Raw genomic sequence first — 72,089 nt, forward strand, 5'->3', positions numbered from 1 at the left:
GAACGAGAATATAATGGGAGCATACAATCATAAAAGATCCACTAAAAATATTATTTTTAAACTTGATTTTATGTTATTTTACACTTAGGTATATTAGGTATAACAATAAAAAAGTCTTTAATGTTCAGCAAAATCTTCCTAATTCTAATTTTTAATAAAATTACAAAGAATATATATAATCAGTAATTTTTTTTGATAATTCGAAAAATTGCTCTAACCTCCACAAAATCAAACTTTGATCTGAAAAAAATCTTTATTTGTAATGTAGAAGAAACCAAAATTTCAAAACTTGTGAAAGCCGATCCCAAAACTCGTGATAACCGGTCTTTATTCACATATATTTAATCTTCGAACAGATTTTAGTGCAAAATTTAGCTAATAGATGGCGTTGTTGAAATTTAGACTGCGATTAAAAAGTTTTTACGGAGAGTATTAATCTCCTAGCACTGTAATTTTGCTTTAGGATGAAAACCACTACCCCAGGTATTTTTGTATATATTGCCACTACTTAATAGTTTTGGCAATTAAAAACTTTTAAAACCTTCACGTTCTTCATGTAGTATTAGTTTTTAATATTCATGAAAATTATTCTATGGAATGTCGTGCCGTGAATCACTAAAAGAGCATTTTAAAGAAGCACATATTCTCACCATAGCTTCACAATACATATATGCAAACATTTTGTATATATACAAGAATCTTCAACAATTTCTTTAAAACAGCGATCGTAATAATTTTAACACTAGATCAAATTTAAACATGCAGTTCCAAAAAATCGTTTAGAAAAAGTCAATAGGTATTTTAAAATGCCCACTGCATTAAATGGATGTTATAATAAGATACCGAAGAATATTTTGGATCTACCTTCCAATAAGTTTAAAACTGTTATTAAAAAACACTTATTGGACAAATCCTATTTATACACTAAACGATTACAAGTACTTACATGACAAAGATGCACGGTACTAGTCGATCATGCACGGGCTTTTTAACGACCAAATAATTTTAGACATAGTACATTTAAATAAATGCATATTATTATAATGTTTACAGGGATCTAAAAGAACGGCTGTTGAATTTCTTGCAGGCTTATCTCAATAGAACAACTTTCCGAAAATCATTATAAAATGACGTTAGAACAGTGTCATCTTCAATTCATATCAATTCATCTTTATTGTAATAGACTTGTAAACAATTAAAATTTTATTATTACCCCATTCGTATTTCAACCGTAAAGCAGTTGTGTTTGCATGGCTGTGTTTCGGTTTGAAGGGTGGGATATGGCGTGAATTTACTGAGTACAGAGGAATAACATCTGAGTCCTCAGGAATGGCAACGCATGGGGGATATCATGGGCGAAACAATATACTCTGTTATGTCCATGGTACTGCTCATGTCTATAGGCGACGGTTACCACTTTCCATCAGGTGGGCCGTCAGCTTGTTTGCCATTCTAAGTTGTATAAAAAAAAATTATCATCATCATCTCATCCATTTTCTGTCCACTGCTGAACATAGGCCTCCTTCATAGACTTCCATAAGAAACGGTCCTGAGCCGCCTGCATCTACTGACTCCCTGCAATGCATTTGAGGTCGTCATTCTATCTAGTGGGGCGTCGTCCTACACTGCGTTTGCCCGTAGGGGTCGCCACTCAAGTACCTTCCTTTCCCAACGGTTGTCGGTTCTTCCACCTATATAAGCTTCATTTTTAGCTTACTTATCCTTCGTGGTTCCTTCCTTCACTCATTTTGGTTCATTTGAGGATATCTTTATTTCGAATTCTGTCACGCAAAGAAACTCTAAGGCATAGCCCTTACCATAGCTCGCTGAGTAATTTGAACCTTTTGCACACATGAAATCGTGCAGCCCTGTGTTTCGGTTCCATAAGTCATCACTGGCAACACGCACTGTTTAAAGACCTACGTATTTAAACTTTAAGGTATAAATTTGAGAAAATTTGGCATAGTTTCCCGAACGCTATCCAGCCGAGTTGGATTCGTCGGTTGACCTCTCGGTCGAAGAGGGACTTAGTCGGAAAAGTTGTCCCAGGTATACATACTCGTCGACAAATTCAAGCGTAGTGTTCTCAATCATAAACTATATAGGTATGACATGGACGTTAGACATGATTTTAGTCTTGTCCATGTTCATCTTAAAACCTTTTTTTTGATGGATGATAATGGAATGGCAACTCCACCCGCGCTATCGGTATACACCGACGGGGCACCAGTGAAAGATGATAGGTGAGGATGAAGGAGGTCAGTTAATCCATCGTGACGAATTCAACAATAATTGTTCACGATGGTTTCCAGGGAGAACCACGTGGAGGTCGACCTAATAGAGCTTATTGCTAGCAATAAGGCTGTCAAACTCCATTGCTAATCCTTTTCCCCCCTACCTTAAAACCTACCTGTTGAAAAGTACTGTTGAGGTCATTGAGCATAGTATTTACATCCTCCAGGGATTCCGCCATAATTATTATATGATCGGCAAATCGATGGTGATGTATTCGCCAAATTTCATATGTCAAATCATACGTCACCCCAACTACGTCGCTTATAATCACTGTCAAATATTTACAAAAAATGGCGTTAGAATTTATTTACTTTCATAGATAGAGGACATAAATTTTTTCAACCAAAATGTAACAATAATCTCGCTGGCGCCCATTTATAGTAACAGGGTACTAATCAAGTATAATAAATTGGTGGGCACGAAGTCAGGTATGTTGTCTCATCATATTGAATTGCTGTGTGGTTCCGGCTTGAAATAGGCCACCCCTTCTTTTCTCGTGGATATAGTAAGAAGCTGTCAGTCCAGCAGAATTCAGTCTCTCGGTCGAAGTCATACTTACTGATTCTAATACCTTATACCATATATTTTTCAGTTCAGGAGTTTGAAAACATCTTCCAATGGAGAAAAGAGTTTCTGGGAAATATCGTCACCTTGTCTTATACTTTTCTACACTGGTATGAGTTTTGTTCTTTAATTCTATACTCACTCACAATTCCACAGTAATAGACACATTATTTCAAAAAAATATTTATTTGTCAACAATTTAAATTACATAATTATATTATTAATATTATTCTTACAAATTTTTACATTATATTCTTACTACAAAAAAAGTACCGTTAGCATGATTTCGTAACTAATTTTAACACATAATCTGTATCTTACGTATGTCTTTTTTGATTACAAATTGGTCTTTTAGCACTTATAAAACAAAAAAAATGTACTAACTATATAGAAAATTAATCACAAAAATTATCCTTCTGTTAGCCTAAGACACTGTCGGTGAATTATGAAAGTTTATAACTTTGTAATAAAACTTAGTTTTAAATGAAAGATGAACGAAAATACAAGAAATAACACTAGGATTATCTGTTTTCAGCCGCAACCTAGGGTTGCCAGGAGAAAATAGATAATAATGTCGGTAAATTTGATATACTCATCAGTATGATTCTTCGCATTCATTTTTTATTGAAAACCAGTTTCAATAAAAACATTTTTTACATGCATAATTCGGCGGCAGGATCTTAGGCTATATCGCAAGGGTGGTCATAGATTGAAAACCCGTATTACGGGTACTGCATTCTCCATCATTCATATCCTATAATGAAATTTAGGCTGACAAATATGTGTAATATAGATAATATAAATCTAGAATTAAAAAAGAAAAAAAAATTATTTATGTCAGAGCAGCTGATATTTACTGATACTACACATCACATTAAATCGTTTTTGCTCCTCAATAATAATTATTGATTTTAAACTGACACCTTTTTAATTAATAATTATGAACAAAAGTGAACACTTTTCCTAAGTAGTTGTAATGTGTTGTATCAAAAAGTTTGTACTGATATAAAATTACATAAAATAAAAAGGATTGTATTAGTACTGTTACATCATAAACATTGTTTTATAATGCAGCTATGTTAAAATAAAGTTTTACCTTTAGCTTTGTCTAGATGAGACGAGTCGATTGGTAAATGTAATGCAATTTCGATAAAAATATGCAATTAGTTTATTTTAATATATAAAAAAAATAATAGCATGTTCAGAAACATAATTGTGTGAATTATTGAATACATAACCGAATCGACAATGCATTAGGCAGTCGATAACCTGTTCAACATAAATAAAAAAAAAAAAACTGCACTACAAACATAAAATCTCATTATAGTTATTTATATACGTATAAGATAACCTAATTATTTAAGTCTACATACTAAAACATTATTTGTCAATAATTATCATAATTATTAATGATGTTGCAAATGGAACATTAAATTATTACCGAGTTTATTTTGAAAATTTTGTCATAATATAAATATAACTTATACAAATGGACAGCACATACATGACATTAATTATATATTAAAGGCCGTTTATATTAAAGGGGTTATTAATAAAGTTTCATTTCATAAAAATAATAATATTAATAAATAATAATAATATTTGACTAATAATCAGTTTAAAATTTAAATCGTATGAACTAAATTTCAGAGCGTCATTATATAATGTTTAGGATATCAATTAGAATTCAATAGTTTAAATAAAGTGTTATTATATAGACTATTATAAATCTTAATCTAAAATAGTTAAGACACAAATGTATTTATAAATTTAGTTCATACTCGTCCTTAGGATTTTGTTGGCATATCAAATTGAAATTTACTTGACATTGACATTGATAATAAAATTGACACTACTTAATGATCAGTGTTGTCAGTTATTACAACGAATTCCCGTGATAAATGTTGCAACATTTGTTTTATTGAATTTAATATATTATTGTTAGTATTAATTAAAAATTCTATTTATGAAATATTTTTATATTAAATAATTACACTGACAAATATTAAAATTAAATTCTGACCTATAATTCACTTATTAATTACCTTACAGGAAATATATGTATGATGTAAGATTTTTTCACTCAAAAACAGAGTCCATTACGTTCGTTTCTAATATTTCTCACATATTAATAATATATTTTCTCTATATACAATAAAAAGATGCCAATATTATATACATACCTACTTAATTTTTAATAGTCAAAAATAAAAATAAATATAGTTTAAAACACATTTTGTGATTAGGCCCTACAGCCTTGTTTTTTGTCTTGTCAATTAAGTCAGAAATTACAATAAATAAAAACAATAATAATATAATATTTTTTCAAAAAGTACGGCTAGGACAACATTTTAAACATGACAACCATATAATAATGATACGACACGACTTATTTATCAGTTCATTAAATCGATTCAGACTCGAGAATAAATTTATTACATTATTTATAATAAATTTACTTACTTTTAGCAAATTCCAAATATCATCCTATCCCTGGTTCAAATTTTTTTATTGCAGATAATTAATATTGTATCTGCTATCATACCACACAATATCTAATTATGAAAATTGTAAAATCATATAAATAAAAAGTACTCAATACGAGAAAGTACCTGCAGTACTGTGACAAATATAACAATAAATTATCTAGTTACTATCTCGTAAAAAGTATAAACGGGTCGTTTCTAATAAGAATTTGAAGCCTCTTTTTTATTTATACGTTAAAGCTAAATCGCTTTAGGTATTATTAATTGCAACATTGTGACAGGCGGGATTATCGTTATCTGTATTTATTATAATTTGGCTTCTTTTTTTTTTATTTATACTTGTAAAGCATACAAGCAATCAAGACATAATATCTAAAATTCTCCAAATTCAACATATATTTTTCTTTATATTGTATTATTATTTATATTGTTATGAAAACATGTTCGATAATATTTACTATGTTAAACATTTTTTCGCTGCTTCATTACATTTATATTAGTTAAAAAAAAAAAAAAAAAACTATTCGAAATCTATTTTTCGTACCAAATTCCAATTCAATAAAGACAATAGTCCAGAAGTGTATAAATAAAATTTAAAAACAATTATATCAAATAACAAACCTAATAATAATAAATATCGGAATTGGAACATTAAATTTATTACTTCATTGTAATTATAACAATACTCTCTATGACAATAATTTAAGAGTATTTCCATTAAGTATTTAATTTATAACCTTTTTCTAATAATTCCTATATTAAGTAATGGTAAGTTATATTACTAACTATAAATGAATGTGATGTTATATAAATGTATTTCTTTTTATAAAATTAAATGGAAATATAGAAAACTTTCACATTGTTGCTTTACAATCCAATTAACATGTTTTCAGATGGGCAAAAAATAATCGCTTAATTCTGATCCCATCCTAAAGACCTGTCGACTGCCATTTTCCATTGTTTGTATCTCATGTCCCGTTCATCGTCACTGATTTGAGGATAGTATGTTGTCCCATTCATCATCGGTATAGGTGCAACTTGGGTAGTGCTGTCCACACCCCAATAAGCAACCAAAGCAGCTCCAAGTGCAGTGCTCTCAGTGAATCCGGCCTTTATAACGTTTATACCAACTAAATCGGCTTGCATTTGCATTACCATGTTATTGGATGTCATACCACCATCGACCTGAAATATATGTTAAAACAGAGTTAATGCAGTTTTGGAAAATAATACAAGAAATATAAAACTGTTTAGACGCGAGCTGAACTTGCACGCCAAGGACTCTGTACGTAATTTTTATTATGCAACTTAGAATGACAAACAACCTGACAGTCCTTCTGATGGAAAGTGGTAACCGTCGCCTATAGACATGAGCAGTACCATTAACATAACAGAGTATACTGTCCCCCTCATATTATATAAATATATGATATAAAATGTCATTAATTGCATTCCTTATAAAAAATACACACCTTATTATTATTATAAAAGTTATTATAATTTATATTTAAATTCATAATTTCTTATTTTGGGCCTTAATTGTGGTTAAAAATGGGCCACATAACTTTGTTTTTGTATTTTTTTTGTATAATTTCTCAAATACAATGCCAATTAGAAACATCGTTTTATTTTTTCTGTAATATTCACATATGTCATTATAAAATGAAATTATTTCAGATGTTTCACTTCAGAAACTTCGGAAATAGATAGAATGGTCTTTTTTTTTTCGCAAATTTAATCATATATAAAAAACTATGCATCATAAAAAAAACAGTTTTACAATATACAAATGAAGCCCTTTCATATAATATTCCACTTAGACTTACTAGTAGTTACTGAAATATAGCGCTGTGATAGACGGATGGACGAATGAACAGATTAAGTCGCACCATAAGGATTCCTTTGTACTTTTTTAGTACGGAACCATAAAAATATAAGTATTATTTTTCATTTAAATAAAATTTAATGTATAAAATTACACATTTTTACTAGTTTTAATGCTGTATTTTATAATATAATAATATAAGATAATAGGTCCCAAAAAAGTGCTGAAAGAAATCAATAGATGCCAGCCAGTGTAGAATCGTATTTCGTGGCATAATATGACAAAGTCCTATGTTCAACAGTGATGAGTGGTTGTGATGATGATTATCTCTAAAATTAGTACTATTTTTATCTAAAAATTAATTCTAATTTTATACGTTTCGAGAAGTTGAACTTAATAGCCGGTGCAGCCAGGGCTGCAGTCGAGTATAAACGGAACCCTGTGCGATCCCAGTACTAGGGCGAGTAAAAGATATCGGAGGGGTTTTAGCTAGTAAGAGTCTGGTAGTATTCACCCCCAAAATATGAGGGTCTGCATGATGCATTTCTTCTCGACAAAAAAGTTATTTTTATACGCAAACAGCATAATATTTGGAAAAGCGCCATCTAGTATATTTATATAGAACTGTCGAGAGCAGCGTTCATGCACTGCTATGAGACTTTTCTCTAGAAGTCGGCTTCTACAGAGTAAAGTTAGCACTGTATTATCAATGCTAACTTTTAAAATGTTTTTGAATGCTCTTATATATGCGCTCGAGTCTCGACTACTTGAATTTTATCATCAAAACTAGAGGGCACTGACAATTATAAATATTTATTAACAAACTTTTTGCTTGCTGCTTTGTAAGCATGGATTTAAAAAGTAAGAAAACTAAAGAAACTAACCCACTTTTAGATGGCGTATCAAAAAACCATACACTAGTTTTTAAGTGGGTTGGTCACTATTCACTAAGAAAAATTTTAAACGAAATACTAGACGGCACTGGTATCGAAACTTGTGGGTTTAGTTGATTAATTTGTAATTAAAGATAATTTGAGTCAAAATTTCTAAATTGTACGAAATTCTAATTAGACTTTCAAAAACGTAACTGTAAAAATAGCATTAACCGATTTAGTGCAATAGTTTTATATGTTGTCGGAATAAACATATATACAGAGATAATATTTTTAAAAATTACTGTTTTAGTTTCTATTGCTTTTATTAAAATTCCTCATTTCATTTTTTATTAAATGTATTCCATGTATAGATCTTCTAGTTATAATTTTATTGTAGTAATATAATAAGTATTAATAATATTGATATAAATTATAAATATTTATATAAGAATTGGGGGACTTTTATACTATGACTTTTTACTCTCTAACAGAATTTATTTTTATTTTGCATTTTTTTTAGTAATTATATAAATATCCTAACTGTGCCTAGTAAATACAAACTGCACTTAATTTGGGACTAAATATAGCATTATATAATTTTTATAATAGTATTTTATTTTTTTATTTCTGTGTGTATGTATGGTTATAAAAAAAAAATATCTTTACATTATGACTCACGAATAAAATTATAAATAAAAACTCATAAACCAACCTTCAATAATTGTAATGGAATCCCACAGTCTTCGTTCATTGCGTCCAATATATCTCGGACTTGATAGCAAACTGCTTCTAGGGCGGCCTTTATTATGTGATTTGAATTTGTATCTTCTGTAATACCACAGATTACTCTGGAAAAATAAAATTATACATACATATATTAATCTATAATAAGTTTTGAGGAAAAAGGAATGTTGGTACCAGGGAATAGCATCCCCAATACTAGCAATATACATGACAGGTTCATGTATATTGCTCATAGGTTCCTCTTCGCGATTTTTCTAAAAAGTATCATGTTTCTTTTTTTTTACTATTGAAGAATCCCTCGATTGACCACGATCTCACTTGAGGGCAAGTGATAATGCGGTCTAAGCTAGAGCTCGCAGGCCCTATTAGTAGTAGCCTATTCATATTTGTTTTAAATTGGTGCAGATTACATTTAAATGGAAAATCATAAGCGGGGAGAGAGTTTCAGTTCTTAATCGTACGCATGATGAAGAAAGACGCAAAGCGCTTTGTGTTTATATATGGTATATCTAAGACATAAAGGGTGGAAGCTCTTGCTTCGTCTGGTCGTCTGATGCCGAAAGGGTGAAAGAAGAATCAGGTCATGCACTTCTTAAGCACTCTTCAAAATATAAGGGCAAAATTTTTTTCTGTAAATATTAAATATATGTAAAAACTAACAAATCCGACCCGTCTCCGAACAAGTAGACAGAATTTTCGAAAATCCAATTCAACTGATCAATTATTTTATAGTATTTTATATGTGATTCTTTAGATTGATATAACTTTTTGATTTATGAACTGATTGAAATAAAACATTAAGCGGTGCAAACTGCAACACATTAGTGAAAACTATATTAAACGAGTTCAACAGTGTTAAAGGCTGATGATGATGAATGATATTCTGATTGCATGCATGTAAGGGACACTAACTGTTTTAACAAAAAACCTGCAATATATTCAGCCGTTTAAATGATATAAGAAAATAATGAATTCTAAATACACATTGTGTAATGTATCCATATAGGTTAAAATCAATAAACAACATATTATCATGTTTTGAATTGGATTTTGATAGTTAATCGTGTTACTAGAAAAGGGGCTTGCCGCTTAATACTATACGATATCTAAAATAACAGTATGATAATACATATCTTATCTACCATAGACATACTTCACGTATTTGACTTTGTATACTTTATATTATCCAGGATTATGAAATCTAGTACTGTTTACGTAAAAAATAATTACATGTAACAAGTTACAAGTACAAGGCTATTTAAACTTTCTTAAAAAATAGTTTAGAACATCTTCTGTTAACATTATGCAATATTTTGTAACAGAAAAAAAAATATTAAAAAATATAATCAAATCGGACGCCCTTTTTGAAGTCGATTGAAAAGAAACGTCGAATATCGCCGTGTAGTCCTGGCATAGATTAGGCCACCTCTACCTATCCCGTGGGTATTTTGAGAGGTGACTAAGGGAATTTAATGGTCTAGGGGTGGGCAACAGTGTCCTTATTAAAATATTACCAAAAGCCTAAATGCGGTTACCAGCCCAAGCCCTGCCAAGCGTGACTTCTATTGGCAAAACTCCCTTATGCGATAGGCTTATGTTCAGCAGTGGACAGTTAATGGCTACTATCGTATGGTGAAATGCAATAGAGAATTGAAATGTATCATTATTAAAAAAAAAAAATACGATGTAAAATTATAAGTCAGATGTGATATCAAGTTCACTCACCCTCTAGCATCCTGTCTCCAGTAAGGAGCATATAGGCCGCTGAACGCTGGTACGAATACGACGCTACCATTCTCTGTAGCGGTCTCCGCCAGCCCTTGAGAGTCTTTGGCATTCTCTAAAAGACCTAGATTGTCCCTCAACCAGCCAAGAGCTGCTCCTGCTATTGCCACCTGAAAACAGTATTATATAATTATAACATCATAATGACATTTGTTTCTTGATTTTAAAATCTTTAGCTGATCCGCAAATATTTTTGCCTTCCACACCACCGGGAGGAAAGGGATTGTTAGCAATGGGCTCTTAAAACCCCATTGCTAGTAATGTACCCGCGGTTCACCCTGGAAACCATCGTGGTATCGTGGTGGTCTCGTGGAATTTTTCACAATGAGCTAACTAGCCTACTTTTACCCTTACCTCATCTCTCACTAGTGCCCTACTAGTGAGAGATGATAGGTAAGGCCAGCGTATACTAATATAGCGCAGCCGAGGTTACTATTCCATTCTCACCCAATATAAAAGTAATATACAAAAAATAGTAAATATTTTTTCCCTTTATAAGTTCGTTTTTCGAATCCACATGCAAACAATGAGTCACTTGTTTTTGCGGTTTTAGAAGACGAATAGGTAAACATACTCGTAGACGGTGAATGTTAGGATTTCCCCATATTTTAAGTAACCCATAGACATTGATTCTTTTATAAGCTATATATATAGCGTTACTACCTAGACTGAAAAGAATGTGGTCATGGGAGTTTGAATACTGTGCCATTTTCATTATCAACAAATTTTTAAGGGATGGTATACACCTTCAATAAGTTAAAAGTATTTACTATCACAAACTCTACATGCTATATATTATACACATATATTTAAATTATTATAATTTTACATTATTTACACCAGTTTTTCTGAATTTAAATACTTTCAATAGTAATATTAATTTAAAGGGCAATACCACTTGGAGGTACCTCACAGTTGCCACATCAACTTATTATTTCATGATTATAGTCATGGAAGCATTTTTACGACTCTGTATTATTCCAGATATGATAAATGAAAAGGGAAACCCAAGTTCACAGTAATGACAAAGTATAAACACTATTAAGTATGTTATCTCAAAACTAGGTCACTGTTGATAACCGTTAAATTAAATAAATGTTGGATAATCGCTACGCACTCACACCAATATTATTTTAAAACTAGAATATCCTTGTATTATAGGAAATCAAACAATAAAAAAAATTAACGAAGCAAAATTTTTAAGTTTCTTAATATCTCTACTGACAATAGAACGTAGGATCACAAAGCAACGAGTTAACCACTGCGCTACAGAGGTGCTCAAAGTAATACTAAAATGTACATTTTAAAAATCAAATAAATTATATTTTTGTTTATTATTGTGTTTTATGTTATTAATATTTACTATTGATCTGGTAATAGTTGGAACTTTGTGGAGTTCTGAAATCATTTCTTTTACATTAGAACAGAATTGTACTAATTCTGTATGTAGTATAAGCATGTTTCAAGTCATAAAGATTATTATTATCTTAATACACACATTTAAAGTAATCATCTTCATCACGAAGTGTGAATATAACTAACACTACGTATAGATAATAGCCATTCTAAATTGCAGCGATAACAATTTAATAGCATATAGTTACAATTATACAATGTTAATAATAATAGGTAGATATAATATTATATTACAGTAACTTTGAAGACGTTATCTTGTAAATAATTTGTTGAGGAAAAATACGTACAAATCCGTTCGTTTTCATAGATAATACAATACCTAGATATTTCTCTGTAACCCATAGACAGTCACCAGCTACTCTTTACGCATCTATTGACTTTTTGATATTTCACTCCATATAGGAGTATAAATATTGATTGTAATTAAATAATAATTATGTAGAAATGTTATTTTATTCTTATTTAATTATTTTACAAACATACCGATCCTTCTAAGGCGTAGTACGGAGGATTTTTGCTACCCAATTGGTAGGCGACTGTAGTTAGTAATCCTCTGCTGGAGTTCACGCGAATATCGCCCGTATTATAAAGAACGAAGCAACCAGTTCCATATGTTGCTTTAGCCTGGCCTTTTTGAAGACACATTTGTCCAACTAGAGCTGCTTGTTGATCTCCCAGACAACCTGATATTGGTTTCCCTGCTAGAGGACCATCCGATATGTAACCATAAATCTGAAAAATGAAGTTTAATAATATTAATAAAAATCTATAGTTTTTATACATTTTCGCAATCCTTATAAAATAGGCAGAGAGAATTAAGTATACACAGCCATTTTCATCATATACACTGTTCTCTTAGATAGATCGTACTGACCATTATAAGTATTATATACATCATTTACCTATGATTAAGTAAGAACCTATTATATATATTTATAAATAAAAACTTATTATTTTTTATAAAAATTATATTTTTATTTGTCAATTACTAATCGCTTTTTCTACTTGACAAATAAAAAAAAAAATAATACAAATCATCACTATTTATATTTATTGATATAATATTATAATTAATTATTACAACATTTAATCCATCAGATAAAAAAAAATACAAACATCATTCTTACCTCAGAGCTTGATTTTATTGCAGGCAAGACAGATTTTGGCACTTCGAAAAATTTTAACAATAGTGGATCCCATTCTAGGTTTTCTATGTTCATTAACATAGTGCGGGAGGCATTTGTGACGTCGGTTATATGTTTACCACCATTTGCGCCACCTTTAATCACAAAAAAAAAATCTTAAAATGTATATTACACAAATTTGTATTTATGAAGGTTTCACACGTTGATAAACAATAAACGACTAACATATGCTGTTTTCAAGGTAAAATTCCGCTTAGCAGCTATAGAGCAATGCTTGCGTACAATTAACATATTTTAAGTAAACTTAATAATATATCGCAGACTGCATAACATTTATTTTATACATATAAATTTTAAAAAATATATAATATATTTTGTAATGTCCATGGTGCTATGCCCACCTTATAGGAAGTGGTAAACATCACTTCCTATAAGGTGGGCCGTCAGCTTGTTTGCAGGTCTAAGTATCATAAAAAAAATGTAATAAAGATGTAACAGTCAAATCTTCAACTATGACATATACAGTTTTTGCACATGTTCTCATAAAATTTGTTTGATGTATTTATAGTTTTTATATATATAAAACATCAATGGTTCATGAAGCGTTTTTAGCTACTAACACACTAATAACTGATGCTAAATGTTATCTCAAGGGTAAAGACCTGCATTACAAGTTCAAAGTAATAAAATTTTTTACTGGTATAAGATATAACACAGCCATAAACAATTAGTTTGTCCGGACATTTTTTATAGAAGTTGGAATGGTAAATAAGTTGTGGTAAATATGTCGTCTATAGACATGAACAGCATTTTAGCAACGTGATTTTTTCAATAGATAACTATATAGTTATAATCTGACAACTGCACAGCTGTTACAACATACATAACATAAACACATATGCACATATGCAAAGATAAATAAAATAAAGATAAAAATTATCAAGCAATACATTTTGACTTTGAGCCACAATTAAAATAGCTTATTTACAGATTTACAAAAATAATATCACTCATAAATTCAAATGTTTACATCGATACAGAAGTAATTGTTTTAACCTCCTGCCCATATGGCAAATTGAACGATAATTACTTAACTATATTACTTTACTATTTAAAATATACAGCATAAATTATATATATTATTCATATATTTATTATTTATATAAAACTCATCAGAATCATCATCATTTCAGCTGTTAACTGTCTACTGCTGAACATAAGCCTCCCTCATAGACTGCCATAAAGAACGGTCCAAAGCCACCTGCTTCTAATGACTCCCTGCAATGAATTTGATGACTTCGCTTCATCTAGTGAAGAGTTGTTCTACAATGCATTTTCCTATACGGGGTAGTCATCTTCCCCATTGGTTATCAGTTATCCACTCCATTGCCACTTTAACTTGCTTATCCTTTAGGTTATGTCATACTGAGATGTATTGTTAAAATAAATATTCCATCTCACTACATATCAGTATATCTATTTAAGTTCTTTAGCGTAAGATTTGCGTATGCAGCGCTATTTTAGTAAAATAAGATATCTATGCATGTTGTATATTTTATTAAATATAAATATGTACTAAAAGTGTAATCCAATTTAATTACTTATTTATTAAATATCGAGTGTCATACAATTACATCAATTCCCTTGAGCCAATCATCATCATTACAACCCATCCATTGTCCACTATTGAACATATTACGCAAAAAAGCCACAAAGTATGACCCTGCACTATTTGCATCCAGTAACTTCCTGCAACACTCTTAAGATCTTTACTCCGTCTCGCGGGGCTATCGCCCTCCATGCCTATGCTTGCCTGCACAGAATTGCCAATTGAAAACTTTTTCCCCCATCGGTTAACAATTGCTTGAGCTATACGAACAGCCCATTGGTTTGAGCCAATATCATCTTCATACCTTTATCTCAATTATTATTTCAGGTCGGTCATAGAAGCCTACAAATCACTATGATACGTGATTTTCTATGACAAAAACAATCTTTAATAATTATTCAATAACAATGACACACATCAATATTGCTGTACAGCAACAACAATAATATGAAAATTACATATTAATAAATGGAATATATTATAAATATAATATATTGTTTTTAAAAATATGACAATACTATTATATTTGACAAATACATCAATATTTATAAGATAGCTAATAAACGGCAAGAATAAATTTCGCTGTGCAATATTATTATCAATAATTAAAAATGAACAATCAAAACATAGCTCATGTGCAGTGCAGTGGCAAATGGTAATGTTAAATAATTTTTTAATAATAAAATAATATGAATACCTGTTAAATTCCATATAATCCAAGTATCAACAGTACCAAATAAACAAGTGCCATTTTTCATGGCATTTTTAACAGCATTCACATTGTCACTCAGCCATCTCAATTTGACAGCACTGAAGTATGGAGAAAGTGGTAATCCACATAGGGGCTGTAATGAATTTGTTATTTAGTGGTATTTTGTATATAATTATGATCCTGTAGATATAAATATATGACAGTTGACATCAGACAGTTAGTCAGCCATTAAACCAAAACTTCGAGCCGCCATCACATCCGTCCACTGCTGCTGAACATAGACTTGTAAGAAAGACTCTGTTTTCCGCACTTAGCCTCTCATTTGGGCCGTTGTGCGAACATAGACTTTCCGTATAGACTGCCGTAAGGAAGGTTCCTGAGTCACCTACATCTAATGACTCCCTACAATGTATGAGGTGAGGGAGGTCGTTATTCCATATAGTGGAGGATCATCCTAAATTATGTTTGACCTTGCGGGTCGCCATTTAAGAACCTTTCTTCCCCTTTAGTTATTAGTTATTTGAGTTATATGACTAGTCCATTGCCCCTTCACTGGTTTATCCTTCAGGCTATGAAGGTCACTTTGGTTCTTTTGCAGATATTCTCATTTCAAATTCTATCATGGAAAGAACATATCTTCCCGAATACAGATCTCTCCATAGCTCCCGGAGTAATTTTGCATATTTTTGGCAACCATGTAGGACAATATTTTGGTTCCATAGGTATATGAATAATATGAATAAAAACATATTACGCTGACCCCAAATAATTGAGATAGACAGAAAGATGATAACATACAAATGTATGATAATAATTTTTATTAAAATATAAAATTACAATGTAGAGTAGCAAAGTTGCAGAAATTCTGGTAACAATAATTGTAGGGGCGGAGGAATAGTTAGTAATGGAAATGTTAATTCCCATTTCTAGCAATATACCCTGTTAAGTCAACCTCCATACAGTTTTTTCTCGAAATCATCATGATTGCTTCTTGTTGGATCCATCACAACTAACTGACCTAGTTTATCCTAACCTATTACCACTTTGGGAGGGAAAGGGATTGTTAGTAATGGAGACTGAGAATCCCATTGCTAGCAATATACCCAGTCAGGTCGACCTCCTCGCAGTTCTCCCTGGAAACTATCATGGTTAATTACTGATAAATTCATCATGATGGGCAAACTGACCTGTTTTCATTCTCATATACCACCCTTCACTGGTACTCCGCCAGCGTATCCCATTAGCGCAGGCGGAGTTACCATACCATTTTCACCCATCAAAAAACCTATTACCACTCACTGATGCCCCATCAGTGAATAACAATAGTGCAGACAGGGTTACCACTTCATTCTCAACCATTTAAAAAAAAAACAAATAATAATAATAACCATAGTTAGTCCTTAAGTGTTAGCGATCGCACACATACTAATGGTAGCAGAATTAAACAAAATAATTATAATTAATAAACCAGTGATAAATTCATCCAGGGCTTTCCATAAAAAAAACATCTAGTTCAGAAGAATATTTATTTTATATACTAACTAACCAATATAGCAACCACTCATACTAACATTATTAACACATTTAATCTTACTTTGCTAACTTGATAAAAACTATCCTATCTCCTAAATTGGGGCAAATAATACACATTTACAAAATTTCATTAAAATCAGTCATGGTTTTAAACATTAATATGAATGATCATTACAACACATGACTTTTATATATTAAGGTACAATCTTACCTTTAAATAATTCTTATTCCTTGTCTTATTTGGGACAGTATCCAATAACTTTTCAATGGTAGATGAAGTTCTCATGTCCAGCCATACTATAGCATTGTGCAATGGTCTGCCAGTGTCTTTGTCCCATACAATCGTAGTTTCTCTTTGATTTGTTACACCCACAGCAATTATATCCTAAAAACAGTAATTAGCTATAGTAGAAGTAGTTAATACATATGATTACAAAATACATTACTATATATTACCAGCATAGATATACTGATAGAAGAAAAGATATGCTGATAATAAATTGCACTCACAACAGTGTCATTGCAATTTATGCACTTGTTTCTAACCACTTGGCAACATTTGTTGCCAAATTATATTAAATGTTTATATGGATATTATAAAAATACATTTTCTAGAGACGCAGTTTCATATTTACAGTAAATAAATCCACCTATGTCCTGTTCTAAAATAAATAATTATTTCTTTTATGTTTAATTATGGACACTTGGATACCTCTTTTGTATATCTTTTATATACATGATGTTTAAGGATCATTATTAAAAGTATATAAAATAAAAAATAATGTTTGTCACAAACCTCAGGTTTACCACCTAACTCCACCAAATTTTCTACGGCCTTATGGATACAAGTAGTTACGACTTCTAGAATATCGTAAGGATCTTGTTCGACCCAACCCTCTTGAGGAAAATGTTGCGTTAATTCTTTCTGGTGAGAAGTAACTACTTCAGAGGAATTTGCTTTGAATATTATAAATCGTGCACTTGACGTGCCCTCGTCTATAGAGCCAACTAATGGGCCAAATATTCCATATTCAGACATAATTATAAATAAAAATTATATATATCAATTAAACCGACGAACAAAAAGCTTATATAATTATACTTGACTAGCAACATTTACTACACAACCACTCAATATCAAACAAGTAGTTAATTGAATAGATAAGTACATAACGAGGGATGATTGGTGTAATGAATAAACTTCATAGTTTGTTATTTTCCCGTCCTCGTACTCGTAGTGACATATACAGAGTAATTGATTACTACGTTATTTGAGAGCCGGTACAATTCTTATATTGACTAAGCTGAGAAATGGTTCTATGCAACCATTGAGAAATATCAATAGAATAAAAAAAACTAATATTCATAGTGTTGTACAAAATATTTAGAATATATATAATAGACATTAATGTATTTTCGTTAGAATCCTTGTCCAAAATATTGATATAGATAGGTATCATAAAAGACCTAGCCATATGGTTGTATAAGTTTTATACAATTAGATTTTATCAAAGTGACATGAACCTAGTGGCATCTATATAGACTTTGATGTTTGGTGTCATTGTCAAAAACTTTTGACAGTTACATTTAATGGAATCTTGTCATAGATTATGGACTTAATATTAGAATTGATATAAAAAAAAATATTATAGATATCCATATATGTTCCGTATTCAGATTTAAAATAGGTGAAAATAATTAATATAATTTTTTTTAAACATAATTTACATTTAATGGTTATAAATTCTTCAAAAGAGAAGGTTACTCGAAATCTTTGAATTTACCCAAAACTTTGCAAAGGTGGCGTGACAAATGTTTAAAAGTAAAATAAGCTGGTGACTATGTTAAAACATAATCACCAGCTTATTTTACTTTTAAACATTTGTATTCCGCAAAGAAATTGCATTTATTTTCTTACATATTACAATATTACAGACTAAAGCAGAGATGAATGGTTTAATCACAACAGTACCCCCATTGAAATAAATCGGCAGTAAATTTTCTTGTATTAGTTGTTCAATATTAGTTATGCTTATAAATACATTTTAATATTTGTTTTATGTATCTACTATGATATGAAATTATTGTATCTACTATGACATTCAAATACAAATTTTGTTTATGAATAAAAAATAAAATAAAAAAAGGTTCAATTTTTAATTAATTTGAACGTACCGTAATTATAGTGTAAGATACAACAATGGCATAAAAATTAAAAACTATAAATAGTCATACTATGTATGAACAATAGTTTAAGTACTAATCATTCATCTAAGAATCCAACGCTTTTGTAATTTTGCGAAATGCGGATTTCGTCGCAATGCTGTCACATATTTTTATTCAAACTAACTAAAAAGAAACGGAGGTTTTCTAATTCCAGTGCATTAAGTACGGGAATTGAATTAGGAAAATCTCTTTTTCAAAAAATTTTGTTGAAAAATCCAGTTTCCACAAGATTTTTTTTTAATTGTTGGCATCCCTATTAAAAAACAAATAAACTGTTAGCGATTAAACATATTAATACAATTCATAATTATACAATCTTCCTGAATGACTGGGTAGTATTGGTAGTATAGAATGCACTTGTCCAGTTCTCAAACGTAGGTAACTACGATTGTTATGAAAAAATAGAAAAATTGTGACAACGTAAGATTGAGTCGAAAAAGTAAACCCTTTTCTGTAATTTCTACATATAACTTTATAAAACTGTAATTATTTTAGATTCTTCGCTTTAGAAACTTCGGAGATAAAAGAGAGAATGAATTTTTATTCTCATATTTTCAATCATATAACTAAGCAACAAATAATTTTTTTTTTAAATATACAAATGAAGTCATTTTATATGATATCCCACTTGATCTAATAGACCAATTTTGAGTATCCGTTTTGGAACCCCTAGCAAAAAAAAATATTTTTTAATAATTTTCGTAATAATATATTCGGGTCAATGTAAAACTATTTCTAATTTTAAATTGATAGCATTAATAGTTGCTGAGATTGACGCTGTGACCTTGCGGTGACAGATAAAAGGTCAGACAGATGATTTGGTGAACGGACAAAGGTGGAATAAGGATTTTCCAAAAAAAATATGCCTAAGAGCATAAAATTTGCTCCTTTATCGAGGGATGAGGTCCCCTCTGGACAAATACATATATATGTGTCACACCTATCTTCCATTAGGGTAGGCAGAAACAATGGAATGCCAAATGTTTCGTTTCAAATAAGCTTCTTTCACATCCTCCACATTTATTAATCTTTTCATACATACTCGCCGGTTACGGGTACTTTTAATTTGGCTTTCCTTCAGATCGCCACCTGTTTGGACGACATATGTTCATCTAGGGTAGCTCCTGCCGAGATCTCCATCCATTCTTGCTTAATAAACCTCTTTCGTAATTCTTCTTATATCCATCCTCTCCAAGAGGCCAAACCAACGTAACAGTCCTTTTTTCGATTTGTATTACTACATTTATTATTTTGATTAGAAAAGCGTGGACTGAAAGACGTTCAGTCCACTCTTTTCTCTAATCACACTGTTTCTCACCCAATCTTTTAATGTATAAAATACTATTGAAAGCTCTCATCTTTACAGTATTTATCTTACTTTCATACTTCTTCTGCCATATCCACAAATCGCTTGCTTATATTATATAACGAACTTCGCTCGTTATATTTTTTGTTTGCCCCAATTGTGAGCAGTGCACCGTTTACACCATTTCTTACTTTCATTCTCCTTTCCATATTTCTCTCGCCTTTTAAATCCCACGTAAACAGAATACCTAAGTGTATAAATTTACTCATTTGCTCGACTCTTTCATCTCCTATCATTATCTGATATGCCGTTAAACTTTCATTCGCTCTCTGGATAATAATCTTAAAAAGGCCTTATTAAACTATGTAGTACCAAATGTAGTATACAAAAATATCTAATACGTATAGTAATAGATACTACGTATTTTTGTGTTTTAATGGTTTTTTAATGCATTAAAATGGAATTGTAACCCCGCGTGCTCTATTGATAGTTTTGTATTTAATAGACGTAAATGAAATTGTAACTCTATCTGAGCTATAGGGGTATACTGTGCTAGCGGTGTATACTAGCAAGATACTAATAAAGGACGATAGCAGAGGAGAAGTCAAGTCAGTTGGCCCATCGTTTTCAGGGAGGACTGCGAGCAATGGGGCCATTAACCCTCATTACTAACAAACCATTCTCTCCGCGCTATTGGAGCTTTTTTTTAATGAATCATAATGCAGTAGGTAGTATAAAGTAGCTCGTCTTATTGTAATTTAAATAAATACATATAATACTCTGTTAACATTACCTATTTATTTAAAAGATGAACTGTTGAGTTTCTTGCGAGTTCTTCTCAGCTTTTATCTCAGCCTATAACAAAATTTCAAACCAAGCAGTAGAGTCACAATAAGAGCTTGTAAACAAGTCTGTTTGAATAAAGATGATTTGAATTTCAATTTAATCTTTGGAATTAATTAATTTAATTTTATCCTAAGAAGCATTATTATATTTTATATCATTTCAAAATCTCTGGTAAAATGTGAACTTTTCGGGATTTCATCGAACATGATACGAAAAATATTTTAGTAACAATAATAACGTAATTATAATGTACAACAATAACGTAATTATAATGTACAAAATTAACAATAATGTAATTATCCACATAAATAACATAAAAAATATTCAGTTCTTCGCAAAAATGGAATACTTTATGTTTAAAATAATTTTAGTGCGTCCAAATATATTTTTAAATATACAAATATATATTTACAATTTCTTTGTAATAATATTAAAGTCGCTATGTGTCACCAATAACACCTTTATTATTATATTTAATATTTTCTCAATGAGGCCTTAAGGATATAAAGAATTTGGAAGTTACGTAAGCTTCTATATTAGATACAGCAATAGTTCGTATTTACGCGATAGGTAGAACTAAACGATAACCGCGTAATTCGAATTCGTGTAAGTTGGAGTATAATTGTTAGCGCTTTTCTGTGAGCTTCTGGCTCCTAGCTATGCTTTCATTTTACAGGACACGTTCGGATATGCAAATTAGCTTAACAATAATGTAGAGAAAATGTGCGTAATCTAGATATATCGTTCAAACAATAAAATCGACGAAATTTGAAAATGCGTAATTCCGGATTCGCGTAAGTCGGAGTAGCGAAAGTCGAGTTATTATTATTAATTATTCCATATTTTCTTAAATTTATTCATAACACTTCTTACTATGATCCTATCTATATAATCAAATTTCCTGCATACGATTTGAGATCAAAGAATAAAGAACAAAAAACAATATCCAAAGAATGAGACCAGCGGGTCTACCATGAAATGAAATTCCGAAATTTCGGACTCAATTTCATGTTTTTATTTATACCAAAATCGGACCAATAAATGGAGATAACATTTCGTTCATCATACATCTTATCATAAAAGTCCAAAGAAACAGTATTTTAACATTTTTAATATTTCCAAACGGCATGTATTTTATAATTTTAACATCAAATTTCTGTTTCGTTTCGCTCCGAAATTTCGGAAAACATTTCATGGTAGGCCCTCAGATCACGTTTTGCTAATTCATTAATTTCAGGCGTATAAATATTGATTCAGTTAGTAACAATGTTAATTTTTTTGTGGTTAATTATTAATCCAAACTTTAAACTATAAAATTAGCACTGGCTTTTATGTACAAAAGGAGAAATCAACGTGGCGATAATGAAAAAAAAAACAGTAATTTTGGATCTTTATGACTGCTACATATTATTTTATGGTATTGTAACTATTTCTTTCTCCTCAAAAAAATGCACTTAGCATATAATTGAAAAACATAAACCTTTTTTCTTTAGCAGTCAGGTAAAAGTAACCTATTAACTTTTAAACTATTGTGATGCATATTTCATGGTTTTCAACAAACAGGAAGTAACGCAATTATTTAATGTAATTTCAGGCTGAAAAGCATGTGTATGTTTAATTCAGTATTAAGATTTACTCTGAACACTGTATAGCAAAATTTTTTTAATATACATATAATGAAATTATAACAATTGGATTTTAATTAAAATTTTATATGGAAATAATCTAATTCCCGGGTCAGCATAAGATAAATTTTACTGCGGTAAAATGTGTCATTCCCAAGGGAAAAAACAAAAATTTGATTTACGAACAACATTGCGGGCTCTTCTGGTTGATAAATAATAATCATATTGCAATTGTAACTAGCTTCGTACAAATCTTTATTTTCATACATTACTCCAGGTCAGTCGGGGGTAGATAGAGTACATGTACCTTTTAGTTTCGGAGATTTAAGCTTTTTCCTCAAACATTATAAATATCTACAACTGAATATGTCAGCTTATCTTTCTAAGTGAACGAAACTATTTACTCTTATCTATTTTCATAATAATACATTATTAAAACTTCTGCGTCAGCTGGTGTCGGTTATTATGATAATTTGTAGGTTATGTTATTTGCATTTACCTTAAATGGACACTTATCCCTAAAAAGCTTCTTGTTATACACCAATTGAGTGTATAGTCCAGTACAGTCTCGCTCCGGTAGCCGTGGGAGCTGGCACGCGGCTGTCCCATAATTACGCGACTCGTGCGCATTGTAGTTAACACGCTCTGACAAAATGTTAACATTGACCTTTACTTTATTATTGCTTATTGTCAGTGGATACATGCTAAAATCAATAGTTAAACCGAAGAAGTTTCCTCCAGGTATGTTACAAGACGGCAATGTACTTTTATTCTCTAACTGAGATCATCAAATGATGGAGCTCATTTGCACCAATTAGTTCAAAGTTCATGTTTTGCTAGCGTTTATTCTCTATATTAGTGACTGTTATATATAATAATTTACGGTTAATTTAACAAGTCGGCACGCTTTCTATTTTAACTGTTTGACACGTGCATCAAACTTCTCGTTCGACGTTTGTTATCTAAAGATAGATCGATTTCTCAATATACTGCAAGTGTTGATGATACTCAGTTGTTATTTTAAAGTGTAAATAATAATGCTTACGGAAAATGACCGTGGCAACCAACTGCTTATATATAAGAGTCTTTCCTGAATATAAATAAGTGGGTTATGCAATAGGTAACGATAATTATTACGCAATGATAGTATTTTATCTAGCAAATAAACATTTATAACTATATTCATATAATATAAATATTTAAAATCCAATACTTTTATATTCAAGTACAGACATATTTTAGATAAATGTTTATTAATATAGGATATATCTTATTGTTTAAAATAATTTGTCAGCATGTTCAATCGTCAGCTTAAGTACCATTATATTGATCAATCAATGATCTAGATACGCTCTTTGATCATTATGTGTTGAATTGGTTGAAATATAGCGATGCTAAACTGTTACCGTTTAAATTTTTAAAATCTATAGCGATATACTTTCTGCACGCCAAGCCTGTTCTCCGGCGTAGGCAGAGAGAACCGAGTGCCAAAGCGAAATGTACTCCGTAACTACCTATTTATGCCCCAAATATGTATATAATATGACCCTTTAAGTTTGACAATACAATTCACGGTTTGGAGAGATATCCCAAACTTTACCTAACTTCGTAACCTATTAAACCGTTGACTTATTTAAAATTTCTACATTCGTTCTTTTTTGTGATAACGTAACAAACTTATGTCAGTTTTAATGGTTGATATGATTTTCTTTAATTAAATATTATAATATTATTCTCCCGTATTTTTCGACTTTTAGAGAATTGAATTCGGGCCTTTTTTACGTAAATCAAAACCACGAAGGTCATCAAACATGAATCTAATTTATATTGAAAGTCCAAGCCCTCCAGCGCTGGGCCGTTGAAATCGGATTCTTTACGCATTCATTCAATTAAATAAAATCAAAGGCTGATTTTTAAAAGTGAAAGGGAGCGAGTAAAGTACAAAGCGCCACACGACTAAATACAGGAAACGATTGCCTTGTTAATCTTATCTAGACTAAAGGAAGTTGTGGGAGGAGGTCTCTTCAATATATCTATTCCTTATCTTTATTCCCATTTATTGTATAATAATAGCGAACTATGACAAATACATTTTTAAATTCACAGTAATCACACACAAGTCAATTCATAGATTTGTGTTATGACTTATAGACTTATGAATGAGAAATAATGTTAAAATTTTTAAAATGTAATTCCTTATCCTCATGTGAATAGTAAGATTTAAAATTAGTTGCAACAAAATATCTGTTTATATTACAATTCTATAAGATATTGAAATAAGTTTTTATACTGAAATTTTTACAGCTCTATAAATTTTATTGTATAAAATGGACAAATCCACTTGTACATCAAATATCTATTTTACACATGTAACAGTAAAGAATATGACTTCAACTACCCCATCCCATACCCATTTATGGTTAAAGTCGGAACCCGTTGATTTTTTTTTATTATTATACATAAATAATTAACAAAGTTTCGTATTTTAAATTAGCTGTTTGCTTATTATTTCATAGGCATGGATTTCAGATGTTCGAAAACCAATAAAACATATCACTTCTGGATGATTCAAGATGAAACACACACCAGTTTTCAAGTTAGATCTTCAGGAACCAGAGAGACATTGTGTACAAAAGTCTTTTTCTTGGACACCTCTGTCCCATTTGTATTTCTACTGAGAAGCAGTTGTATTTACATGGCTGTGTATCGGTTTGAAGGGTGGGATATGGCAGTGAATTTACAGGGTACAGAGAAATAACACTTGAGTCATCAGGAATAGTAACGAATGGCGGGTATCATGGGCGAAACTGTACTGCTCATATCTATTAGCGATGATTACCACTGTCTATCAGGTGGGCCGTTAGCTTGTTTACCATTCTAAGTTGCATAAAAAAAACTAAAAGCTATGAAAACCTCATCTAATTTAGTGCAATACTTTTTGTATGAAGCTGCCGTTAACTGACCACTGTTTGCAGTAAATATGTATAAGCCTTCCCCATAAGGAGAGTTTTGCCGTAGTTGCTAAACTTGGCAGGCGGATTAGCAGCCGCAGTTAGACTTTTAGAGGTGTTTTAAGAGAGCCGCTGCTGCCCATCCCTCTAGTTCGTTTATTCACCTCATACGACATTCACAGAAAAGGAAGGAACTTATATATGAGACAGACTAAATTACTAAAAATTATTGTTTTGGTTTTTATTGGTCTTATATTAATTTTTCTTAAACATTCGCTGTGTTCAAATATCGTTTACTTATAATTTTATTATATTAGTAAGACGTTAATTATGATTTTCCTTTGTTTTAGGCCCCAGTTGGTACCCATTCTTTGGTTGCAGCAATGTGGTGCAAAATATGTCCAAGAAATACGGTTCCCAGTGGAAGGGACTGTCAATGTTAGCTAAAGAGTATTCAACACAAGTTCTTGGATTGAAATTAGGAAGAGACTTAGTAATAGTTGTTTATGGAGACAGTAATATACGTCATGTATTTACTGAAACGGAGTTCGAAGGAAGACCTGATAACTTCTTTTTAAGATTACGATGTCTAGGAAAAAGAGCAGGTAATAAATTAACAGTTACTATGTCCATCTGTTTTCTGTGACTTTGACCGCGTGAGAAAGTATATAAGAATCCTATATATCTAGTTAGTATATATTTTATCCATGTAAGTTTTTATTGACTCTGTGATGCTTTTGAGGTTATCACTCTATCTAATGGCGTTCGTCCTACACTGCGTTTTTCCGTATGATGTCGCCATTCAAGAACTTTTTGCCCTCGTCGTCTGTCAATTCTTCGAACTGTGTGACCAGCCCATAACTCCAGCTTAATTATGCTTCAAGCGATCTCGGTTACTTTGGTTCTTCTGCTGATTCTCATTTCAGATTCAATCACGCATAGGAACTCCACGCATAACTCTCTCCGTAGTTCGTGGAGTAACTTCAAGTTTTTGCATACGGACAATAATAATAACTAATAATATATATCACCTTACAAAAAGCTACTTGTAGAATTGTTCGTAAATTCTAAGAGATAGACGAAAATGAAATAGCCTCTTATAGCATCACAGTTACATAGAATATAGGTATGTACATTCATCACATACATCACACACACACACAAACACACACACACACACACACACACACACACACACACACACACACACACACACACACACACACACACACACACACACAATAACAATAAATTGTTCATTTTCTCTAATACTATCTAATAAGTTTAACTATGTCATTCGTAATAAGATTTTACTATTTAACCTAAATTGTTTAAAGCATACACGATATAGGTCGAATTAATGCTAACAGTGTTCACTACCACTCAACAGCCAAAAGTTAGGAACTACAGATAACAGTCTACAGAATCCAGTAACTCTATAGTGGTTCATTACAGTTCGTAAACAGAAAATAGACTAGTTTGTTGAAAAAATTTTACCGTAATATCATGTTAGTAACAATTGATATATGAGTTCGCCTATGAACAAAGTCATTCTACATACGAGACTCGAGACAATCATGCTAAATTGATTCCATTCAATTGTATGGCATTGTTGTTTAAAAAGGTATTTAATTGCCACCATTAGGATAAAATACCTCTTCTTTATAAATAACAAGCTACACAATTATAAAAAAAATATTATCTTAGTGTCATCACATCTTATTCAATCAAAACGACAATAATATATTTACCAGACTTATTATATAGTATTGAACAGATTTGAATGTATGCAGTATTGTTAAAAGATTTACGAGATGCCTTGGGTGACATTGGCTATAATTATTTTTTTGGTGGATAAAGTGTATTTGTTATTTATTAAACAATATATAATTTTATGGCATCAACTGTATTAAAATTTATGTCTTAAAATGCTTTATTGCTCGTCATTGTAGAATACCGTAGCGGATTAATATTAACGTTACAGTTAACTATTTTTTTTTTACATAAATCCAATAAAAGTTAAAAAAAAAACGTTTGTTTAAAAACATTTTTAAAAACAAACTTTTATAGTCTTTAGGGTTCGTCATCAAGATAAATCAATCGAGTTCAAACACAACAAATTTATCATTTGTAATTTATGAAATTTTATGACCAACTTTCCTCTTCATTATCGGACTAACTCGAAGATACCGTAATGTTATATTGTCACTGAACTTAGATAAGCTAAATTTTAATACAATCGGATGCTAGCAAGCGATTAAGAAATAGGCTATAAATTTTGAACGGAAAACTTTCAAAGCAACTATTGTGGTTTTTCCAAGAGACTACAGCATAGTGTCTCCAAAAAGAAATAAAGAGGTTTCTTCAAGGTCGGTAACATGCACGTAATGCACCTGGTATAGCAGGCATTCATAGGTTACGATAACTGCTTACCATAAGGTGAGTCGTACGCTCGTTTGCCACCTCAATAGTATAAAAAAACTTAAATAGTAGCTTGAAAAAAATGGAATATCTTCGATAGATAACAGCAGCACATTTTAGTTCATTTACTCTTGATTTAATATTTTAACAGCTGTATGCTGTTAAAATATTATTAAAAAAATTATCAATTTCAATTATTTCCTAATTATTTCAATTATTGTACTGTGCTATATTTATGTATATTTATATATAAAGTTTAAGTCATATATCAAAATCATTAAACTTTTAGATTTCCAAGTATTACTTTTATGCAATGTCATTATATTATTGGAATTTTGTTTTATGTAGTTGGGCGTTATTTAGCGATGCCATATTTGAGTTTTGTTTTAGTTGAGATTTTGTCCAGTTGATGTTGTTGATTGATGTCATGAAACCATCATTCATTATTTATACTGTCATTGATGACAAGGAGTATTAGACTACTTTTGCTTCAAATGATTGCAATAATCTTTTAAAATCCTGTATTTCTCTTTTCTTACTGTTTAATTTTAACAGTTTTCCTGTTATTATTAATTTCCGAATATTAATAAAAGGAATAATTGAAATTTTCCAAACAGCGAATAAAATTAATTAAATTCACTTGTAACATTTCCAACAATATGAAAAGTGTTTTCCATTCTTGTAAGATCTAACAACAATAATTAAATTATTGTTCTTATTGCGAGATTAATATTTTAACAGCTGCATTCAGATAGGAGTTGCAGTGGCAATCTACATGGTTTGTAGACGAATGTAGTTCATTATTCAGCATATTAAGCTTGTTCTTTGTTCATTGTTTAGGTTATAGAAAATGCTAGTAAATTCTTTGCATGAATAACTGCTAATATTATAATATAGTTATTAAACATACTTGTGGCTTAAAGTACGCTTGGTTGTTACTCTAATATTATTAGGATTTTTAAATTTGGAAGACAGATGGACCCAGCACTAAATTATCTGATGGCGAATCTATATCCTATATTATCAGTTATCGTAATGGCATATTTAATTCCGATTTATGTCATCAATTATACATTACGAGCAACTACAGTTACATTTATACATAATACATATTATTAGAACATGATCGAGAACTATATATCATTATGCATGTTAATCTGGGATATGTATATTTAATGTTTTATTCAAATTCTTCTGCCGCATAAGCGTGATTGAATTACATTATAATAAATTTATTACGAGTACTTCTTAAGTTTTACATTCACCACAATGGCAACAGTCGACAAATGTATCTGACAACTTCATTAGGAATTACAATTGTGAGCGTATTTTTTTTAATTAGTTACCAACTAATGATATTGGTTCCATCATTGCTATGTTGCATTTGATTATGGCTCGACGAAATGTGATTGTGTTGAGTTGCTCAGAACAATAGCGACAGTCGATTTATACCTCTGACTGCCCTATCAAGGATAGTAGTTGAGAACACATTGTTAACAGTATTTAGTATCGGACATAGCTATATTAAAATATTAGTATGTCAATCAGATTTTAAGTAACCTTTTGACTGTTTTAACAATGTAATCAGTAACAAAGTCATTTACTATTTGAGGTGCTTCATCCCTTCGAAGGTTATTTATGAATCGTTATTCCCAGATAGGTTAATAGTTAAAATCTGAAAATATATATATATATTAAAATAAGTTTCTTAAACTACAATCTGTGTTTTTGGAAATTAATTTATTTGAATTGTAAGTTGTATACATTTAATAAATAAAAAGTGTCTTTCTTTTTCTAAAAATTGATATAACGTCAAAATCGATAGACTTTAGAGATACATACACGAAATTATACCTGAAACATTTCACTTTAATCTGTGTTTAATTTTAAATTTGGTCAAAGTTTCGGTGCGTAAACTTAAATTTATATTAATTACGTATTGGAGAGTTGAAAGGGTCCCCCGCGCGGGACACGCGCGGTAGTCTACCACTGGTATTCAGACTGATAATTCGTTTCGCAAAACGTCAAAAAATTTGCGTGACAATACTGTTGATTTTATTTGAGCGTATACAGCTAAATCTGGTACATAGAATATTACAAAGGCTACAGTGTATTAAGATATATACGCCAGATTTAAACTTAGACTTTTAGGGACACATCCAATCATGTGTAGTAATTTTTGTATAAAGCCGGAACAAAGATACGGATAGACAGACAAAATTATTATTTTGACATATATGGTGGGCAATACATAGCAATATCTACATATTATAGTTACAATATTGGTCTAATAATGAATATATTAAATGGCGGTTACTCAATATATAATATCAAAACGAGACCCGGTCAAAATGAATATAGATATCCGACTGATATTAGCGATGTCGAAATGGGTGACGACCTTTTTTCTGCCATCAATATTCAGTATAATATTAAATACATACATATTGGAGCGGTGCCGATATTTTCATTAATTCATAATAGTCATTAACTGCTCACTCCTGAATATAGGCCTCCCCCATAAGCGGGGTTTTGCCAGTAGTTGCAACGCTTGGCAAGCAGGTTGAGAACCGCATTTATGTTTTTAATGATGTTTTTAGAGGGACGTTGCTTGGAAAGGAAAGCTTCCTTAGTCGCCTCTTATAACACCCAGAGTCACGCGGCAACTATACGGGTAGACCGATATTATCCATGTATATATAATAAGACTACATTTTATTAAGATTTTTTATTGATGATAATGGAATTGTAACCCCGCCTGCTCTAAATGTTGGCGGGGCATCAGTAATTGCTATTGTGAGGGTGAAAGCAGGTCTGTTAGCCCATCGTGACAAACTCCACAAGAATTAAGCTACGATGGTTTCCAAGAGGAATACCTCATGGATTTCGACCTGATAGGGTATTACTAGCAATGGAGCTATTAGATCTCCATTACTAAAAAATCCCTTTCCCCCTCCGCATCATGTTGATTAGGTAACATAGCAACGAATAACAAATATGGCCGCTACTGGGTATTTGATTTTTGCAAATATTGACAAACTATATGGTGATAACACAACCTTTCAAAGAATATTGTTATAAATTCATACCGCGAATTGTTTTTCCAGGTATAACGTTCACCGACGGACCGGTATGGCGGGAACACAGACAGTTTACTGTGAAACACTTAAGGAATGTCGGTTTTGGTAAAACTTTGATGGAAAAAGAAATACAAAACGAAATGAACAGCATATTAGGATACATAGAGAGAAATAATAATAAACCTATAAATCCAAAAAACGTACTGCCATCGGCGGTTATGAATGTACTATGGAAGTATGTTGCCGGTAAGTTAATCTTTGTTTTAATTTGCTTATGAAAAAGATGAGAGTACTAACTTTCCTTAGTACCAGCTTTGGTACCACGATTTGATAGATTTGAATGGATTTTAGAAGTGGGTTACACCATATAATATAACATTTAAAGTACGACTTTCAGGAACAAATCAGTGAAAATCGTATCTAGTTAGGACATTGATTTTTGCGTGATATCGGAACAATATACTATCAGACAGATGAACAAACTTATAGATAGACATTGTCATATTAGCCATTAACTGTCCACTGCTAAACATAGGCCTCACTTATAAGAGGGCTTTTGCGAGTAGTTGCTACGCTTGGCAGCTGAGCTAGCAACCACAGTTAGGCTCTTGGTGATGTTTTAAGATGGACGCTGCTGCCCATTCCTCGACAATTAAATTCCCCTACATTCCTCACATTAATATAAACATAAATAAGAACGCGTGTTCTTAAGTCATTAGAAAACTTCGCAACATCGGTTACAAAAGTGCGAGTACTAACATCCATTAAATTAAAGTATAATTTCATATAGCTCTTTACAAATTTTCTTCTCGTTATTTTCCAAAACTCGAAGTCATTAGAACATTTCACTTCCTCAGTTACACATCGCACTTTCATTTCAGTGAATGCTAAATCTCCCTTAAATAACCTCTCACACGGGGTTTGTAGAGATCTGTGAAACTAGCGCCTGTGTCAATTTCACGAGCAAAACAACTATCTCAACTCTGACGGTCTCAGTTTAAAGTAGGTACATTATTAATTTTGTTGAGTGTTTCCGCATAGAATATTCAAATCATTTTATATAATAATAATAATTTATTCAGGAAAATATACAGATGCAATTACAAGATGTATATCATTACATATTGATTCACAGTAAGTGTCTCTAGTCTTCATGCTAGGAAAATCCTATATTATGAAAGTCAGACTACCGTGCTTTACGTAATTAAATTTCTTATAAAAATTTAAGAAATTACAAAAAATATGTATATAAATAAAGGTTAAACTATATAAAAAAAATAAACATTTTTTTCTTCACATTTTAAGATAGGAAAATTAATTTATATAAACAAAATAAATTATTTACCTAAACACAATTTGTTGAAGTAAGTTTCATAAGTTGTTGTCAAATATAAGAGCTTGGGGGAAAGGGATTGTTAGTAATGGAGACTGAGAATCCCATTGCTAGCAATATACCCAACCAGGTCGACCTCCTCGCGGTTCCCCCTGGAAACTATCATGATTAATTCCAGATGAATTCATCATGATGGGCTAACTGACCTGTCTTCATCCTCATCGGTCACCATTCACTGGTACCCCGCCAGCGTATCCCGTTAGCGCAGGCGGAGTTACCATTCCATTTTCATCCAATAAAAAAAAATATAAGAGCTTAGCATTATATGGTGTTATAATAAATAACAAATGTAATATTAAGTTTTAGAATATCACCGACTTATCTTTTAATATTTTATTTAGCAAAATACGAAGGAATATTCTATGGCAAAAGGAAGTACGTACTTACTTTTTAAATATTTTATTACCTAGAGTGGGCAGTCCCTATTTTTTAACTGTTAATTAATTAAGCCCGGCACTTATTTCTCCGTATAAGGAACACCTTAGGGACTGTATAACGTTTAAAATGCAATTTAAAATTTTCTTACAATAAGAACTGCAAGATACCTGGTATATAAACGAGAAATAGAGTAAAAAAGTAATAAATGCACCTTAGAAACTTTTCCAATAAATGGTTATTTGATTAGAGTATTTTGTTTAATTTCGCTACATTTAGTGTACGAGTATGTATGTGTGGCATTATGATAAACTACGATAGGCAAACTCCAGTTTAGGCGTCAAATGATTGACACTAGGTTCCGAGCGACAATCTAATAATTTGCCTAAAAACGCTTCGTTTAAAAGTGATACACGTGTCACAAAACGTGCGTGAAAGAAATGACAGTCGGACTTTGACGGCTAATATGGAAGGTTATGAAACTTCTGATAAAAATATAATTAAGGATATTTTTAAGATATAAGTACAAAAAAATATATCTAGTTTATCTTTAGACTATTGAATTTGCATTATTTTACTATCAGCATTAGAATATCACAAACAAGATAGCAAGCCACTACTATTTTCAATATTATTGCGGGTGTCCAATGGTTTTTTGGACTTATCCAAAATTACTTAAAAAAGTAATTATATTATTAAATTTAAAAAAAGAATGGAATCTTTTTTAAAATCGCAAGCATGTGAACAGTTAGAATCTAAATGAATGGCTGATCCATATGTTCAAATTCTAACTGTTCACGCTTACACTTACCTTACGTCTGTCCGGCCTCGCCATAGAATAAACCACCCCTTTCTCTCCCGTGGATATCGTAAAAGGGGAGAGGTCGAAGCGTGGGAAAAAAGATGGTGGCCTCATTCTTTGGAAGGACAGGTCATTACGCGACAATTATTTTAGAGGATCGAAAAACAGTTACTGCAGAGTGGTACAGTAACAATTGTTTGCCACGTGTTTTGGAAAAAGTGCGTGAGAAACGACCTCGTAGTAGGATCCTCCTTCACCACGACAATTCTTCGTCGCACACCGTCAGGCAAACGATCGATTATTTGGCGACCTCAGATGTAGAACTACTGGGTCGTCCGCCTTATAGCCCCGACCTCGCACCTTGCGATTTTTATATTTATTTCGAAAAATAAAAGAAAAACTTCAAGAAAAACGTTTTATGGACGCCGAGGAAGCTGTGGCTACGTTTTAGAAGGCCATCGAAGAGATCGTTGCAGTTATATCTAAATTGCCTGGTATACTTATTAGTAAATGAAATGAAATTTATTTGCTAGAAACATTGTAGATGAGATGTTGCCTTTGTCAAGTTGACAAGATGTCCATTATGTTTTGCCGCATGCAAATATTAATCACTGTATTTACATATATTTGTTTAATGTTAACTACTTGTTACATTATATAATTTTGACAATACACAAAAATCACTTCTGGTACCAAGGGCACACTTTGGATCATGCATTATAAGTAGTATACAAAGCCATAAATGGAATATGCGTATACAAGATTGTCAAGCGATTTACCAAAATCATAACGGCTACATTTCTAAAATACGAAGCTGAAATGATAAATGTTGTGGGGATACTGCTCCCCAGAGAGCAGAAGAAAGATTTTGTATCTCATATTAAAAAGGTCGACGATCAATATCACTATTTTGTAAAAAGTCTGCTCATTTACTATCTGATTTTCGTACATGCCAAGTCGGAGCAGGAAGGTAGTTATTTAACAAAATAATATTATTCAGTCATTGTGAAAAGTCACAATTAAATATATTTTGTTATTCTAACAAAATATGTTTACTTACTTTTATAACACCTTTAACCTTTAAGAAGTTGTTTCTTGAGAAAAAAATAATAGGTGTCAGACGAGCATACCCGCTTTTGTTTCTCTGCTAGGTTACTCTGTATTATAAAAAAAGCAGACAATTAACATCTGGTGACAGAACTAACCAGACATGATTTAGAAAAGTTTATTAAATCTATTTAATCAAAAATCGAACTTAGATTTTGTACAGCTTCTTGCTGGTCGCTGGTTTTGTTATGGCCTTTGGCAGGAACATTGAACCAGAAGAATAAAATCAGATAAAAATGAAAATGCCGTATATAGACGTGCATGTATTGTGATTTAACAAGAAAGACAAAATACACATTCCAAGAAAACAAAAGAACAACAAAAATGTATTTTACAATTATGAAATAGTTTGTATTACAATATTTTTGTTCGTATTGAATAGACTTTATAAGTAGTAAATTAAGGTACGATCACTATCAATACAGTTTATGATCTCTTAAAATATTTTAAATGAAATAATATATGTAGATACCAGTATAGTGTATTTATTATCGTTATAAGTACCAGACAATCATACCAATCGTCTGGTCATCAAGGTACACCCTGTGTTATGATCAACTAGGCAGTGAATATCTGAGGGCACGACCTACAACATTCAAAAGCGGCCAATTCAAAAAAAGTCCATTTCTCAAATTAATTTAATCGGGAATCGAATACCCGGGACCACATTTACATAAAGCAGCGTACCATACTGCATCGCCTCCGCTGTTTAAGATACCGAAATAATTATCTGTGACTTACGTAACCCTTGACATGGAATATTTCCGTAATATCTAAACACTTTTATGTATTTTTTTGCAATATGGAATGAAAGATTTTCATTTCATATGTTATTTATTTGTATATCTTATTATTTACTAATATAATATATAATATGACATATTTATTATTTCTTAATAGAAACAACTATAGTGTTTACTCCTGTTATTGTACACACACTGCCCGTTCGTAATTAATACTCCTTTCCACTCAGGGTTTGCTGGAAGAGAATTCTTACAGAGTTAAGCTCGCCTGTTTTATTATCTTTATTTAATATAAATTATATGTATGTATTTTTTTGTGTACAATACTTGAGGAGTTTTAATAAAAGCAATAGAATAGAAATAATACATTACTGCAGTGACCAGCAACTGAGGCATTGATGGACGAACGTGCAAATGTGGGTCGAGGCGTAGCCGAGGCACACATACGTGAGTCCATCAATGCCTAGTTGTGGCCAAGGCTTGTATAGTACTTTTCTCAAACAATGCGCGGAAATCAAAAACACAATTTTACTTTTTAAGTTCAATGACGAATAACGAACAATAATAATTTTTCATGCGCCATAATGTTCCTTTGTTTTTTTTTCAATAAACAGCTTTCTATTTGTAAGCCAGTTCGAAATTCAAATAAAACCTTTTATTAGTCACCTCCTTGGTAGCCATGTTTCGAAGTAAAAGGTCATTCCATTTTTAAATTACAGGACAGATATGAGTCTACATAGTAATTTATCTGGTCGCAAAACACGACAGATCTGGATTTTCATACAACTTTTGCCGGCCGCTGCCCGCTTGTATCTGGCCAGTACGGCAATTTTGATTTATCTCTAAGAAGATTGTCAAAATAATGCTCACATTTCCAAGCATCTTTGAAAAATAATATTTTTTGTTTGTCAGTTTGTCTGTAGGTAGGTATATTTGTTTCGGCATCACGCAAAAATGTTAGTACCAAATTGAATAGAGTTTTCAAAATTTCGTTTCTAGAAGTGTAAGTTAAAATCTGGTGTATAAAACATACATCTTGATATAACATGTACAAGTGGTCTATTAAAATGGTTTGCCTAATACCTAATTTCGAATTAGATAAATATTTTTTCTGTGTATAATGGTTTTAATAAGTAATGGAAAATAAGTATTAGAAATTATTATTATTAAGAGTGTTCATAATGATAACGTTACATTTATTTGCATAAATTTGTGTTCAATTTTCAAAAACAATTGATGAATATTCAATGTTTCTGATTAATTATTTTCAAAGTGAGCTCCACCTACGAACTAAAACGTTAATTACAGAATACACTGCATATGAATCTATCACTGAAAACTTTGCACCTACTCCATATATTATTCAAATGCTTTTTTGCTATCAAAATGTAAATTATCAGTGAGTGCTTAATAAATATATTATTGTATTATTAATGTTTCAGTTCGTAGGTGAAGCACTTTTTTAAACAGTTTTGAAAATTTACTGATAATTGTGACGTTGTCATACTTTGGTATGAACGCTCTTAATGGTAACAGGCAAGGCTGACATTTATTTTTTTGTGGTTACTAAATTTTTTTACAGGTGAAACAATAAGGGAAGATCGTTTGAAAACTATGTTGGATTTATTTAATGCGAGATCTAAAGCGTTCTCCATGGCCGGTAGCTGGCTAATGTTGATACCGTGGTGCCGGTTCTTTTTCCCCAATCTTAGTGGTTATTCCCTTATCAACAAGTTGAATCAACAAATATCTGATATTATCGAGGTAAAATTTAAGTTTGGCTTTATCATCATCATCATCATCATCATATTATCCATTATTTGTTCATTGCTGAACATAGGCCTCCCTCTATTTGAGAGTTTTGAACTGCAGTTAGGCTTTAATGTTTTAGAGGGATGCTGCTGCCCATCTCTCAACCATAAAATTCTCTTAGTGGCCTTTATTGACACCCGCGAAAGGGCAAGGTGTGATCTATTCTATGCCATCCACACAGTGAATTTTGGATATGATTAGATTATAATAAATCAATACAAGGAAATATTCGTTATGGTAAAACTTGATACAGGCACTTACAGGGTAATTTGACGGAAGTAATTCTGGCCTTGTAGTTGCCTATTAGAACAGTCTATATTTAACAGTGGACAATTTTAGTATTGTATGTCAGTACATAAGTGACACTCGAAACTATTAATCTCGCTAGACTATTTAGCCTAACGTATAAATAAAAAAACATTTTATTGATTTATCGATTATAGATAAATTACAATTCACTCAAAGCCGCGGTGGGTAAATTTTTTATAACAATGATATTTCATTTATAAAGTTATGACATATGGTATATGTCAAAACATATATATATATATATATATATATATATATATATATATCACAGCTGATCTTTTTATAATATTATAGATGTATTTGTTTGTGATCCAAATTATATCAATATCATGTATTGATATGTAAATTTGTTACATACATAGGAAAAGATTTCTTTTCTTTTTTATTAATGAATTATTTTTTATTATTTATAGTTGAAAATTAGACAGTTTATAAACTATTTTTTCCTGAACGAAATAAATTTGAAAGTTTTAAATAAATAAAATTCTACAAACAGATGTTTATTTGAATATTCACGTGCAAATTGAATCTATATAAATAAAAATCAATTATTGAATGCATGTATCTAAATGCAACACTTCTGAAATAGCTACACCTGATTTGTAAATTATTTTTTGTTGTATATGTAATTGTCAGAACAACTTATGAATGATAGAAAATGTTTGAAAGATCGTGTGGAAAAGTGAAAATTTTGAGCAAATCAACAAACGGGAAGATCTCAACTCATTTTCTTCATTAGTACACCCGTGCGGAGTCGGGGCAAGCGGCTAGTATTATATAGATTTCTAATCGTGTGTGTGTGAGTGTAAGATATGTCGTGTATTATAATTGCTTACCTTTATACTCACATGTAGTTTTCATTTACAGGAAGCAATAAAGAAACATAAATGTAATGCAGTGGAGGGTAATGACTTCATATACTCATTTCTAGAGGAGATAAATAAAAATAAACAAACATACACAGGTAGGAAACTCGTTTGTTTATGTCATAACTTTGAATTATGTATGTCATGTACTACTATCTTTAATCTATGTGTATGTCTAACTTATTAAGGGGTTACGTATGCTAGGAACGGCTCACGGATTGACCGCATCATACATACATGTATACGAGTATACAGCGCTGTAGTGGTAACACCTATATGAACACGGTGATCTGAATTTTATATATTAAGATGAGAAAATAGCGAACTAGCTTTGACTTGCGACTTCGACCACGTGACCGGGTTATGTTCACTGACCCGAATAAAAAATAGCCTATGTCCTTTTCCAGCCCATAAAGTACGTCTTTACCAATTTTCATAGTGAATGGATAAGCCTTTTATGTGCTAAGAGGTAACAAATAAACAAAATCCCTTTTAAATTTATAATATTAGTAAAGATTTTACGCTTTATACTTATTTTTAGTTATTTTGTAAATGGAATAATATATATTATACAAATAGAATATATAATAATAATGATAACAGTTTATTTCAAAGTAAATGATATAAACATCTTTAAACATAGGTGATACCTGTGCTCCCTAAATAGGTAAATCCTGTACTTTAGGATAAGCCGTGCTCTTCCCTATACGGCATAATGATACAAAATATATAGAAAAAAAAGAAACAGTAACACAGTATTTTCATTTTAGGGTACAGTACAATTTTTATTCAAATTTTTGAAAGTTTTCAATTAAATCTGTTCAATAAGAACTGGTTATAATCAAATAAAAATAATATAACATATGGATTTTAGAGTACATCAATAAATTGCAACATTTTCTTGGTTAATTTTACGGTATATTTTAGTATAAAGCCTCAATTAACATTTTTTTTCATTTCAGAGGAACAATTGAAAACGATTTGCCTCGACCTACTTATTGCAGGCTCACAAACAACAAGTAATGTACTAGAATTCGCGTTACTTACTGTCCTAAGGAATCAAGTGATTCAACAGAAAATATATGACGAGATTATACATGTACTGGGAAATAAAGAACCATGCTGGACTGACAGTTCCAGGTAAAAAAATTATACTGCATCACTTTGAAGTTATAAAATTAGATTAATAATATATATAATGTTTGTATATATAATAGTTTTGAAGTGAAGAAAGAGTAATCATAATAAAAATCATTTATATATATATATCGTAATAATGCATATACCAGAATTTAAATTAAACTTCTAAAAGTACAATTACGAATACCGCATTTAATTTGATATAGTAGTTTGTACATGATCTCGGAACAAACAAACAGACCAAATTTCTAAAAAGTGCTTTTTTGGTTTTAATTGATCTCATTAATTTCGTCATTAATTTTCTTAAATATATTATTTCTTTAATTTATAATAGATACTGTCTGGCTATAGTTCTATTATAGTAGTGAGATAATATGACAGGAAAAAGATAAAAGCGGTTTTAACGACCATGAAACTAAAAGCCGATTTAGCACCGATCTGTCAAATTTCATTTCAGAATAGTAGACTACACCGCGGCCATTGCATTCGCTAAAAGCTAAAATGAATTGTGGAATTTTTAAAGCACACTGCATACATTTAGTTTTATTATAGTTTGGTGAATGGAAAATATGTATTTTAATTTAAAATGTAGTAACAGTAGCAACGTCCGAGTTGAGCACTTCGCGGTAATGCACAATAAGCGAAGTTCGTGAACTAGGGTAATATACGGTACACATACATATAATGATTTCTGGGATAATACTGACGCTGGAAAAGCAAAATGTAATAAGTGCCACTGTGACCGATACTGAGTAATACTGAGTTGGCATCTTTTGAATGGAGTGTTCTACCAGCAAACCTTAACATTTTTTTTTTAAATATTATGAACATATATATAAAAATATTAAGAGTTTCGCATATTACCAAGGCGTATTCAGTTGTTAAGTTTTTATTTAAGACATGTCTGTCTTAATAAATTATATAGTATGGATGCGTTCTTAGTTTTCCTTACCACTAACAATTTCGATTTCTTTTTTTCCGTTTCCTTAATATACTATATGAAAGTGATTCTGAAATTCTATTGTATATTTTTTATGTTTGTCATTTATAAACTGATTTTTTTTTTATCTGAATGGATATACTTTTTTATCGATTTTAAATAAAAAATAATAAAAGCTTAATTTTTAAATCAAAATAACTAGTTAAGCCACGATTGAAGTCGGTATTTTCTTTATGGAATAAAATCTTACCTTAATTACTTTTTAATTTTTTCTTTATGCGTCGAATAATTTTAATAAATTAATAATAGCAAGTTCATTGCTATTTAGCTTAGTCACAAAACAGCCAACCACAGAGATTTTTTACATTTTCACTCCATAAATTTTGGTTAAGTGAAAAATATGAATATGTAATAATTCATTTTGCGTTTTTGTTTCGTTTTTTATTGTTCTCCGGTAAAATTCACTAAATGGCACTTAATGCATTTTATCTTTCCAGCGTCGATATAATCCTAAACGACAGTCACAACTTTGTCGCATGATAACCTGTAATTACTTCATCTTTCAACCCTTGCGTCCCAAAGAGGGCCTTGGGATTAAGGTTATGTCTCTTCAAAATTCCATGAAAATCGATCCAGTACATACTAAAGTTATAACTGGAGTCATACCTGCACTTGAAAATTTTCAGGCTCACATATACATCGGCATTTTTGTTGGAGGTACAAAGATATTACACCATAGTGCCTTTAGCGGGACCTAGGAGGGTCCTAGATGACACCATGATAGATGGTTATTTGATACCGAAGGAGACAACTGTGCTTATATCGGTTGGCGATTTACACTTCGATCCGGAAATATGGGATAATCCGCGAGCATTTCAGCCGGAGAGATTTATCGACGAGAGGGGAATCTTGAAAAATTCAAATCATATGTATCCCTTCGGTTTAGGTTAGTTAGCAAGTGTGCGTTATTATTTCTTGTATTTTTATTAAGTATTAAGGACTAGCTGTATTCTACGGTTTTACTCTAGTGAATCAGTACATAAAGTATTGAATGTGCTAAGTAAGGATATAACCTGTATACTAAATTTCATTCAAATCCATTAATTATTTCTGCGTAAAAGTGTACATACATCCATCTATCTATCCATTAGTCTATCTATTCATCCATTCTTATAAACTTGCGCATTTATAATTAAATAGGATGTACGTTAACCAATATTAATTTGTACTTATATTAATATTGAACGTTATTGGTCAATTTATAATGCAGAGGCCAAATTACTCGATGAATTGAGCTGAATTTCAATTTGCAAATGTTAATTATATTATTATTGTTTACAATTATGTAATTTATATAAATAAGCATCAAAAGATAGTTCACATTTCAAGATTTAATTGTCGAATTTTTTAAATAAAGAAAACAAACATCTTATGCATAATATTGGATCACATCTATTTGTATTGAATAATATTATTCATGATGATATTAAAATTACATTGTCGGTAAAAAAAAAAATATTCTTAGAAAAATAAATATAAAGTTGTACGAAGCAAATTTTTGTTCAATCAGAATGGAAAGTATTGCGGGAAATGAAATGTATTGTGAATGCAAATATTTTATTTTACCTATTGATTTCTGGAGTCAGTTTTAAAAATTTGTTATTATAGTGGAATTATTACATCTCATTTAATTACATCAGTACATGCGATTCGTACCTCATATTAAGTCGTGTCATGAAGTTCCTTACATTAACAATGAAAAGAAACTATTTAATGAATCTTATAACTGACAATTTTACAAATCTGTACAAAGATTACTTATGACAATAATTACAACTAAAAAGGTTCAATATAACTCGAAACTGATAAACTCCTAATCTAACCGTAACACCGAACAATAATGTTTCAGTAACTATCACATAAGGCGAGAGTATTAGTTTCTCTGTATCGAGTAGCTGCGCAAGTTGTGTCAAGATTAATGAAAGGCGATGCCACTCATACAAAGCTAAGCGTGAAAGACTATATGTACTATTCACAGCTACAGTGTAACCGACACGTGAGGTTAACCAAAACACGATATTAAACCGACTTTACATCTACCGTGAACGATCTATCGGAATAAGACATAAGGAAACTGCAAATACTAAAGTTGTGCTAAAGCGATCTTTAGTCACATATTTATAATCCAAGTATATTTGCTCACATTTCACAACAAATATTTAATAATATTTTAGTTCGAAAATTAAAAATTCTACTAAAAAACGATTGTATTTAAATAGGTAATGTTACTTGGGATGTTATAAGGATTTTAATCACGCCCCATACTTAGTTCTATTCTCTGAATTTCAAAGCTACACACATACATATATAGCACGCGTGTTTCCCATTAGGATAGGCAGAAATACCGGAACGCCAAATCCTTCAATTCAAGCACTTCTCTTTCATTTCCTTCACTTTCATCGATCTTTTTAAGTCTGTTCAGGCATTCAGAAGTTATTGTGGCATGAATAAACTTACGTGCTGGTAGCCGTGTAAAAAGAACAACGTATTCGAAATAAGCAATAGTATCAATGTTTGAAAATTATTTCTTGTTGTTGTAAAAGATAATTCTTTAAAGAAGAATAAAGAATATACGGAATCTGTATGCAGTTAATATAGGAGATTCTTAAGTGATGATTGTTTTTATTTTTAGGTCGAAGGCGGTGTCCTGGTGACTCATTGGCAAAGTCGTTTATTTTCATTACGTTTGTGGGAATATTACAAAAATATAAGGTCGACTGCAGTAACGGGATCCTGCCAACAGATGAGCCTACAATTGGTCTGATATCAGCACCTAAACCGTATACAATTGATTTTGTATTAAGGAAGTAATATTACTGCCTAGACACAAAATTAGTAAATTTAGATATTATGTAGTGAAATGTAAAGTATTACAATTGTATTCTTATTTGTTTAAAGTATAAGGTGTATAATAAATGTTTTATTATAGAAGTTTTACTGTCATTCTATTATTAAATTGTGTTCGATCATTGGTATTAAATAAAATTAGGTACCATTAAGGTTAACCAACTTAGCACGAGGGATCTCTTATACAGTTTACTTAAATTCTATGTAATATAATAATAAATTCATATTACATACATACATCCGTAAATATATACATATATATGTATATCCCATTAAAAATAGATTTTTATTTAGGAAGACGGAGAGAGAAAGAAAGCACACCATACGTTTAAGACCACCATAAGTTTGGATAAAAATAATGGTATCGTACAAAATAAAAAATTGGTGCGAGTGCATCAAGGCAGTCTTATTGCTAAGAGTAATCATTGCAAGGCAACCTTTGGGTAACGGATTATGGAGCAGGTAGATATGTAAAAATAATGGGAAAAGGAAATGGATGGTGTAATCTACAAAATTTATTGCCTTAACTATATATTACAATAAAATATTACTATACACTACCATAAAAATACTTAATACTATCGATTTAGACAAATTGAAGAACACTTTCAGTCCATGACAACCGATCGTTAATAATCACACCTATTTAAGCACTTCAATTGCATGTTTTAAAAATTTTTTTTTGTACTACTTAGAATGGCAAACAAGCTGACGGCTCACCTGATGGAAAGTGGTAACCGTCGCCTATAGAAATGTGCAGTACCATAGACATAACAGAGTATACTGTTTTGCCAATGATGCCCCTCATGCGTTGCCATTCCTGAAGACTCAATTTAAAAATAAATAATTATAAAAAAGTCTTTATTTAACACATGCATAAATGTTTTGTTATGTTTTGTAAAACAAAATCTGTATAAGATTATGTTGAAGAAACTTGTTGTTGTTAAAGTAACTGTTAGATACAGTTTAAAACAGTTTCAGACAGTTTATTTACTTAACAGCTATAACTAGTTCTGATTACCTTGTCGGGAGTTATACATATACTTCATATTTAATTATTACTATGATGGATAATTAATTATTAGCTATGCATTTTAACATTTTAAAGTTAAATATATATTTTTGTATTGTTACCTCCAGATCATTTAAAAATATACATACGGAAGATGATTTGAAAAGTGGCATAGAATGGGTCCCTTCCTTTCTTTTTGGTTGTTGTAAGAAGCAATTAAGGGAATTTAATGGTAGTAAAAGGAGCAGTGTCCTTCTTAAAATGTTATCAAAGCCTAATTGCGGTTGCCAACCCGTCTACCAATTTTGGCAATTTCTGGCAATGCACCCCATGCGGGAGGCCTACGTTCAGCAGGGGACAGTTAACGGCTGATATGATGTTGATAATAAAAATGTTACAAAACGGGTCGCGTGTATGAATAATAAAAACAGAACTAAGTATTAATTTTTATTTATTTTATAAATTTTAATGCACAATTAATATAAGTAAGTGTATATATGGCAGACTTAACACCTAATGGCATTTCCTACCAGTCAACCATGGTGCAAGTAGAAAATTAAATAGACGATGCATTTTCTATTAAAATATGTATATATATCGTTACTATATATTACATACATACATCTATATATACACATATATTTACTTACACAAATACATATATACAACTTTAATTCTAATGACGATTAATTAGAACAGCGGATAAAAGAAAATAAGACAGAAAAATACCTACGACTGAAGCAAAAAGTACAATTAAAAAGTAAAATAAAGGAATAAAGAGAAAAAAGAAAGTTAATTAAAAGGAAATGTGTTGCAAATTTTTTAGGAAGTGAACCCGTAGTTTAAATTTAAAGGTAGATTTGTTTTTAATAGATGTAAGTATGTCATATATTGAATAATAATATAGTATAATCGATATTTTATAATTCGCCGTGTAGGTCTCATAGATAAAATAACTTTTACATTATACATATACTCTAATATATATATTTATATGTATAATTTATATATTGTTCTTATACCTTTGTAATACATACATAATATAAAACAAATAATCTACAGCATACATCTACTTTTATTTATACACACATTATAAGAATATTAATATTAATAATATAATATTTATTTAATTCACAAGAATAGTCAGGCGAAACCTATAGCGTGCGGTTGCATGGAGTTTTTGCATTGTGAAATAAATATTACACATAACAACAGAAATACATTTTAAGATGAATGAACATACATACATATAGAATAATACACTTACAAAAACTATATATACATATAACACATACAATATAATACATATAATATAATACATATATAAATAACTATGAGTTACATATTAATATAATAAATGGATATGTCATGGCTAATCATACAATAGTACAGATTGAAGCTCTTCATTGTTGAATCATAATTTGAAATAATCTTCGCAAAGGGATTTTTAAAGGAAAATTTTAATTGTAACGTTATAAACAAATAACAACCTAGTGGGGGTCTTTAGAATAGTTAAAAAGAGATATATTGTTCTATTTTTACACACACGCATTAAAAGTGCATTCCAATTTTTATTAAAATAGACGTGCAACGCGTATATTTGGATTTGTGGCTTTGAGCGAGCTGGCGTATTTCGAATTATTCTAATGCAGCGCGTATGTGATGAGCGAGGAGAGCTCTATGCATACAAGCTTCGCTTGTATGCATGGTTGTAGTAGTGTTTTTGCACCAACATACAACGTATTTTTTTCTGGGTAAATTCTGTGATCGTGCCTTTACGATACCGCTCAATCACGAGCAGTCGTGATTCTAACGTCCAGCGTGAAACCTGTGTCCATTGTATTTGCCTTACCTGTACTACGTAATTATAATAGTTATTAAAAATTCTAAACTTTTATGTTAAAAAATATGTATAATTAAAATGTAAAAAAATTAGTATAGGCATAGATACACAAAAAGGTTTTTTTTTTAATGGATGATAATGGAATAGTAAACCCGCCTGCGCTAACGGTATACACTGGCGGGCAGGTTAGTTGGCCCATAGTAATGAACTAAAAAAAACAATCAAGATGGTTTCCAGGGAAAATCACGTGTAGGTCGACCTGATAAGGTATATTGTTAGCAACGGGGCCTCTAATCCTATTACTAACAATCCCTTTCCCCCTACAGGCATAGGTTAGTATCGGCATATACGGGACCTCCTTGATCTATGATTTCAGTACACATAGATTAAGTATAATACTTAATATATAAAATTACATATCTCAATAAAACAATATTTGTCATACGTAAGTCATGTCTCCAATCTATCGGTGACGTAACATATGTTCATGGCATTTCACAGCATTTTAACAATACATACAAATCATGGTTGTAAAACAATTTCAAAAGGTAATCCTAATACAGAAACAATATCGTAATTAACGATTGGGAGAGCAATATTTTACAAGAGAAAATTTGTATAATTACATTCCCTACAGAAATCATTCTTCAATTTATTTAAAATATCAGGTCAGTGGAAATTTTAGTATCTATAGATTTATTTGAGTTTCCGTTTAGTTAAATGTAATGGGCGCAAGGTGATTTGAATATTTAGCATAAATTCTCTTGAATTGCGTTAGGCATACTCTGTTTCAATAGGGCTTAATGAAAATATAAATAAACAAATAATTGACCCAACTGTAAAACAGTCCTCTGATTCTCCACAAGAAACGTTGCACAAATAAAAAAAGTGAATAATCGGTTGAATGCTTTGATTCATAACTGATTTTGTTTAGAGAGTATTTTAGTAATAATTTCAACTAAACTTTGTCACGTTTTCATTAAGTTATATTGCTAACTGTGGTAGTCAACCAGCCTGCCAAGTGTGGCAACTACTGGCAAAACTCCCCTTATGGGGAAGGCTTATATTTAGCCGTGGACAGTTAAAAACTGATATGATGAAGAGACTATCATATAAAGGCCGCTATAGTATTTACTTACAACAGCTTTTGATAACGAATGAAATGGAATGGTAACCCCGGCTGCGCTATAGGTATACGTAGCGAAACTCCAGTGAGAGATGATAAGTGAGGATGAAAGCAGGTCAGTTAGTCCATCGTGATGAATTCCACAAAAATTAACTGCTATGGATTTCAGGAGAACCTCCCAGAGGGAGACTTTGTACAAAAGTCGATTGCTTGGGTACCTCTGTCCCATTCGTGTTTCAACCGTGAAGCAGCTGTGTTTGCATGGCTATGTTTCGGTTTGAAGGGTGGGATATGGCGTGAATTTACTGGATACAGAGGAATAACACCTGAGTCCTCAGGAATGGCAACGCATGGGGGATATCATGGACGAAACAGTATACTCTGTTGTGTCCATGGTACTGCTCATGTCTATAGGCGACGGTTACCACTTTCCATTAGGTGGGCCGTTAGCTTGTTTGCCATTCTAAGTTGTATATAAAAAAAATGTATTTTCATTATTTTTGGTATATACTACACTTCTAAGTATAGAAAGACATGCCAGGACTAACTGGCTTATTAGCTATTTTATTTATTAGCATAAAAATTTCAAGTTTTAATTATATATATATATATATATATATATATATATATATATATATATATATATATATATATATATATATATATATATATATATATATATAATACTTATACACAATCAATAGCAAAAAAGAGGGGAAAATGGAATGTTAGTAATGGAGCCAAATCAAATATTCTTACATATATTAATTGTATTATAATTAATGTTTTATGTATTTTGCAACAACTATAATTGAATCATTATTGTAAATTCAATTTACTTTTATTTTCAGTTAAGTGTAATAAATAAAAATGCCACACTATAGAACGACAACTTTATTAGATTTGACATCTAGTATGTCTTTACTGGATGATAGAATGGTTAGTATAATTTATATTCTATTAAGGTATAACATTCATGGTGGGGGAAATAGGATTTTTAGTAATGAGGATCTTACAACCCCATTTCTAGCAATATACCCTATCAGGTCGACGATTGTAAGGCAAAAAAACCCTACAAGTCTTTATGAGTTTTTTCAAGCTTTTACTAGATGGCGTTACAAGTTTTGAACGAGTGCAGAAAAATATTTTAAATAAAAACAGCAACTTTGGTCGTATTATATTTAATATATGATCAACAAGTTTATTTATTGAATGCAAAATTAAATTAAAATTTGTTTAAGTGAAGATATCAGATATCTGCTAAAATACCTTTGTGCCATTAATTCTTGCTTTCTTAACTGCTTTGCCGAATTTCAATCTATTGCCTGTATAGTGCCCCAATATTACGATAACATCACCTTAAAAAATAAAATTAATTAAATGAAATGTCTATATATCAACTCAAAACCAAACTAAAATGGTAAAATAGTTATGTATAAAAAAAAAAATATATGAATTAAGTAGATCATACTTTTTGAGGTTGTTTTAAAATTTTATACCTTATATAAAATGCTAGTGCTGCGATTGGTTAAATATTATGTATTAAACAAGAAGCTTAATAAAATTATATCAATTACCTAGATTAAAAAAGTAGGATATTTAAGATTTTTACAGGAATTAATGGTAAAATTAAAATAGTGCTTTTATCTAAAAAACTCAAAAGCAAACTAATTGAAAACGTTCGTTTCTCAAAATAAGACAGAGCATCGAATCTGGTACCTTATTTGTAGTATGTAATGTATATTATGAAGGTAAAGCCTGTCTGTATATTTTATCTCTATAAGGGGCTTTTTTCAATTCAGATTTTATCAGTATATTTATGTAAAAACACCCGAGTACTGAAGTAACCACTATGAAATGATACTGAATAATTTATTTGATGTTCTTCCAGGATTTTAGCAAAGATCACTTTAAGTGGGCAAGCATAAAGAAATTTATATATCTGGCATTTACGTTTTCTGCTTCAAGTTCAAACTTTGATTTATTTTCAAAGGTAGTTGAAAACGGTATGAACATTTTTAATTGATAATTATATATCTTAATTAATTTAACATTTTATTCAATAAGAAATAAATATCGAATGGCAATTTATTATGTGACAAAAACACAAAGTTAAAATCACAAGATATAATTGGAATAATAATATTTATTTAAGTAATTTATTATTTTGTGTTTTAATATATTTATTATTTATAATTTCATATAATGTTTTTTTTTTTTTTTTTTTTTTTTTTTTTTTTTTTTTTTTTTATGCAACTTAGAATGACAAACAAGCTGACGGCCCACCTGATGGAAAGTGGTAACCGTCGCCTATAGACATGAGCAGTACCATGGACATAGCAGACTATACTGTTTCACCCATGATACCCCCCATGCGTTGCCATTCCTGAGGACTCAGGTGTTATTCCTCTGTACCCTGTAAATTCACGCCATATCCCACCCTTCAAACCGAAACACAGTCATGCAAACACAACTGCTTCACGGTTGAAACACGAATGGGACAGAGGTGCCCAAGCAATCGACTTTTGTACAAAGTCTCCTATTAATTAATTAATATTTATTACTTATTTATTTATCTATAACATTTATTACTTGACAACTTGTGAAGCAAAAAAATTTAGTACTTTGTACCTTACTCGCTTGTGTGCGACTTCGCCTGTGTACCAATTTTGTTACTGCATCATCTAGAATATTTTTTCGTAAACATGCATATTGAATATTAGTTATATCTGGCAACTTCGTTCGAGTGAATCAGTGCATCATGTATCTAAGTTAGGAAATAACCTACCTATATACAAAAAAAATATTCAAATCTGTGTAGTTGTTTCTGCGTGAGAAAGTAACAAACATCCATCTATCTACATTACAAGCTTTTGCATTTATAATATTAATAGGTTTTTTGCAACCAACTTACAAAAATCTTTACACATGTGAATAACTCATAAAGAGGTCAAATTATGATTTACGATACGATTGAACTATAATGATAAAACATACACTAGTTTTTTAGTTCTACCGTAAGAATAATATTTTTACGGTTATGCCTATTCGATTAAGGTATTTCTTTGACAACCATTCAGCCATTTCTTAATAGAAAGATATCAATTTAAAAAGGCCGTTTTGTAAATATCTAATTGATTGGGATTCCCTCGCTTACTTCTTATAAAGTTCTATTCAAGTTTGTGCCAACTCTATGCTTTTATTATAAAAAATAAAAACATTTGTTTCAGTAAGAATATATGATTTTATAATTTTTGAATTAACGATCGGCATGACATATATGTGTATGGATGTTTTTATTAAGCAGTATACAAGGAAATTAGATTTTAATAAATCATTGAACCCAATGCTCAAAGGAATAACGTATGGAATACTATTGCAATCTGGTCTCTGGACTTTAATAGTAAGTATAAGTATAAATAACTAACATAACCTAGTAGTTAACGGCTGATATGATGATGATAATAATGAATTTCATTGGATTGTTTGTTTATGACATTTAATTGTTCAGTAAAATCTTAAATTATACAATATCGAGCCTATGTTTTTCCGCTTCAAAATTTGTAATTAAATTTTCATGCAGTTTTGGGGTTGCTGATTGGATTTAAATTGCTCCTCTTTCCCCAGTTTGTTTTTGCTGGCTTATTAAGGTTTCGGTGTTTGATTAACGAAAAAATTGAAAACACCATTAAATTAATTCTTTCACTGTTTGCATGGAATTCGTCTCCATCACCCCTAAGACCTCTGAACGCAGATGGGTACGTACAGGGCTTCCTTTCATGGGTGTTCATTTTAAGTTATGGGACTCTTTATTAAGCAGATTTTTTAGGGCCACCTAATTATAGCATGATATTTTAAAAAAAAATCGTATAAAGATATAGTAAACGCTTATCATCAGACGAGCAATATGTTTGTCCCTTTAATCATATAAAACTGAAATAGTTACCAACGTATGCTCAATTTTTATTTAAATGCATTTTTATTATATATTTTCAAATGAATAAACTTCAAGGGTACCAGCGATATAAAACTTTTATTGACAGTTGTATTCAATACAAAGTATTACTTGAATCTAGCTTTCACTCTCAGAGGTAAGTTTGTAGTGTAAAGGATGTATTGAGTGCGCCGTCAGCAAATAAAACAATAATAAAATTACTGTAATGAAAATAATATCTTTCCTTTTCTCTACCCATCGAATTATCTGGCTCGTGTAACTCCTACGTAATATCCTCAATAAAAAAAGGTCAAGAGCTAATCGAACTTGTACAATTAGTATTCCAAACTCTCCTCCCTATAAGTTGATGGTTGACCTTCACAGCACAGGTAGAATAAGCATGTTGCTTTGCGGTTTACAAATTTCGGTTAGGTCAAAAAATAAAAAAACGATAATTTATATTTTTTTTTCATATAATTAATTCATATAGTATAGCATAATTCATATATTCATATATGAAAGCATTATATGTATTGCAGGGAGTCAGTAGATTCAGGTGGCTCAGGATTGCTTTTTATGGCAGTCCATGGTGGAGATCTATGTTCAGTAGTGAACGAATAGTGTCTGACGATAATAATATAAATGACTAAGTTATAGCATGATCATATTAAACACTAATGAGACAAATACACACGCTATCTGACTCAGACTAAGCAGGGTCCATCAATCATTTAGTTGTACTATCAAAAAAACTTTATAATATCCATAGAAAACACATGTCAATACAAATATACATTCTTATTGATAAAAAAAAAAATTGTACAGGGTTCAAACCCAATCACGGGTTTGATCCCTGTACAAAATTATTACTGGTTCGTAAAATAATGTATTAAATCGCTACACCATTAACGTCGTTAATTAAGAATATAATATAAGTTTGGATACAAAGGTTTAAGGGAAGAATTACCAAAGAGATTATTAAGCAAGGTTATGTGGATATGCCGACAGAGGCATCCTATATAATAAACTTACGTCAACCAAATACGTGATGAGATGAAAATGGACCAAATGAAAATACCGATACCGGAACCTGCAAGTTCGAATGAATAGATTGATGAATGTTGGGAATGCGAAGGCAGCCTGTTTGAATTGGAGTACTTGACGTCCTTTTGTTTCTACCTATTCCAATGGGAGGCAGGGGAAATGGATATAACATAAATATGTGCCCCGAGAGATTTCATATGGTTTCCCATACTTCATATTTGCAATAAATCCTAGTTGGGTAACCCGGAAGTTATAATGATAACGAAACAATATATTTATTTTAACGTTTATTAAATTTATTATAATCGTGACAACAAATTAATATTTGTATGTTCACAATTTAATCAAGGAAGGTATAATGTATCTAACTAATGCTGGAAAATATTTGCGAAAAAAAAATAATGTTTAGTCATAATTATAATGATTTCAATATTAAATGTTATGAGATGTCATCCAATTTATTTTTAGGATTCGGTATCAAAAAGGTACAAAGGAACCCTTATGGTGCGATTTTGCCCGTCTGTCAGTCGTTCGTCACAGCGTTGTATCTTAGCAACTACTGATGCTTTAGATTTGAAATTTGGAATAGTTTTACATATAATTAGCCCGTAAATATTATTTAAATTCTTTGTTAAGAAATCCAAAACGGATAGTCAAAATGTCAAAATCCTATTACTCTAAGTGGGGTATGATATGAAAAGGCCTCATTTGTACATTTTAAAACAGATTTTTTTACTATTATACTCGTATTACGAGTTTTGAAGTCAAGTTCATATCGTAGTGAATAATTTAGTTTTATTTTACTTGTTGTATAAAATTGTATGTATTTTGAAGCAACGGCGGACGTACAATGTATACATAATATAATATCGTATTCAAATAATATTTTTATTCAAAGTAAAGATAAATCTTTTTAGAAACTATTTTACGTAAGAAATCTTCGATGAATGAGTATAACTCACGCTTGATTAGTTTTTTTTTTCTTTATGAATCATTTATTTATTTTTATTTATTTATTTATTTATTATTGCATTCCATAATATAATTAGTACATAAGGTTTCAATTATGGACCCTGTTGGGCACAGCAAGTAGGAGAGAGGAGGACAACACTTTTTTCACTTTCGAAATAGTGTATCACGATAGGTACATACTTTCTTATTATCATTATTCATTATTTAAGTATTAGTGTGTATCTATTCATATCGTAATTGTTATTAGTATTATATAGTTATTTAATATATTCTGTAGTTTATAATTATTTATATTCATATTGTAAAATTAATCAATAAATAGTTTAATAATAATTAGTAGAATCATTGTCTCGTATGTTATGTAATTTATCAATAATTATATTTAACTAAATTGTAGGTACAATTCAACGTTACTAAGCTATTGGTTTATTGCTTTTTATTTAATTTTTTATGAAATTACAGTATAGTAACTATCAAAATTTTCAAACTGATATTTACAAAATTTGTGTATTCTGTTTAAATTTTATACAGTACACACTTTCAAAAAGTAAATATGCAATAATATACGATCATAATGGAGTCATACACCCTTAAGTTTCTGTTCTGACCACTATAATTTCGTGTTTAGATGTCACGGTTATCATTTGTGATGAATTGGTTATCTTTTAATTTTCACCATATCTATATTAATAAACAGGTAAATTTGCGGATTTGGATGTTCAGGGTAATTCCCAGTACTATTGATCCGTTTTTGAAAATTATTTACCTGTTTGAATTGTAAATTATCCTTGAGTGCTATAGGTTATTTTTATTTTGGTAAATATATATTTTTAATATTTAAATTAATTTAATAAAGTCAGCATAGATTCTGTAGTATGGCGAGCACTGCCTAAACGGTTTGAGATACAGAAATAAAATAGTTAAATTATTTCTTACATGTAGTTTTACAAAAGAGTCTAGAACACCATATATTTAAGTTATATCTAAGCCAAAAAAATGGTGTTTATTTTAAAAATTAAATAATTTTACAAAATTATGTTTAGATACTTTAAGTTATATAATTTAAGTTTAGACAATTTAAGTTTGAAGTATACTTGACAAATTTTTATAAAAACAAATATCTAAATCACCCATGCGGCAGGACAGGTCGCTAGTGACTATATAAAAATTAGGATGTAGCTACTTCTATTAAATACCCAAATCCAATTAGATGCCTAGATATGAATAAGTAGGGAACTTTCAAAATTTGTTTTTCTAATATTTGCTAATATAGGATCAGGATGATTATATAATCTAAATGGCGAATGCTAAGTTTTTAAATGAAATGTGGTACAATTAATTCTATAAAAACAAACCATTCAAATATAGAAGTATGGAAGACGTTGGATCGAAGTTCTATCCAAAGTTTGTTTTAAATATTAAGTTTATCTTATAAATTTGCAAAATCTCCTAAATTAAATATTGAACATGAAAACGATTCGATGACATTATGATAGAAATACTTTGGAGTCATTCAAGGATGAATGCGAATGGTTTCAACGACTCAGTTGCTACGATACCTTTGCAATTTTTATTACTGGAATCGAGCCACTGAACATTTTCTTTATTATGTACTTACAGTTTAAGTATCTCTCTAGCTACATGATAAAGATTATATTTTTCATGCAATATTCAACAGAAGTAGGTTTTCAATTTGTTTGAATTTATTGTGACTATATTACGTGCTTACCTTTCCAATTCTGAACTGATATTTACAGTTGTTTTAGTAATCGATTGAGTTTATATGATGTTATTGGTAATAATCAATAAGGTCCCATAAAATATGGGACCAATCGAATCGTTACAAAATTATTATAAAAACAATGGGTCCCATATTAATATTGATATTTTATTTAAACAAAAGTTTGTTGCAGAGCAAAATCTATTTGTTTATGTCTACACGATTTTGCGTTCTATATTTAAATTTCACTATAAGATATCTACAAGATGTTTTGTAGCTAGTTATGCAGATAACGGCCATATTACCTAACGTGTCATACGGCTGATTTCCGTGTAACTAGCAGCTTATATAGCTTAAGATCTCGCTGCTGCATGTAATAAAATTTTTAATGAGACTTGGTTTAAATGAAAGATGAGCGAAAATGTAATACAATGCACCCGGGTTGTCTGCTGTATGTTAGCCACAACCTAGGGTTGGCAGGTAAAAATAGGTAAGAATTTTGGTAAATTTGGTTAATTTTCGGCAACATAGTGTTGTCAAAAAAACAATGGGCGCAGGTAACGGTTGCCACTGACAACTTGGTTACGGCTAACTGGGAACAGGCAACCCAAGTACATTTTATTACGTTTCCGTCCCTTTTTAATTTAAACCAAACCAAATATCATTAAAAAGTTGCAAAATTCAGTGGCGGGATCTTAGGCTAATATGAAGTACGGAGTATGCTCGCTGTAATTGCAAAATAAATCTGTAATCTCGATTGCTTATTCAGCATGCAAGTGATTTGGCCGACTCGGTTCGTTTGCTCGTCACAAGTTTACAAAGTGTGCCATCATGGTCTAAATGCCAAAGAACTTTTGGTACTAACGTCAGCTGTGTGACATCTAAGGATATCATAATACGGTGTAGAGAAAAACAACTTACTAATCTTAATATAACATCTGCTCACATTAATTACCAGTAAGTATATTGAACATATTATTACTTATTCTCTTGTTCAGGACAAAATAATACATTATATATCATGAACATTAGGAGGTACATAAATAAAAGGTAGAAACGGAGGGGACAATTTCGTTTCTATGGGACAGACTTTTTGAATTTTTTTTTTAATGTGGATAATGCTAAATAATAATATTGTTTGACTGATTTCCAGTTTAATATATAGCTAGATATAACCTAAAAGGATCTTAAAACTCGTGTGAAAAAATGTAACTATATTTTATACGATGCCGTGTGGTCCTGGCATAGAATAAGCCACCCCTTCCTTTCCCGTGGGTGTCGTCAAAGATGATTAAGGAACGGCGGGGTATGGGCAGAAGTATCCGTTCTAAAACATTTCTAAAGCCTAGCTGTGGTTGCCAATCCGCCTATCAAGCGTGGCAACTACTGGCAAAATCTTCCAAGAGGGAGGCTTATGTTCAGCAGTGGACAATTAAGGCCTGATATGATGATGATTTTACATTATTAGTATCGATAACTATTGGTAATTGCTAGCGAAGTACCAGTGAAAAGGTGGAGATAAAGTTACACAAATTAGCCCATCGTAATTAATTATTGTAATTAGAAATTAATTAGGTATTAATCATGGTTTTCAGGGGAAAGCCACATGGACATCAACTTGATTTTATTAGACTCTATTACTTACATTTCCCTTCCCCTAGCTTAGTGGAGAGGGTTTGGTTGGCATTTGTCGTTATCAAATATACAGTTGCCTGGTTTCTCATATTATGACAATGTAGTTCGTGAAGCTGGAATTAGTTTAGTAGTTTGAAACTTTTTCTCATTTAAGTTTCAAGTTACCTGCACCATTGATTATTATATATTGGGGTTAGAGTTAATCCAATAAGCTTATAAATTTACGACATTTATTATTTTTATCAGTATTATATCATTTCAGCAATTCATTGTCCACTGCCAAATATACGCTTTTATCACATACTACCACAAGGAATGGTCCTTAGCCAGTTATTTATGATCGCTGAAATATTTATTTATTGATTAAATTTTAATACCATATAGCGTTATTTACCAAAAGACTGTAGACAGGAATAACAGATAATATAATTAATGATGCAACGTAATGAGCAAATATATAGAATAATAATATTAAAATAAAACAGTAATTTATAAATAACATACATATTATACATATATATTTTATATAAATAATGTCCGACGAAGAACTACTCAGATACAATGGAAGTACTAGAATCAGACAAAGTAAAATATCTAAATTATATTTCGTTTCTAGGGTTTCTAAATAAAAAGAACGTAGTTCTTATGCTTGAATGCCAATTTGCTTGGGGCAAATCAAATATATTTGGATTCATCGATCATATATTCTTTTTTTATATCACACTAGCCACAGATCCCGGCTTTGTGCAGTTTTTGTTTTAAAATATAGTCCGTGGTATTTGTTGATAATGCAACTTTCTACAGGTGAAATTTTTTTAAAATCGGTTAAATATTTTTTAATTTATCATCATATTCATAATGTTTGTATAACATCGCTTATACTACGTGATAAATTTTTATTCTGATTGGTTATCGATTGGTCAAAACAAAATAATCAAATCGTTCGTTTACCTATCTATAATTAACCCGTATCCTGCTACTAGGCAAAGATCCCTCCTTTACTTCCAAGAGTTTATGTGATCACGCCATCGTTTTCTGTGCTGCCATCGATTACGCTATCTATCTATAGATAACTGCTGAGTGGGGATTTATAGAGATATGGTGAGTTATATGGTAGACCCTTTCGCTACTTCAGTTTGCAAATCTTTTTGCCTTTAATTCTTTACGGATATTCACATGTAGTAGTATTCTGTCACGTTCTGAACTGACGGATGTAGATGGCTTCGTGCATTTGATAGATAGGTAGATAACCTTTATTACCAGTATTAAGAAAATAAAAAATTAAAACAACAAAAAGAGAAAAAAAACAATTAATATTGCTGGTAATAGGAGCCGCCTCAGCTGTTGCTATATATGTACAGCTCCAGCGAGATGTACCTATATAGCGCTGATTTTCAGGCGGCCCCTTAACTCCTTTACCTTTAGCATGAGTGCGGGTTGCCAATACCTATTTCTCGGATGGGAGACTCGTTTTGTGGCGATATATGAGAGAGACCAATATTCAGAAGTGGACGATGAATAAGTTGAAGTAACAATGACAAGAGGGAAGGGATTGTTAGTCTTCTATTGTTAGTGGGGCGGTTGGTCCCCATTACTATCAATATATCCTATCGGGTCGACCTCCACGTGGTTCCCTCTGGAAACCATTGCGATTAATTTATCGTTGAATTCGTCACGATGGCCTAACGAACCTACTTTTTCATCCCACCAATCATCTCTCACTGATACCCCGCCAGTGTATACCGATAGCGTAAGCAGGATTATCATTCAATTCAATTCAATAATTTATTGCTATTTCATGTTGTAACAATATAGGTCTTAAGTTATTAAAAGTAAAGAATTAACATGAACCCTGGAAGGGCACAGCAATCACATTAATAAATATTTCATAAAGTACATAACTACATTTTTACATTTCATTATCATTCATTCAAAAAGAATCAAAAATGAAGTTAAAAATATTTATAATAACAAATTGAAAATAAGTTTAATTTCAGAAAATCGTTTTCACATTTTGACCGACATGTTCTTACCACGAGATTTTTCGCAGTCGCTCTTGTGTGGATTTTTAATTTCTTTTTTACAACAGTAACAGACAATACTCTCTTAAAGGTAAGTTTAGCAAATAAATATACGTCCGTCTGATGGTAAGTGATTATTACAGCCACATATAATACAATAAAATATTTATATGTGTATGTTTATGTATTTTGTATATATATATATATATATATATATATATATATATATATATATATATATATATATATATATATATATATATATATATATATATATATATATATATATATATATATATATATATATATTATATTGTGCATTACAGGTTTTTGTATTTTATGCACGAAAAACTATTAATTCACTCTTGCGCCACCTGCCCATTTCTATCTGTTCTCCTTTAACCAAAGGTTGTTTGTAAGAGATTGTCCTAGCGATAAGACCGCCTGTTGTACCTTTATGTGTATATTTCAATCTGTATTTATGTTACTGTATTTCACTTGAATTATTCACTTGTCATTGTATATTTTTATTTATGGTGCAATAAAGAGTTAAATAAATATATAAATAATAATAGCCTATGAACGTCTGCAAAACTGGGTATAAATATGGTATTATATAGATAATGTTATTTAATATTTTAAATTCTCCATTCGTGCTCTGTCAATTACCATATTTTCTTTTTCATATTAAATATTATAACATTCGTAATATTGCAATACGTAAAATACTTAAAATGATAACGGCCAGACACGAATGTGGGACAACTAACTGATTTATGTCATTTTCTGAAAACTTGGCTATTATGTATTATTATAAAGATTAAAGGTAACGTTTTCATTTCCGTAACGACTGGGGAACCCTAAAAAATATATTAATTTGATAATATCTCCATTGATATATAAAAATCTAAGAATACCATTTTCATGCAAAAATTATAGTCTGTTTCAATAGAACAATGAGCACATGCAATGGGTTTCGCAGCATATTCTGTAATGTTCATGGTATTATTTATGTTTATAGGCAGTGGTTATTGCTTTCCATTAGGTGTGGGGTCAGTTTCCTTGGTATTCTAAATAAAAAAATACCATGTTTTGTTTAAACTATCAGAAAGCTAATCTAACAAAACATTTAATGAATCGATTTTGTATTTGTACTACAATTGGACATTAGCATACTGTTTTATAGTCGGGGTCGGTAGTACATAAATAAACCATGGAATAAAAACTGTCACGAAATAAAATTTATAAAATATATAATTAGTTGTGTTAGAGTAAGGCATGAGTCGAATGAAATTTGTAGCATAAATGTAAATAAATTTTCGTGTCTAGGTATGCACATTGCTTTTTATAAATTTTGTAGAAACATTTCTTTGCACTCGATTTAAAATTTCACTGGTTTGTTATAAATGACTACGCTGTATTTTTACTAGTTTTTAGTCTCTGAGTGTTCATCTTGAGTTTTTTGTATATCGATGGACGACTTCTTATTTACTAGTTGTTAACATTTACTTTTTTATTTTCAGCTTTTTAAGATAGCTTTTATATGGAGGTTCCTTTCTACGCTTATTATACTTATTTTAATCATGTTTACGACTAAATATCATGCTTCAATTGCTTTTTTTCAAATGATGGATATTACTGCTCCTCGTACTTATGTAAGTAAATCTACTATTTTATATAATTTTATAATAGTGATGAAAAGTTACAAGATTAAAACATTATCCCTGATTGGAATATATTCCTGCTTATATATATTTTATGATGGAAGGTTCTTTTAGTACAAGTAATTAAAAAACTACAGACACGCATTAGTTCGTAAATGAAGATATGACTGTAAAAATATTAAGTGAAAATATTTCATATGTAAGCTTGATCTATTTGTCTTAATATTAGATTATGTTTTTCTATTTGCTTTTTACAAATTTTTAGAAAAAATAGATTTTTGAGTAAATGTGAAGCATGTAGACTAATATTACCTGTTTATTGATATTTTTTTTTATATAACTTAGAATGGCAAACAAGCTGACAGCCCACCTAATGTAAAGTGGTAACCGTCGCCCATAGACATGAACAGTACCATGGACATAACAGAACTGTTTCGCCCATGATACCCCCCATGCGTTTCCATTCCTGAGCACTCAGGTGTTATTCCTCTGTACTCTGTAAATTCACGCCATATCCCACCCTTCAAACTGAAACACAGTTATGCAAACACAAGTTTTTACAGTTGAAACACGAATGGGACAGAGGTACCCAAGCAAACGACTTTTGTACAAAGTCCCCCTCTGGTAAAATATTCGACTTCGCAAATTTGCTAAAAGAATATTATTTTTATTATTTTTTTTTAATAAAAGTGTTCGTTAACGATATTTTCGTAATAATAACCTTTCACAGCGACCTTTAACCTCATGTAACATTTTAACGATACGCGTATAGATTGGATTTTTAATATTTTGTTTCAAACTACAAAAGGTTCATGCAAAAATTCTATTTCGCTCTTATTTAAAAGCGACTTCAATAAATAGGAGAATTTCGAATAGCTTGTATTTTCATTTTTATGTATTTGTTATATAAAACCTTCATCATTTATAAACAGATATTAGTTAATCTTTTTGCAATCTTTAAGATCGACTTTTGTGTAGTTCTTATAGATTATATTGCAACTGAAGCATTTTTTTATTATCAAAATTAAATTATGGTGCAAAATTTTATATTATCCAAAACATCATTTATTTTTATTCGTTTATATTCTTGTTTGTTTGCATGTAATGCTGCTCATCGACAAATAAATTAGTGATTTCTTAATATATGATCGATTCGATTTTCTGTTATATTAACGAATATTATCAGTATAATCAGTTACATTAATATAGGTGAGATGATGAAATATATTATGTAATTAACAATAAATTTTTAAATTAGGAATATTAGATTTTGTGAACGTGATCACGACTCTGGATTTGCTATACCAAAGGAAACTTGATTTTATTCTGCTATAGCCATAATAGTACAATATTAATGTTAACTATTATGTCAGTATAAAATCTCACTAGTCCAGGTCACAAAATAATTAATAAGCTAACAATCTTGTCGCTAATGTATCATTAAGTTACATAATTCAGAATGCAGTTCCACTAGGTAGACTCCACTTTAATAAATATTTAAAGTGTTAAGCGTTTACTACTAAATCACTAGTTTTTATCACCCAACCTTTTCGTGCCGCGTATATCCTATTCGGCACTACTCTAACTTAGTGACTTAACAAGATCTTGAACAGTAACTAAGTCCACGCCGTTATTTATATTATGCAGAGTATAAGTTGAACTTTGTACAACTCTTTGGCAGTGATCTCAGCCTTGAAAAAAACTAGGTTCTTTTAAATCATGGATTTGATTAGTTAACTTCATTTTGTAACGTAACGAGTGATAAGTTGTATAATTATGCGTTGAATTATTTATTCATCTTGCAATCTGTTGTAAATAGGTTTTTAAAACATGATCATTAAAAACAATGTAAAAATTTTCGTCACTTCCTTGCAAGCAGTGTCATCTGTGAACATACATTTTTTGGATATCGTCTCACGTTTTACTAATAAAGTGCAGACATGGCATAGAGATTCGCCAAACATGTACTGGCCATTTTGTTTAGTTAGATTTTGGCGTAGTGAAAGCGGAAGGATTTTTATGAAAAAAAAAAGATAACCTCGATCTCGACAAAATTGATATGGATCTACTGATACGAAAATAAGCCGAAAAATAGCAAAAGTGTTTCGTTACATACACAAAAATGTAGCGAAATTGAAAATCTTAATCAATTTTAATCGGTTACATACTAAAAGAGCATTTCGGTGTTTTGACTACACGAATGGAAACCGGCATTATGTTCTATTTACTGAGAGTCATTTCATATTAAAAAGTACGCTATTTATTTCACACCAAAGGAATGTGGAACGAGAGAGGAATTGTGGTATGCAGCAAATTGAGACGTGTTTCTTAATTGAATCACTGAACCTAACAGTACTACGATTGCATACTACTAATATCGACATCGCACAACTGCAATGTGAATGTTGACTATTATAGCAACTATTTATTATATATTAAGGCATTAGCGGTGTACATTATCAGAATAGGTAGAGATGTTTAACCTTTAGGTGTAAAATAAATAAATAAAAAAAAATAAAAAATAATAAAAAAAAAAGAATCTCAGTAAATGTATAAGATAGACAATATGACAAAGATACGAAGGTTGTCGCATTAAAACATAGCGACAGAAGCAATGGAAAAAAAAAACCTTTAGGTGTAGTTTAGTTTCAGTGGAAAAGATAGTTTTTAGAAATAGTCCATGGTTTGGTCTTACATGGTACACAATTAATTACATTATATTACTACAATTATATATATATATATATATATATATATATATATATATATACACACACACACACACACACACACACATATATATATGTATATATATATATATTACAAATAAAACACAAATATAATTTGACGACGTGACAATCACAAAAATCCGACTACTCTTCCGAAGTAAAATAAAATTATCACTAACTTTTTGACGATATTAGTCATATATCTCATTTAATTAATCATAGCTGGGTATCGCTTATTAACTTATAGTTTGAATGAAGTATCAAATAATCTAATTAATTAAGATTAAATATGTAATATAATAGATTTTGTTTTAATGGATAATAATGGAATGGTAACCCCCCTCGCGCTATCGGTATACACCGGCGGGGCACCAGTGAAGGATGATAGGTAAGGATAAAGTAGATCAGTTAGCCCATCGTGACGAATTCAACAAGAATTGTTCACGATGGCTTCCAGGGGGAACCACGTGGAGGTTGACCTGATAGGACATATTGCTAGCAATGAGGTTGTCAAACTCCAATTGCTAACAATGCCTTTCCCCCCAATATAATCGATTATAATTGATTAAAATATTACACGATTAAATGATATCGATATAATCGATTATTATCGATAATTGTATTATGTGATCAATTATAACAAATTATTAAATTTTAAATAATTAACTTATACAAATTTTAATATCAATTCTGTTTAATCGATAGTATCGATTGTGTAGTCGACACTATAAATTAAATTAAATTAATTATTTGTGTAATAATATAAATATAGATTACACAATTACGAAAAACGTTACTTTTCTCTATAATTTAATATTAGAAGAAATTCATTAGATTCGGAAACAAAATCTACAATATACTACATAACATATTCAATAAATGTAACAGTATGTGATATTTCTGATGATAATGGCATACGATACCGGAACATGTCGAAAATTGCAAGTTGTTGATCTTGGGTAAAATAAACCTTAATAGACATAATTACTCAACACAATGGAATCTAAATTCAAAATTTTGTGATTCCAAGCCAGTTCAGTAATTCCGGCTCAATCAGAACATTTCTGATTGATTTATACGTTTAGAATACTAGTAGTTATTCATGCAATTTCGTCCGCTTGTTAGATACAATTAATTTAATTCATACAAACAAATGTAATTTCTTATATATCGTTCTTCATCTTTTATATCGTTAAGCCAATTTCTATGAAACAGTCTAGGTATTTTAACCCAATTATAAAAAAAAAAAAAACCGTTGATAAACCCGCTCTGATATTTTGTGTTTAGGGTAACACGCAGACAGACATAAACATAAATATTTAAGTTAGTGTTCATTAAGTAACGTTGGCTACTGATTTTATCTAAAATTTAATTACGGACACAAATAAATTAAAAATCGAATGTGGAATCGATAGTATATTATGATTAATTATAAATAATAAAATATTATAATTAAATGAAATACTATCTAAATCGATATAATCTCTAATATCCATAGTATTCTTTTGAACTCATTATTGATATTACAAAACACTATACATACCATATATTACAGCAAACCGACATCAATTATAATCGGTCATAATATTATAGTCGATTATATTGAGCATATCTTTATATCGATACCATCGATTTACTTGGTATTTAATTATGATCATTCTGAATAAATCATGTCTGATTAATTGATAATAGATATTTAGGCAACAATAATTTGAACACGTTCATATGCATATCTGTAGACTTATGATTGTATACAATTTCATTTAGTAAGTTTAAATGAATATTATTGTTGCAAATAGTATAATATTATGTTATTATGGTGCGTAAAAGATCATACATATTTTAATTATTTGTCTTTAGTTTAAATACCTACTTCCATTTATTTCCAAGTTTAATATTCATGTAATTTTATTTTGGCCAGCGTCTTTTGCATTGATCACTCGATCGATAAAATATGCAAGCTTCATCTATTTGGTATCCCACGAACTACCACGCTGTATCCAACGGTATCTCATTTGTAGAAATCGTTTCAATTTCAGCCATTACCACGGAATACCTAACAGTATTGCGCGATTAAAACTTTAATGTAGGAATGTACTAACACATTGCAAGAATTAATTTTGTCCAAAGAGTTGTTTGTTTGTCGATGTTTATTTTTATTGTTCTTTACAATAAATTATAATGATATTTGGTACGTCGTAAAAACGTGGCATTATTATTAGTAATCACACAGCATTCAGTTTTCATGTATATAATATTTTGATTATGAATTTGAAATAAAATATAATTCAAAAGAGTATTTACAGAGTGTCGATGAAAAAATATATAGATTGATATTTCTGTATTCTTTACTTTTAATTTGAATTTTATAATAGGAATATTTTTTATTTCACAAAAATATACCCAACATTTTTTTTTGTGTTAGTGAGTATAATCACACTCAGACATTCCGTCATTGTGTGTGTATCCAAAATATTATAGTCATTATAACAATACAAACAAAAAGACCCGTTTAGTATAAAAAAAATAACCGTTTATTTTTAGAACATATTTTAACATTCAACTTTCCATTTAATTTTTTTATTAAATTAATATATATCGGTTCGCGGATTAAATCGTGGGCTCAGTAATAATTCTACTACAAACAAGTGAAGCTTTCACCGCAACCTCAATAATCGACAAAATACCACCGACTGACTACCCTATCAAATAATTTTGTCGAATGCTTGTTTGGTTTTGGCGAACCATTCCAATTGTAAACTGATACTTGTGTGGTCTTGTACAAAAATAACCCTTTTAGTGGAGACCGGGGACTGTGTATGGCGGCCTATTTTTGTCAGCAAATACAAATATTGGCCATTCGATATTTGATAGTTTTAGAATTTACTTTCTGAATTTTTGCAAAATATAAAACAACTTTTTTAGTTATTAAAAAATAGGGAATGAATTTCCTTTATTCAATATTTTAATGATGTTATTGTAAGTTTGATGTGGCAATAAGCAAATAATTAAAAAAAAATATTGTTACCAAACAAAGAACCAAACCCACTTTCATATTTATAATATTAGGTAGGTAAAGATTACAGTAAATATATCACGTTGAACAATAAAGGTGATTAAAGAACTTACCTTTTCTTTTAGAATCGACAGCAGTATTCACTTATATTTTTCAGAAATGTCGTTTGCTTGGTACCTCTGTCCCATTCGTGTTTCAACCGTGAAGCAGTTTTGTTTGCATGGCTGTGTTTCGGTTTGAAGGGTGGGATATGGCGTGAATTTACAGGGTACAGAGGAATGACAACGCATGGGGGTACATGGGTGAAACAATGTACTCTGTTATATCCATGGTACCGCTCATATCTATAGGCGACGGTTCCCGCTTTTCATGGTGGGCCGTCAGCTTGTTTGCCATTCTAAGTTGTATATAAAAAAAAATAGTTTAGCTTAATTTATAAGTATTTAAAAAAAAAAAGTTCTAATTTTTTTGAGTAAATGGTGTAAAATTTTCACACAAATTCATTTACCGATAATGGGTTCAATCCTCATGCAATGTAAATACGTTGGATTTATGTATCATCATCATTCATCATTTTAGCCATTATTCGTCCACTGCTGGACATAGTCCTCGTCCATAGACTGCCATAAGGAATGGTCCTGAGCCACCTGAATTCACTGACTCCTTGCAATGCATTTGAGATCGTCTAATAATCTATACTAATATAAAAAAAGGAGATTTAGTTGTTTGTTTGTTTGTAATGAACTATGTTACTCTTACTTACGTTAATAATTACATGTTTTACTTTGTTGTGTGTTTGATTGTATTTAACTTGAGATCAGATGTAGCAGTTATGATGATGAGATATATATATATATATATATATATATATATATATATATATATATATATATATATATATATATATATATATATATATATATTCATAGTATATTAATTTAAACTAGTCATTTATATATTTTGTTACCCCAAAATAGCAATATAAAGAGTATCCGAAACTATCAATTAACCTTAGAGTTGAATCCATTTTATCTAATGGACTTATGAGTCAAGGTCTTAAGTGCCTAGAAATAATTAGTAACAATTGTTAATGAATTTAGGTCACTATATATAATATTATTGACAATGCCAATTGAAGTGTAATTGATGCAGTCTCAATCGTAGCATTACAAATATTTAATAAATAATAATACTCATAGAGAGTTTCCTATGAGTAGAGAGATTATAGGAATCAGCTATTAGTGTATTGATATAATATTAAATTGTTAAAGGTATTTTTCTCAAAGAACTGTGGGTTGAGAAACGATAAAAATATTTTATCTTCCTTAAAAATATTGCGCTTTTAGTTGTCAAGCTTATATAAGATTTCGATTTTTATTCTATATAATAGAACTTACATATCAATGCTTAATAAAATAATAATATATATTGTTTTAGTCTTTCTAAATGAATCCTTGTTGGAAAAAGACATGTCCTGAAAAATTCTAACCTAAAAAATTTCATAGACAAATGTCGATGTACCAATAAATAAATATATGCCCAGTTATATATTATACAATTGGAAATATAATTATTTTTATTTATTTGTTTTTCTTTCAGAGCGCCTCAGTGGATCATGTCACTTACGCCTATGGTATAGGTTTTGTAGGGGTTTACGACTTTGGTACAATGTCTCCTTACACTATGATAGACAACGCAGTCATCTTATTTACCATAGTATTCACTGTTGTATCATTCGCAAGATCCTTCATAGTGCGGATATTGTACTTGGTACTAACTTCTTGTGTGGAAGTGGAAATATCGATTACCCCTCATTACTTACTGTTCGCCATTCTCCCTCTGAGCACGGAATTTTTGTATGCACATCGCCTGTACATAATTTATATTTATGCAAATATTATGATCGCAACGATAGCTTATCTTGTAAGTGATGTTTATGTTTAATATTACTTATTATCATTTTTAAGATTCTGAACCAAAAAGGTATAAAGGAACCCGGTTATCTGATTAGAATTCTTTTACTACCAGAAGGTCTACATTATTCCATTAGACCTGAATCTCTGACTATTATTTCGTCCACGCATGTTTTGCAGTCGTAGATTGAGAGCTAATATGGATGGTTGTAGCATGTGTTAGTATGTGTCCTGGCATAGAATAAGCCATATAATAGAATGAGTCTTCCTTTCTCGTGGGTGTCGTAAAAGACGACTCAGGGAGGACGAGAGATGGGCAGCAGCCTCCCGCTTAAAAAATCTTTAAACCTAACTACGGTTGCCAATCTTCCTGCCAAGTGTAGCAACTACTGGCAATACCCCTCAGGGGGAAACTTATGTTCAGCAGTGTAGAGTTAAAGGTAGATATAATGATGATGATGATAATGATGAAAGGTTGCACGAGATTTGGTAGTAGTGATGGCGCTCAATCTTCGAATGTTGGTATTATATTTATTGTACACATATAAATGGTAGCGATATTAAATAATTCCAATCATATAACCAGTAATATGTACTTCCGAAAGATAACACCAGTTTTAGTAAAATATTTATAAACGATCCTTTATGGTGCACTTTGTCTGTCCGTCCATCCGTTCACAGCGCTATATCCCAGCAACTACGAAAGCCATAGACGTTTGAAATAGTTTTATATATTTTGGCACATATATTTAACAATAGAAGTACTTGTAAACATATTTTTATTTTCTTTGCTAGGGTACTCAAAATTTTAAAATAGGATTACTAGTCTAAATGAGGTGTCATATGAAAGGGTGTCATTTGTACATTATAATATTAATTTACTAGTAACTTGCTCCGGCTTCTTCCTGATTCTTTACAGAAAATATAAAATAGCCTATGTTACTCCGAGGAGATGTAGTTTTCTGTTCATTTAAATTTTATGGTGTAAAAGAATAAAATAATATGTATGAAATGCTTAAAGCGTCTAACTTGCTTAAAATGATGAGGATTAATACTGTATTTGTGTAAATATCTTTTACATTATCGCTTTATAATTGCCAATTTTTTAAAGTATTAAAATGGATATAAGTAGGTTCACATATGCCATCGCAGACTTTTCTGTAGGCATATATAAGATACACAATTCCACTATATATTAATATACTACCTAAACTTTCGGACCCTCTCCCCCCAGCACGAACCGCGGGGTCACGGCCAAAGCGTATGATTTGATCAAGACATGGGCGGTAATATATTTATACGTCGGTGCCAGATTGACTATAGGTATATAGAAGAGCTGAAGTGTAAGTACAGTAAGCCTACGAGTATCTATCCGAGTACAAAACCAGGGTAAGAAACCCATCCCATTGAAGAAAGGTGTAAGACAAGGTGATATTATATCCACGGAACCTTTCACAGCTACATTGGAAGATATTTTTAATCTCCTAAACTGAAAAAGATATGATATAAACATCAATGCCAGATACATTACTCACTTTTGATTTGCCAATGATAAATAATCATGACTGACTCCCTGGAGGATTTGAATGCTATAATCAATGACTTCAATAGTGGTTCTCAACATTCTACCTGTTATCTGCCTTAAAATAAACATGGACAAGATTGAAATCATGGCTAACGTTGAACGTTAACGTAAACCGGCTAGAATTGGGAAGACTACGCTCGAAGTAGTCTATGAGTATATATACCCGGGACAAGTTGTCAGACTCGGTAAGTACAACTTTGACCAAGAGATCAACTGACGAATCTAATTTGGTTGGGCAGCGTTCGGAAACTTAAGCTACATATTCTTGCCTAAAATACCTCAGAATGTAAAGATGAAGGTGTTTAACCAGTCCGTGTTGCGGTTATGAGCTACGGAACCGAAACATAGTCCTATACGATTAGCCGTATGCAGAAGCTTCAAGTTGCTCAGCGAGCTGTGGAAAGGACTATGCTTGGAGTTTTTTTGCGTGATAGAATTTAAAATGAGGATATCCGCAGAAGAACCAAAGTTATCAACATAGACCGAAGGATAAGCATATTGAAGAGGCAATGAGCTGATTGGATAGTTCGAAGAACCTACAATCGATGGAGAAGAGAGGTTATTGAATGGCGACCCCATACGGGCAACGCAGTGGAGAACTACCCCCCTATTAGATAGATCGACGACCTCAAATTCATTGTAGAGAATCATTGAATACAGTTGGGTCGGGACCGTTCCTTATGGCAGTCTATGGGAGTGGCCTTGTTTGGCAGTGAGAGTTAATGGCTAATATGAGAATGATGTTATTGCGACATTTTAAAACATTCGTCTTGTAGTGTATGAATAATTTGAAATGCCTAAAATTTGTTTTATTTAAAGAAAGTAATAACAGTGACTTGGACTATTGTATGCGAGTTCATCTCATGTACTTCACTGATTTTTTTATTTATTGTCGTATAATACTACACCCTGTTATACATTATATTTACCAATTTGTAGGTATCGACATCACATTCAACAATCTTAAATAAATTTTATATATTAATACCTTTGTACAAAGAAAGTACTGATGGCTTTTTTATAATCATTATAGGAATAAAACTAGAGTCCAGACTGGACTTTCCACTCAAGATTTATGGCCCTTTTATGTAAACCTCGCTGCTACTTTGTCCGCTCGCGCAGAATTCTATTCAAACGTAGGTAGGGTTCCGTATGGGAAATTCTACATATACATATAGAAGTCATCAGCATACCTCTGTTCTGTACGAGTTTGTGCCTCCAAGCATTTGTGCTTGTCTCTTTTGGTTAGAAGGTTGGGGCTGTCGAATTATCAGGTATAGTATAGGTGTATTTTACTTAGTTCTCAAGAACGACATCACATAGTGAATATTGCTATTTTTTTTGATATCATAATCAAAATTATTTTTATACTAGACATAGTTTTGTTATGTCCAATCACATAAATTGTTTCTCAATTACGCAGAAATTTTCTATAGGTTTTATACTACTTATAGATATATTTACTCAAAAAATATTCAGATGAATACAAACGGACATACTTAATACACATGTTTGTATTCTACAAGGATTGAAGCCGCAACCATCGAAATATGAGGTGGTCTAGTAACCGCTACACCTATAAGAGTTATAAAATTGTAGGAATGTTGTTCACGGTAACACTTTTGGCACATGGCGCATAAAAACGACACAGTTGTATGCTTATTTTTACAGTAGTTACCACGAGAGTGCCGTGACCTTGTGGTACAGAAATCTAAGTTACAGACCGCAAAGGTCGTTTGTAAGACTACGATTAATAAAAAACTTTGTGTATCAATTTTAACTTAGTATTAACTCTGCAGGTGTCTCGTCGCATGTAGCTCGGGACTGTTTCTTATGGTATATGACTATTCCATATATAGACTATTCTTATGGGGCAGGCCTTTGTTGTAACAGTGGACAGTTAATAGCTGGCATGATGATGATTAACTCAATGGTGATGAAAAATACTGACGAAAATTCAATAAAAAGATAATACCTAAGAATACAGTATGGTTCTTAGATCCATGAGGAGTTCTTTAGGAATGACAACGTATGAGT

The 72,089-nt window shown here is 30.9% G+C and overlaps 3 protein-coding genes across 4 annotated transcripts in view; 2 read left to right on the plus strand and 1 right to left on the minus strand.

Annotated features, from left to right (window-relative positions):
- Positions 1–3,026: 3,026 nt before the first annotated feature.
- Positions 3,027–18,225, minus strand: LOC113518135 (glycerol kinase). Its single transcript, XM_052896540.1, has 8 exons — positions 17,786–18,225; positions 17,201–17,374; positions 15,442–15,589; positions 13,118–13,269; positions 12,474–12,722; positions 10,515–10,684; positions 8,758–8,893; positions 3,027–6,530 (listed from the first exon to the last, which is right to left on the minus strand). Exons 1-8 carry the CDS (start codon positions 18,026–18,028, stop codon positions 6,258–6,260), a joined length of 1,545 nt encoding a protein of 514 aa, XP_052752500.1. The 5' UTR covers positions 18,029–18,225; the 3' UTR covers positions 3,027–6,257.
- A 5,296-nt stretch (positions 18,226–23,521) lies between these two features.
- Positions 23,522–43,922, plus strand: LOC113518127 (probable cytochrome P450 305a1). Of its 2 annotated transcripts, none has more exons than XM_031911368.2 (8): positions 23,522–23,733; positions 26,294–26,548; positions 31,472–31,690; positions 37,447–37,628; positions 38,853–38,949; positions 39,814–39,991; positions 41,618–41,891; positions 43,624–43,756. In XM_031911368.2, exons 1-7 carry the CDS (start codon positions 23,646–23,648, stop codon positions 41,880–41,882), a joined length of 1,284 nt encoding a protein of 427 aa, XP_031767228.2. In that variant the 5' UTR covers positions 23,522–23,645; the 3' UTR covers positions 41,883–41,891; positions 43,624–43,756. The 2 variants fall into 2 exon arrangements, with proteins under 2 accessions (XP_031767228.2, XP_026758705.2); XM_026902904.3 differs by having other exon boundaries at positions 23,525–23,733; positions 41,618–41,877; positions 43,624–43,922.
- Positions 43,923–48,689: 4,767 nt separating this feature from the next.
- LOC113517294 (sodium-dependent dopamine transporter-like) overlaps positions 48,690–72,089 on the plus strand; it is a 38,910-nt gene continuing 15,510 nt past the window's right edge. Inside the window, exons 1-7 of the mRNA XM_026901942.3 lie at positions 48,690–48,758; positions 49,711–49,825; positions 51,050–51,222; positions 56,259–56,446; positions 59,122–59,236; positions 60,669–60,800; positions 68,154–68,477. Of these exons, the coding sequence (XP_026757743.2) occupies positions 48,690–48,758; positions 49,711–49,825; positions 51,050–51,222; positions 56,259–56,446; positions 59,122–59,236; positions 60,669–60,800; positions 68,154–68,477 (1,116 nt within the window). The remainder of the gene's footprint in view (positions 48,759–49,710; positions 49,826–51,049; positions 51,223–56,258; positions 56,447–59,121; positions 59,237–60,668; positions 60,801–68,153; positions 68,478–72,089) is intronic.

This window comes from Galleria mellonella, unplaced genomic scaffold (genome assembly GCF_026898425.1).
Source record: "Galleria mellonella isolate WM207_F2 unplaced genomic scaffold, CSIRO_AGI_GalMel_v1 utg33, whole genome shotgun sequence".
NCBI lineage: Eukaryota > Metazoa > Arthropoda > Insecta > Lepidoptera > Pyralidae > Galleria > Galleria mellonella.

Excerpts from the sequence above, each read along its gene's own strand:
- LOC113518135 (XM_052896540.1), bottom strand. The coding sequence starts at position 18,028 with ATGTCTGAATATGGAATATTTGGCCCATTAGTTGGCTCTATAGACGAG. Across the intron at positions 15,590-17,200 it reads GGAATAAGAATTATTTAAAG|CCCCTATGTGGATTACCACT; the intron begins GTAAGATTGTAC and ends AATTCATTACAG. Across the intron at positions 10,685-12,473 it reads ACTACGCCTTAGAAGGATCG|GTGGCAATAGCAGGAGCAGC; the intron begins GTATGTTTGTAA and ends TACTGTTTTCAG.
- LOC113518127 (XM_026902904.3), top strand. The coding sequence starts at position 23,646 with ATGTTAACATTGACCTTTACTTTATTATTGCTTATTGTCAGTGGATAC. Across the intron at positions 23,734-26,293 it reads ACCGAAGAAGTTTCCTCCAG|GCCCCAGTTGGTACCCATTC; the intron begins GTATGTTACAAG and ends CCTTTGTTTTAG. Across the intron at positions 39,992-41,617 it reads TGCTGGACTGACAGTTCCAG|GCTCACATATACATCGGCAT; the intron begins GTAAAAAAATTA and ends GAAAATTTTCAG.